Below are 72,089 nucleotides of genomic sequence, written 5' to 3'. Positions count from 1 at the left end.
AAACATACGTGGGTGATTGGGTCTGAAAAGAGACATTTGTCAAGTCTGTAGAGCATTAACGTAGTGAAACATTTCTAGTTGGAACCAAAGAGACACTTGCCTTTGCCTCACAACCCTTTGGTGTCATTCAAAATGCTCATGGGACAGCATTCTAATATGAAAAGACACAATAGGCATTGTTGATCACCCATATTAATAAACAGAAGAGACTCAGTGTAGGCAAACAAAGGCTTCTTCCGGGAACACTGTGTCACAAGATTCCCAGGGTCATAGCCTCCTTCTTATGCTCACGTGAGTGCCACAGAACTCAGGATTTTGTTCACTGTGCAACCCAAACGTAGCAGATCTCATCTGAACTTGAAAGCTAAGTAGAATGAAGTCTAGTTAATACTTGAATTGAGAGGGCCAAAGAATAGCAGGTGTTTCAGGCTATATTGCAGAAGAAAGCAATGACAAAACTACCTCTGAGTATTCCTTTCTTAAGAAGATGCAATAAAATGTATGGGGTCACCATAAGTTGTCAGATGACAAAGACACTTGCATACATAGATAATCTTTTCTTTGACAACAAAACTGAAAATATGTTGAATTTTTCTTCAGTGTGAATATTTTAAAGGTATAGGTCAGACAAAATGGGGAAAAGCTCTTTTAATCCCTTTAAGAGCTGGCAAGTATTATTTTGGGACTACAAGTCCCAGAGTCAGCCAATTGGCTAAAGGGATTTTGAGAGTTGTAATCCCAAGTGACACATGGAAGTCTGCTATCTTTATACATGACTGCCAGGGTACACCCCCATAGTCAAACAGTGGGCATTGTGTGTGAGGAGATCCCAGCTGGGAGAACAGGCAGGAAGGAAGGAAAAGAGAGAGAGAGAGAGAGAGAGAGAGAGAGAGAGAGGGAGGGGGGGGTGGGGGAGGGAGGGAGGGAGAGACTGTTACAAGTGGAAACTGAAGCAAGCATAGCATGTTAGCAGCTAGCTATAGCTTGCCCCTCTTATATATCTGAGAATCCCAACTGACATGCTTATGGTCCAAGTGTGTGTGTGTGTGTGTGTGTGTGTGTGTGTGTGTGTGTGTGTGTGTGTGTGTGTAAATACACACACACACACACACACACACACACACACAGAGATGGCACAGGTTCATCTAGGTTTGGGTGTGGAGAAAACCCCCAGTGTTTTGCTTCATCTATTCCAAGACCAACTTTGGTTGGATTGTTTGTAGACTGTGGCCAAGTCTTCATTTCTTTTAAAATAAATAATTCATAGGGTAGGACTCCAAGAACTTTGTGGCGAGTTTCTCTTCACGTACTGGAACTGTGGGACACCATTATTTCCAATGCAGTCACTTTCGAAAAGTTGGCAGACCCTTCCAAATGGCATCATGATACCTATAACCGTGAGGGGGACTTGCAAAGAAACAACACATCAGTCCAAATCCAGTTGGTGACATATTCTCATTGTGCGATGGTGCAATCGTACCCCATATCTTTTTCTGACAGTGCCAAGGCACACCCACAGTTAAACAGTGGGCATTGTGGTTGAGGAGATCCTAGCAGGAGAACAGCATATTTCCATGTGGAAGAGGAAGCCTGGCAGAAAAAAAAGCTGGTGGATATTTACACTCTGTTAGTGTTCATATGTGATCTTAAACTGCCTATATACTTGGTAGTAGTATCCATAACACAATTTTCCTAAACATTCAAGTTACTTCCAATATATTGTCTCAGAAAACTTTACTATCTTTGATAGGTTATTCGACCACCCAGCATTTTTAATGGCCAACATTTTAACTGCAAAATTACAGAGCTATGATTCTATTTTAATAGCTGTCATTCGATCTTCGGAATCTGGGATTTGTAGTTCAGTGTGAGGTCATTAACAATTCTCAGCCAGAAAACTCTTGTACCTCACCAGAATGAAAGCTTTGGGATTCCATGGGATTTAACCATGGCAGTTAAAATGGAATCATAGTACTATAAAAGGGCCCAAGGATATCTTAACTCAAGCTTATGTCTTAGCAACTAAAGAGATTAAATACTTTCCTTACAGTGAAGGAGAAAATATTTTCTGAATAAATACACAAAGGATGTAATTTCACTTCCATTTAAACAGATTTCCTACAGGATTACATGTGTTGGGAAACATGATTGCAAGGATGCCAATCATGAGCCAGGATGGTGTAGTGATTTGAGCATTGGACTACAGGTGCATCTATATCATAGAATTACCATATTTACTCAATTCTAATGCTCACCTTTTTTGACTAAATTACCTTCCCAAAATTAGGGTGCACATTTGATTCACATAATATGGTAAATACTTTTTTGGGTTTCAGGGTTTTGAAAACTGAAGTGCACATTTGATTTGATGGTGCATTAGGAGCCCCTGGTGGTGCAGTGTGTTAAAGAGCTGAGCTGCTGAACTTGCAGACCGAAAGGTCACAGGTTCGAATCCGGGGAGCAGAGTGAGCGCCTGCTGTTAGCTCCAGCTTCTGCCAACCTAGCAGTTTGAAAATGTGCAAATGTGAGATCTGCAAATGTCTGGCGGGAAGGTAACGGCACTCCATGCAGTCATGCCGGCCATATGACCTTGGAACTGTCTTAATGATATGGAACCATGGAAGTGGTAATTTGGTGAGGTTCCAGCACTCTGGCAGAGAGGGCTTAGGACCTTATTTCCCGTTATTCTATAGAACTGAGCCATGGCAGCTAAATTGGTGTAAGACATTAATTCTACATTGTAAATGTATCCTGGGAAACTGGAAGACCAGGATTTGAATCTCTACTTAGTGACCTTCTAAACAAATTCAGCCAAGAAAACCGAATGATAGGCTCACCTTTGGGTTATCACAAGCCTGAAATGACTTGAAAGCACACAACAATAACAACCATGTTTGGCATTACGAATTTCGGTCCCTGTGATTAAACTATAAATCTCTGTCAATTTATTTTGAAAGCTTATTAAGCACAATCAACATGTTCTTCCTGCAACATTGTCCTGTACACAAAGCAAAACTCGTCTTTCATCCTGTAAGTAAAGAATACATGTATCGATTATGCCATCATCACATTTCATCAAAAAGCTGCAGGAGCGATGACAACACCCTTTAAATCTCAGGTTGAAAAATCGAATATCAAATCATACAAACAGCTTCTACATCCAAAAGTAGGATGTCTCATTGCATTTACACATTACTCTGGAAGAGTAATAAGTCTTGAAAAACCATCCATATCTGTATCATTTAGGTTTGTCAAAGCCAGTATTCAAGGCACGGTTGTCTGTTAATTTGACTCAACTTCCTTTTAAACACCCTTAGAATGGCTTTTTTGCCCTTCTTATAGACTGCATTTTAGATTTAGGAGCTCATTTGAAATTGACAATACATTCTAATATAGAATGTATTGTTTCAATGTTGGAACATATTTCTAGAAACATATTTCTATGTTTCATCCAATTAGTCGCTCTGTTCTAAACTTTATTTTGGTAGGGCAACAAAGAAGTATGGCAATTTGACATGTGACAAACGGTGCAAATTAATAGAATTAATCCAGTTTGACACCTCTTGTACTGCCTGGCACAATTCTATGGATCCATGGAGGCTATAGCTTTACAAGCTCCTTTAGCTTTGTCTGCTAAAGAGTGCTGGTGCTTCATCAAACTACAAACCCCAGGATTCCATATCACTGAGCCTTGGCAATTAAGGTAAAGGTAAAGGTTTTCCCTTGACATTAAGTCCAGTCATGTCTGACTCTGGGGGTTGGTGCTCACCTCCATTTCTAAGCCGAAGAGCCAGCGTTGTCTGCAGACACCTCCAAGGTCATGTGGCCGGCATGATTGCATGGAGTGCCATTACCTTCCCGCTGGAGTGGTACCTATTGATCTACTCACATTTGCATGTTTTCGCACTGCTAGGTTGTCCGAAGCTGGGGCTAACAGCAGGAGCTCCCCGTGCTCCCCGGATTCGAACTGCTGACCTTTCGGTCAGTAAGTTCTGCAGTTCAGTGGTTTAACTGGCTGTGCCACTGGGGGCTCCCTTGGCAATTAAACTGACTCCAATTTGACATTTCCAACATTAGTGCATGTTGTATCAGTGATTTTTTAAGAATTTGCAGAAATGTACTCATTATTGTGCCTGAAGTGTTGTATGATTTTCAGTGAATAGGTTGTTGCCAGTGAAAATAATAGATTGTATTAAGAAATGTTTAATAAACTTGCTCATAAAATTGTGGTATGTGTTTTTAGAAACCCCACAACATTGCAAAAATCCCCCTTATCTATCTATCTATCTCTCTCTCTCTCTCTCTCTCTCTCTCTCTCTCTCTCTCTCTCTCTCTCTCTCTTTCTCTCTCTCTCTTTCTCATATGTTCAGAACTTTATAAGGCATTCCTGTATCAACCACAGACATTCCACGGCTAAGGCTAAATACATAGAACAATGTTGAAAGAAAGTATCCTGCCAATATTTCCGCTAAATTAATTATGGCAAAGTCTAATATATTTTCCTAGTGATAGTAAAATTCATGCCCCCAGATCATTTAAACAATAAGGTAACTGCACCAAATGACATATTGATCATGTGAAAATTGTTTCCTGGTAGGGAAAATTGAAAACATGGGTGACATAGGACTTTTAAAATGGCCTTTAGGAATCATTTAAACCATTCTAGATATAACTGTTTAGAAAAAGGGATGCATCTATATTGTAGAATTAATGCAGCTGGATGCTATTTGAGCCAATATGTCTCCATGCTATGGAATTCTGGGGCTTGGAGTTTTATAAAGACTTTAGCCTTTTTTGCCAAAGAGTGCTGGTAACCTCACCAAATGACAACTCCCATCATTTCACAGTACTGAGCCATGGAAGTTAAAGTGGCACCAAACTGCATTAGTTCTACAGTGTAGCTGTATCCTAGGTCAAATGAGATTTACTTCTCTTTTTACCTCCCATGATCCATAACGATTGACCAAGATATCTGGGATGGATGGAAGCTTTACCCTAAAACATCTGGAAGATCTGAAATTGAGAAAATGCATATAGGACAGGGGTCAAATGTTTTAAATGTATTGCTGCTTTAAACTGACTTATACATTTCAGTTTTGTATTTTGGTTTAATTTAACATTGAACCATTGCGAATCACGTTGGGGCTTGAAGGTCAGCACAGAAATGCACCATCACATCATATCATTCTAACATATATTAAATTTAAAAAGGAGTGAAAAATATAGGTCATACAATAGGAAGTAACCCATGGACATTTATGACCTTTTTTGTGCAGTTATGTTCTACTTAGCAATTGTAATAGCCATGGTTATTATGCTGCATGATAGAAGAATCATATTTCTCACACTATATAGCATAGAAACTGCAATAAACAGAAAATTACCATACCCTCCCCAAAAACTGCTCTACTGCATCAAGCAACAGAAAAAGAAGACACTAGTTGTTAGGTTTAAGGTCTGTACGAGGTGCCAAATGAAGCTAAACCACCACTGTCCAAATTTTGGCAAGTGCCGTGCTTTGTAGGCATGGAAATTGTTGTATAGGATTGAGCTATGCTTTGTAGGAATTACAATTATTGCTCCTGATGAGACATGCATATAATTGACCCATGATTTGCACACTTGGAGGAGAAATATCCAAACTGAGAAGAATTAAAACTGGCCTTGGCCACTTAGTTTTGATATCCTCAACCCCTGCCAAAATGCATCTCAGAAACCCAATCTTCAAACTGGAATTTGGCACCTAAGCTAAGAACAAATTCTTTGTCCCTATCTTGCGTGTGGTCACACTAATATATTTACTACTCAAATTCAGCTTACTCTCCCATCTATTTGTATGGGTGCATGCTAAAACCCATCCCGTCCACCCCTGTTGCTTGGCACTTAATGGTATTTATGAAACCATTTTATCCCAGTTCAGAGGGTCAGATCCCAAACAACAATCCAGTATCAGTATAAAGAAAAATGCAACTGCTGTAATCTTTTCCCAAACTCCAGCATATTATAGGAGTTTAGATGTCCTGTCTCCCTCATAGATTTTTCTGTGTCAGGTTTGACTTCAATGCCAAATTTCCCAGACAAATAAAGTTAAAAGTAGAATTTTATGTAAGGCCATTTGAACACTGGACTTATGGGTAGCTTTAGGGACTGACTGGTGGAAGCATCCTATTTAGGTCAGTGCCCATTTAGACTGTTTTCCTTATGTTTCTTTTGTACACTCAGCTCTATGAAAGCAACAGGATATTTCAGCTGATGCATTTCTAGGGGATTATTGTACTTGCTGGGTGGTTAAACATCATCCCAGGCATGCAATAATTGCCCAAAAATGCATTGCCTATTGTATTTTACGGGTTTAAAAAGAACAGCAGATCTAGTGAGAAAAACCTTGTTTGAAGTTGGGTATTCTTGGTTAGACTAGTCTGATACGAAAGTATGTAAACAGTATTAAGCATCATTTTGTATAAAACATAATGTTTGTCTGGGTAGCATTTTATAGATATCAGCTGACTAGAGAATAACACAATCCTGGATTTTAGACATGGAAAATGCCCTATCACTTTTCTAAGCTGATTTCCTGGGAGCCTTTGAAAGATCACTGGCAGAGCTCACTTTAAACAGCTTCCTTTACTAAATGGGAATTGCAAGAGATATAAATGTTAATTCTAATAATATAATTCTAATATAGCAAAGCAGCAATGTGGAAACTTATAACAGGCCAAATACCCATCAACAATAGCATGTTATTGAAAAGATTGTATACACATTTCCATCAACAATACCACGTTATGAAAATATTGTATACACATTTCCTTTTTTAATATGAGATGAGAAGCTGATACTAAAACAACACTTCAAAGACTTTATCACACAAAGCAGGCAAACTAGCATTGCAGCTGGACCATCACCTTTGTCCTTGTCACATTTGCCCCCTCCCTAATAATTGTCCCATCCATAGCTAATAGGTAAAACTCATCAATACCTTCCCATGCTGCTATATTCCCACAACCTGCCATAGTGCAATGGGTTCCTTTTGCTTTTCTGATACTATGCCAACAATAGCAAGGCATCAGATTCTCCTCCCGCTCTTTGCTATTTTCATTTGCTTTTATTGTATATATATCTTTGCCAGTTTTTAAATAATGCTACAGTTGTGCAATTTCACAAAATGCAAACATATATAAAGAAATTGCAAGGTATACTGGATAGAGAATAGTACAAGATTATGAGTGTGTGCAGAAGACTGATTACAGGCCATGGATTGTGGCAATTGCGTCAATGAAGAGATGTGAAATATTGAACTTTGTCGAAGCACAGCAGGTTGGAGTGATATAGTCCTAAAAAAGAGGGTGGAGTAACTAGGGTATTTCAATATTTATGGGTGAGAGTTGTAATCAGGACTAGCCCTGCTTTATTTTATTTTGTGTCAAAAGCATTGCATAATAAATAAGTTTAAAAGTGTTAAAATAAAGGAATCACAAACAGCTAAATAGTTTTAGACCAAAAGCGGGCAACAGCAATAGCATTGTCTGTAGCTTTAAACAACAACTCCTCCATGCATGAGGTGGGGCATTGTGGGCAAGCATACATATGAGGAGTTGTTTGTTCCGCTCCACAGTCACACAAGGTGGAGGATTCCTCCAGGTAGTGCCATCTTGCCAGGTTATCTTTTGATCTGCCTATTCCGCTTCTGAGTCTGTTTAGGGACTTCCAAGTTGCCCATTCTTGGTTTGCCCCTGGAGGCAGACCCTCATGGGGGGCCATCCAGTTGGGATTGCCTGGTTTAGCTGCCCAAAGGGATATTCTTGCTGTTGCTGGAGGAACATTAAGAGGAGCAGTGGTTCTCATGAAGCTTTCCCCTGATTTGAGTCTACTGGAAGGAGGCTGATCATCATGCAGTGGATGGCTTTCACAATGTTCGACCTCATTTCTTTCACAGTTAGCAGCAACTTCTCATCACACATTGGGGGGGGGGGGAATGCCAGCTAGCTTATAGAGTTTATCAACAGGTGTAGATTTAAGGCATCCTGTGATTATTCTACATGTTTCATTCAGTGCTATGTTCACCTGCTTCGCATGGACAGACTTGTGCCAGACAGGACAGGCGTATTCAGCAGTTGAGAAAGACAAGGCCAGGGCTGATGTTCTTATTAATTGTGGGTCTGCACCCTATGCACTGCCAGTAAATTTCCGCAGGATGTTATTGCGTGCAGCTACTTTTAACTAGCACTGCTATTAGGCACAATGAAGCAGCTACTTAAGGCAGGAGATGTCAGCCTTCAAGTTTTTGGTCCTGTACTCTCTTGACATTCTCATTTGTTGGAGGTCAGACTGTTTTCTAAGTTTCTAAAACTAGCCTGCTGTTTTATAGGTAATGTTTGGACACTAGCTCAATGCTAGCAGTGAAGAAATATTCCATTGATAGCCCAATCAATTTCTGCATATGGACGTGGAGAAAGCACCTTCTTGCTTACATCAGACAAAATGTCTTAGGGCGGATTTACACTGCCCCATAACCCAGGGCCGATCCAGTGTTCTGAATGCTGTATCAGCCTGGGGTATGATCCACAAGGGATTTCCCCAATTACTGTAGAGGCAGGAGAGAGTCTCTACCACCCAATGACAACAAACACAGTCCCCCCCACCCCCCTCTGTGTCATGGTGATCTTTGACTGTGACATATTTCCTACCTGTCTGCCATCACATGCTATGGTATCAGATGGGGGTGCCAAGAAATGGGAAAGAGGAAGAACTCCCCTCCCCTCCTCCCTCCCTTTTCAGTAAAACCCATTACCCTGGCTGACATCACAGCACATGGCAGCAGACTTGTAGGACCTCTGTTCACCAGAGACTGTCACAAAAGAGAGGTCAGGGAGGAGAAAAGAGACTGCCATCCTGTATACCCAGGTTGTCCAAATTGGAGAAACAGGGGTGGTAGTGGGACAATTGTGGTTGGTTCCATTTCAGAAGCAGTCCAACAGTTCCCAAAGCCCGTAGGTTGCAGAAAAGTCCAAGTTCTGCCACAGACCTCCCCCAAACTTTGACGAATGTCCGGCAAGGCCACATTAAGGTTACCCTGGATCAGCCACATGTTAAATAAACCAATAAATCAATAAATAAATGTGTTGTTTGGGCTTCAGGGGACTGATTTTTCTTCTGGACTGATCTAAGTGGTCAGTATGGATGGGCTCATAGATTAAGCAACAATTTGCTTTTACTGTTCCTGGTGGTGGTTTTACAAGTTCTACACTTGTATCTTAAGCAGCTAAGTTGTTTTCAGTTCTGCAGTTTTCAGTTTCATGGAGTTTTGCATCTATTTAGGTCTGATGTACAATGCCCATGTCTGAACTGGCTGGGTCAACAGTGGCATAGTCCAGGTCTTAACTGAGAGAATGGAAGGGAGGTTGTCTCTTCCATCCGTGGATTATCAACCCATCATGTACTCCAATGTGTTGGCATAGTTCTAAGATCCTGTGATCTGCATAGGAGTAGCCAGGAATGTTGGCACAGAGTTTTTTGAGTGGGCAAAAGTAAGGGATAAAGAAAACAGGCCAGGAAGGGAACAACAACAGTTTCATGTCAACACTCTGATAGGCTTTTTACATTAATACATGAGACTAGGAATTGGATAGTGATTATTAGAGCCCATCCCCTGATGGTACAGATTTGAGATTTAGAAGAGATGTGTGTGAATGCAGCCCATACAATGAGTGGTCTGAGTGTTATACTAGGACTGGGACTCTAGAGTTTGAATCCTCATTTTGCCATGGAAGTCTGTTGAATGACCTTGGACAAGCCTCTCTCAGAGAAATCTTGCCAAGACAGGCTCATGACAGTCACTTTAAGTTCACCATAAGACAGAAATGACTTGAAGGCAAACAGCAACAATGGTTTGAAACATACAGTTCCATTGTACAACTTGTTCTATCACCTAGTGCCTTGGAATTAAATGTGTCGGGTCATCTCTAACCTAAAAATCAAATTTTGGCTAATAAATGTTAGAATAAGAAGATCAATTCTGTTGGACAAAAAATTCTGTTAGATACGGTGACTTTCCATAAACTAGGAATACGAGGAACATATGAAGAATTACCTTTGGACGATGATGCTAGATACACAGGGCATGTTTCAGTCAGGGTTGGGGATCAAACAGCCCTCCATATTGGACTGCAAATCCCAGCAGCCACAGTCAGCAGAGCTAACAGTATTATTCCTTGCTCTGATTTTTTAAGATTTTCTGCTTGGCTGTGAGATTGGAACTAATCACCACATATATTTTTGACCTACAAGTGGTATTATTTGAATATTTCATTCATCCACAACCAGCAGCTTTGGAAAATAACTAGCTCAGATAAGTCCTGGATAAGATTAGAGTAAATGAACACTTTGTATTTCATTTAAGTCTCCTGCTCTTTTCTGTGAAAATCCTTTCTTTCCGTCTTGTAATCGTACTATAATTTGCCCCCTTCTTTTGTCTCTCTTCCGAGCACAACATAAGCAATCTTTGGATTTCATATGAGGGACATGAAACACTTGTGGCTCCCTGAGTGGTAGCTTAGGGATGCTGAGAACAAGGCAAGTTCTTTCCCTTGAGGCAGAAATCTTCTCATCAGGCAGCCGACAAAGCTGCTGGGCCAAATCAATTTCAGAGCTACAAAATGTGATGAAACATAAAAGCTATGTATTTTCCACAGTGGTTAAAGGAAGAAGAAAACAACCTAGTCAAATTGTGATGGTGATTTTATTTGTGTTTTCTGGTACTTTTTTTTTAAAATGACCCAAATGTTAAACTGTGTTGTCAAACCATGTCCCTGTCCTAGGAGCCTCCCCCCAAAGGATACAAGTATTGCACAAACAATAAATTTTTTTATATCAGGTCTTTATCAATGTTACTATTATTAAATGGAAATAAATTGTCCTTGACACTTAAAAGGCAATCTGAAGAATACAATTAAAATGATAAAGTCTACAATTAAAGCAGTACAATATCCTTCTAAAAGTAATTTCTTTAAAAACCAGTTCTCAAAAACCTATAATCATCATCACATCATCAGCAGCATCATTTATTTTCTGACCACAGGTTGCAAGGAGGGGGGTATTTTAGTCTGCCTTGGGGCAGCCAGTGGGAAGGTGAGGAAAAGGATCAATGTACCACTTGTCCTGGGGCCAATTCAGCATGGTGAATGCTAGATTGGCCTCAAAATGGTTTAGGCAGCCACTATCACCACCAACACCCCCATCCCCGGCTGCTGCAGCGGTGCATGGGAGTTCTGAACATCCAGCAGCGCTAAACATCCAGCAACACTGTCTTCACCCATTCTCCCCATCATAGCAACCAGTGAGTGTGAAATGGCTTATGTCAGCAGCTTTTTACCTGGAGTGACATTGGCCGGGGCACTAGAATGATGCAAGGAGGAGGGGGGGAGAGAATTGCACCCCATTACCCCTCCCACAACCTTGGACACATCTAAATTGGGATAAGCAAAGTCTGGGGGTACTCCAAAATAAAGCTCACAGTGCACATCAGCATGCTAATGGTGAAACCGATTAAGGAATAGGTATCCCGGTGCTCCAAATATGAGCAATGTGGCACGAGGAGTTTTTTTTTTTAATCCCAAATTCTTCATACTGAATACTGTGGATCCTGGACTAAATTGAAGCCAACTTCTGCAGTGTGTATAAACACAGTTCAAGCTTTGATTCAGTTCCATGTAATCAGTTCTACCTTCAAATTGCACCTTCAAAAAGGCAATTTTGGAGTCACACAATACATAATGTTTCCTTCCAAAGCTAGTAGATGCTGAAACAAAGTGCTTTTGCATGAGACACGGAACAATGGCTTCAAACTACAGGAAAGGAGATTCCACCTGAACATCAGGAAGAACTTCCTCACTGTGAGAGCTGTTCGACAGTGGAACTCTCTCCCCGGGGCCGTGGTGGAGGCTCCTTCCTTGGAGGCTTTTAAGCAGAGGCTGGATGGCCATCTGTCGGGGGTGCTTTGAATGCGATTTCCTGCTTCTTAGCAGGGGGTTGGACTAGATGGCCCATGTGGTCTCTTCCAACTCTACTATTCTATGATTCTATGATTCTATGATTCTATGAGCCTTTTAGAAAAATCAAGAACTTCTCCTGCCAGTTTGGTCAGTGCAGATGTGCCCCCTAGTAGGCTCAAGCAAAAGCAAACAGCTGCAACCTTGTAAAATATCATAGCAATCCAAGGAAATGTTACTTTGGAAAAAAATCCCACAGAGGTCAATCATGAACCCATTTTATTGACTCATTTTGCCAGTCCACAAAGGGATGCATATCATCCAATTGTCCTAGTTTATCATCAATACCTTAATTTTCTGCTGTGCCACTTTCTCAGCTGCTATTAAAATGCCCTAGTTTCTCTCTCTCTCCACTTTCCACTTTCGTCCTTAGCTTACCCCAGTTGCTGTAAACTGAGTTCAAGATGCAAAGCAACTAGTACCTGATTAACTCAGCAGTGGGGAGAGGAGAAGTTCTTGATTTTTCTAAAAGGCTCATGCAAAAGCACTTTGTTTCAGCATCTACTAGCTTTGGAAGGAAACATTATGTTTTGTGTGACTCCAAAATTGCCTTTTTTGGGATTAGAAAAAGGAATGTGTAGTCTACCAGAGACCTCCTGTAATATCTACTCATCTGAAAGATGCTTGTTGAACAATGTATAAAGCATTGTATAATCTTTTACGAAATATTTAGTTGAAAAAACTGGGTGTCTTGTTTGACAACAGTGTCCACTAGAGAGAGCCACCTCATGCCTTCTGAGGTGCTACGTTTATATATGAGTTATATCACACACTGTAGCCATCACAGTGTACAGTGTATAGCAGGGGTCCCCAAACTAAGGCCCGGGGGCCGGATGCGGCCCTCCAAGGTCATTTACCTGGCCCCCGCCCTCAGTTTTATAATATAATATTTTATATCAGTTTTAATAATATAATATATTGTATATACATATAATATTGATAATAATATTATGTTATACAATATAATACTAATAGTAATACAATATAATAATATTAATTATATGTTATATATTACATATTATATAATAGTATAGTGGTATAGTTCAGTATAGTAGTATATAATGCTAATATTGTGTTATGCTAATAATATAATATATTGTATGTACATACAGCTGCTCTGAGTCCCCTTCGGGGTGAGAAGGGTGGGATATAAATGTAGTAAATAAATGCAGTAAATAAATAATTAATTTTAGACTTAGGCTCGGCCAAAGTCTGAAATGACTTGAAGGCACACAACAACAACAATCCTAATTAACTTGACTATATCATTGGCCAGTAGCAGGCCCACACTTTCCACTGAAATCCTGATAGGTTTATGTTGGTTAAAATTGTTTTCATTTTTAAATATTGTATTGTTTTTTCATTGTTGTTGTTGTTGCACTACAAATAAGACATGTGCAGTATGCATAGGAATTTGTTTTGTTTTTTTCAAATGATAATTTGAAGGATTGTGGACCGGCCCTCTGCTTCAAAAGTTTGGGGACCCCTGGTGTACAGGAATGTGAAAACCTGTGCTTCTCCTCAGATATTTTGAAACTGCATGTTCCAATATCAACCACCATTGCTTATAAGAGCAAAGAATAATGACCGTAGCAATTGGTCTAGAGGACCTGGTGTTCTCCACTGTTGTTGTTCAAGGGTCCAGTGATGTTGAGGAGAAGGAAAGGAAAACCATTTGAGGCCATAAATAAAAATAATGAAATAATCAATGAGTCTGTGAACAAATAATATTTATTTTCAGTTTTCACATGAACTCCCACTATAGTCTTAAAAATGAAAAAAAACCCAGTTTCCAGTGATGTGATGACTGTTTGAAGTAGATGTAATATGTGAATATACTGCATCTATGAAACATATGTGTGGCATTTGGTTTTTAAACAGCTGAGCATCAGAAGCATCACTGGAATGGACTGAGCTCCAAGAGCATAATGAGGATTGGGCTGGAGAAATTAAATGGAAGATCTTTGTGCCAGAGGATTAGGTAGTATTTTAAGGTCAGCCTTGCAAAAATAAATACTTGTTTTTTTTTAACCAACAACTGGGTGCTTTTTAATACACACAGACTTAGAGATTCCAAGGACACAGGCTTAATGTACTGAAAAGTCCATTCGTCCAAGGCACTCAGAAGCAAATTCTGTCTGAAACAGGCAGATTACTATATTCTTGTTAAAACAAATATTAAGAGTGTCATTAGTCATAGAGAGACAAGCAGCTGCTTGTCTGAGCTCAAGAAAAACAGAATTCCAGGATAAGAAATGAACATGAAGAAAACAGATCTTCAGTTTTTGAAAAGCCCAGTGTTTGTGAACCAATTAATTTGCAGTAAACTAATTAATTCCCAAGGCTCAACGGAGCTGCCACCACTGCTAGTAAACAACCAAGATGCACAGCTAACATTTAGCCTGGTCTGAAGTCGTCTACCGCAGACAGCTGATTTCTAGTCCCGGCTGCCTGTCAGACCGCTGACACAATGGGCTGCGTCTGTTTCTTTTTTAAATTCACAGTTTGTTGTTTTCCCCGGTCAGACCCTATGTTTGCAATCCGGTTCATGCAGCCTGCATTCACAATTCTTTGTGGTTTCAGAAAGGATGTGGGTGTGAAAGCCTCTATGTTCTAACCTCAACATGCCATTCTTTGGCTTCAAACTCTTATTTAACTTCTCAGGAGTTTGCTTTATGTATGTAGAACTGGAAAAACACCAAGTTCAGAGAAAATGTTTGTAAAGCTTCGTAAATGAGTCTTTGAACAAAAGTTTCTTTACTAAACTGGAGGCAAATAATTCATAATAATGATACCTGTCAAAATACCAATATTTGGGGACAAGCAGCTGGCAAACAGGGCTCCAGGATTCTTCACTCTTCACACACATCCCTTTTTGTTGTTAAAATAAGATCATTGTTCTCACAAATAAGAATTCTGTCTCCCCAAATGAAAATTTTATTCGGCTCTCAGTTTTCTCATATTACAGTAACTTGAAACTTCAGCTGAGCTTTTACAAATACACTTTAGACATGAAACAAAAGGGGCAAACAAAGTTATCAAGGGAATGTGAACACAGCAAGTATAGGATTCTAGTTGTGATTGATTTTGAAGGTCTCACTGCAAAATGCTAGAAATTTGGTGTTGTAGTTCAGCCTGTGATTATGTCTGATGTCAATGAGGATGATGGTTTTCCTGTGCCTGTGTCTGATGTCACTGGGGATGAAGGTTTTCCTGGGTCTGAGTCAAGTCCAGGCCTCGCTGAGAGGCCCGAGGAATGGAGTGCTTCTCAAGGTCACATTCCTGAGAGAGGCCCACAGCAACCTTTCTCCAAGAAACTGTCTTCTGAGGATGATTTGTCAGATGCAGAAGTTAATGAGACTGAAGATAGAAGACAAGACTTTTGAAAACTAAGGGAAAGTTCTCAAAATCACTGAAGGTCAGCCCGTCAGCCTGTCTGTGGGAAAAGAGGGATAAGAAATTGTTATTTGGTTGTAGAAAAAAAACGGAATGTTTTCATTTCATTTCATGAGTCAGAAAAGGCTTTAAATGAAACAGGGAAATGATTTTAGCTCAGTCTCGCCAACGTTGAACCTTTCATGTCAGCCTTGCTTTCAAGTGGATTTCTAGTTTCAGGTTTCAGGTTTTTTCAGGTTCTGTTCTGCATATAGGATATTTATGCTGACTTGTTCTTGTGGATTTTGCATTCTTGTTTTTACCTTTGTACCTTGAAGTTCATGGGCTATTTGTTAGCTGTCGGAAATACTGTTTTTGGACTGAATTGTTTCCTTCTATTTAACTGCTTTGCTCACATATATCCTTCAACAAACTGCTTGCTGATTTTACTATACTGGTGTGGTGTTTATTATCAGAGGTGTTCCTGCTCTGGAATACAACATTTGGGGACTGGGGGAAAATTCACTGGGGACAGAATTCTTATTTGGAAGGCAATGTCCCCACCAATTCTCATCCACTTTGTACATTATTAGGGCAGATCTATATTTAAAGACCGATGGAACTTCATCTTGTGTAATTTTTTAGTTAAACAACAACAACAACAACAGTTTTATTTCTTGCCTGCCTTTTCTCATGGGACACAGCATTATAATACATAAACAAACACAATCATTTTAAAGCACTTTGTAAAATACACATATTAAAACATATCTCAATAAAATATGTATCAAAATACACAAAACAAAACAAGGTATACAGTGGGATTTAAAATTCACCATTAAAACTGTTTGGGGGCATGGAAGTCCAATAGGTTCTGCAGAATTCTACAGATATCTAGTGCTTATGCTAGATGAACAACAAATAACTGTGTTTCACAAGAAGCTACACACAAGAGCTTTGTCATGGCATGAATAGTTGGAAAAGAGGTGAATATGGGAGGGAAGGAATGATGTAGATAATCATTAGGTAGATAACCTCAATAATTTAATTAGAATGCAATAGTGTATCCCCTATCTCTTTTAATTGCTTTACATGCTTAACAGAAGCTTCTTGATATAATTAGATTATGCTACTGGGGATGTATTTCAATATTTTAAAAATGTTCTTTATGTCTGTGGCTACCTGGCTATGTACAAAAATAATTGAAACAACAACAAAAAACAAAATTACATTCTCATGATTTTTAGAAAGAAAAAGAAACAGATAACAATGAAACAATCAGAAACGGCCAATAAAAATGAGTACTAAAGTAAAGACACGGAGCTGGCAGAGCTTAACTGGTAATAAACCACCAGGTTGTCATGATCAGGCAGGCATTCTATCACAACTGCACAAAAACAAATTGTCATCCTAACCATATGTGTTGTCAGGGACTGAGTCATAGACATTTTTTGCTCCATATAAAACAAAATATGGAGCATTGCGCTTGCTCCATAAAAAGTACATAGTCCTTATTTTACACCTCCAACATTGCATACCAATACAGTTGCCTTCGACAAACTGTCACCACCAATAACAGTGAAAAGCAAAGAAAATATTCAGTAAGACAGTCTTGATTTTTGCTGCTGGTCATCAGTTACGAAACAGCTTGCATTTCCTTGCTCTTCAGTCTATTGCTGCAACACAATAATAGAGGAAATGCCATCAACTTGCAAAAACTTTTCATTTTTTTTATTTAAAAGGGGAACCTACATCCAGAGGAAGTTGATTAGGGCATTGCTGTTTCACTGTTCATTTCAAAACACAGCAGGTTACATATTACAAGTTTTTACTTTTTGTTGCTTCTATTGATGTTGGCATGAGTGACTACTGCAATCCATAGGAATACATGGTATTTCTCTAGTTCATATAAGAAGCCATGCTGACAGCAACCCAATGTAGAACACAAGCACACTTTTTGTTGTTGCTAGGCAGATGTTTCAGGGATAAAACAACTCTTGGAATGAACTATCTACAATTACTATTGTGTGGAGACTGGAAGACTTGTATATATATATATATATATATATATAAACCAACCAGCTACATGGTCCACAAACCCTGAAGTGGACGAGAAGTTACTTAAGGGCTTCCATGGATTTCCAGTCACAAATGAGTAAAACAGTTTTGTCCTGCATTTCAAAAAGGTCTGGAAATACTCTAAAAATTCTCTGATGCTCCACAGTAGCTTCACATTTTCAGATGTTGTGAACAGTTTGGTTCAGATTTGGAACTAGTTCCTAATGCTAATGCTGCCATCCTGTTTTCCCCCTGCTTAATGAGGGGAAAAGGGGGAAGGTACTTATTTCTATCATTCTTTGTCATGAAAGTGACATTGTGGAATTTTAGAGAGCTCCTGGCCATCGCTCAATGCTTTTGCTAATATGAGTAAAGGCACCCATGCAACTTGGAAAGAGGAAGGGGTTGCCCCCTTTTGTCCCTCCTCCCCTCAAATGCATTCAAATGGTGCATTTGCCGACAATGGCAAAGGTACTGAGTGATGGACAGGAGCTCTCTGGAGGTCCATGACTATCACTGAGGGAACAAAAATGATACAAATAAGGGTGACCATCCAGTGGGGCTGAACCTGGTCCAGCCTAACTGGACAGTCAGGACAGTGGGGCAGAAATGGATAATGTAGCCGCCTCCAGGATTGATTGAAATATTCCCACCCTGAATATCTAACTCCCATCTGAAATACTGTCAATACAAATATTTTGTTTATTGGAGCAAATTATTCAGGCTAAAACTGCAGTTAGATAAGATCTGGGGTGTAGATACTGGATGGTGCAAATCATAGAATAATAATAGAGTTGGAAGGAACCATGTGGGCCATCTAGTCCAATCCCCTGCAAAATATGGGGACTTACCCTCTGTATGAATTGTGCACTCCCAAATTAATTTTTCCTTTATTCCTCAAATGTTTAGCATTTCACAAACTCTAGCTGTGTATTTAGAAATGCAAACAAAGGGGGGAAACTAAGTTACCAGAACATGAAGACCACACATATTAACTTAAAGACTTGAACAATTTGACTCATTCTATATGGCACTAGAAATTTTGGTACCCAAAGGAAATTTCATCAGGGGGCAAAATGTTATGCAATCAAGGCAATGGACAACCAGTGCAAATGCACATGTACAATTCTGCTTCTGCAACCTTGAACTGCATGCCAATATTCCACAATGGGCAAAATGTCCAACCATTTCTGTATAAGAATGTGTATCTAAGACACAAGCAAGATATTGGCTATCATTGACAAACATCTCAAAAATGTGCTCGCTAACTGGATAACTTGTGTTGTGTCAGTATAAATCTCACCTATATGACAAGCTACTTAGAACAAAATGGTCACAGTATGACCTCTATGTGTGTGGTACTAGTACTGGCAGCTTCTTTTTAACAATTCCAACAAAATATGTCCTTTTTAGGCATATCCTTGGTCCTCCAACATGACTCTATGGTGTAGCTCTGCTAGAAGTTGACCATAGACCATTCTAGAAGATCTAGGATGCTTAAAGAAATGTCCTCTCTAGGCATTTACTAGGTTTCTTGCATGTGTCTACGGTATTCTTTCAGTTGTTTATTAATTAAAGGTTGTTATTAATCTGGATTTTAATTAACCATGGTAAGTCTGAGAACATTTTCCCTGTAGATCTAGGAATCGTACTGTTTTCCTTACTATCACACATATATAGACACAATAAATACATTTAAATATAGCCATAATAGCCCAAGATTTGTACAGCAATTAAAAAAGGTTAGAAAACTTTGCCATTTGCAAGATTTTTAGCACCATTTCAAAAATTTCTTAGTCTCTTTTAATTTTCTTCATCCTCATTTTAGATGTGCTGGTAACTGAGCTGTGAATTGTAAGGCTGATCAGCACACCCCATCTCACCCCATCTGTGTTTTCATGCTCTCGTTTGAAGATATATTTAAGGGTGTAACAAACATGTTAAACATTTAAGGGCGGCTTAGCACAATATTTTTTACAGGTGCCCCATCTCACATCAACCCTCATCCAATGATGTAATTGATTAAAAAGACAATTGAAAAGATGGGGTGTTAGATCTTTTGATAGTCATAATCTGACTAAATGATGTATATCTTTTATCTTTCTATAAAAACTACAGATAGTCGTTGTGCATTTCCCTCTCCTGCCTGCTATCTCCATGAGAAAATCTCTCATCCAGACAGTAAATCTTCTATTTTCATGCTCTGTGGCTAAGATCTCAGGGCTTTAACATTTTACAATTTGTCTAGTACATGGATATTTGGTAGCTCTGAATGACAGTTGTGTTTAAAATTGTACTTTGAAGTGCAATACTTTAGCTTTTATAGAAATGTACATTTTTCTTTTTAAAATAATTTTTATTGGAGTATCAGGTTAGTGTACAGTGAAAGTGTGGGAACAATAACATGATAGGAAAGATGAGTGAAAAAAATAAGAGGAGTGTGAGATGCGGGAGACAAAGAGAAAAAAAATTAAAAACCGAAAAAAAGGAAAAAAATAAAAAAAATCTTAAAAATAAAATAAAATGACTTCCTTCCAATCCTTTGCGGTTTGGTCTTCTTCTTTCTTTCCTCTAAAAATATTCATTGTCTTTCTGACCCTAGTTCTTCTCCAATTAATAGCAGTCTCTTAATTCTTCATTCTTCTAAAATAAATCTCTACCGGTTACCAGTCAGTTTGTTTTATAGGGTTTCCCAAGTTCTTTTTCAGTAAAAAAGTCAATTGGTCCATATCTTTAACTTCCCTTACTTTATTTCTCCAGTGATCCAACTCTGGTATTTCTTGTAATTTCCAAGTTTTTGCATAGACGATCCTTGCGGCCATCGTCAAGTATGTAAATAAAATGTCCTTATTTTTTGTCAAAGAGAAATCCTTGTCTAACAGACCTAGAATGTAATATTCTGGGTTTTTTGGGAATGTTCTTTGGAATATATTTTGAAACTCTTTGTGAATCCTTGTCCAGTAACTAGTGCTTTTCTTGCAGGTCCACCACATGCGGAAGAAACTTCCATCCTGCTCCTGACATTCCCAACATTTTTCTTCAGCATTCTTATACATCTTGGATAGTTCAATTGGTGTCATATACCATAGATGGAACATCTTAAGCCAATTTTCTTTGAAGTCCATCGCATAGGTGTATTTTAGCTTTTTATTCCAGATTAATTCCCATTCGTTTAAGTTAATTGGTCTTCTTATATTTTCTGCCCATTGAATCATACATTTTTTTCACTCCTTCCTTCTCTGTCGCCCAGTCCAGTAATATATTATATATTTTTGTAATTAATTTCTTTTGTGTTTGGAAGATTTTATCCCAAAAGGTTTCGTTTATATTAAATCCTATCTTTTTATCTTGCTTATAGTGGTCTCTGATTTGTAAATAATGAAGCTAAGATATGTTACTAAAATTTTGTTTTAATTCTTGATGTGGTTTTAAATCCACTGTGTTCCTGATTAAGATATCTTTGTATGTTGGCCATCTAGTCCAGCCCAGGAGTTTCCTTTGGTTTGCTTCCAAGGCTGATACCCACAATGGGGTTTTGGTATAAAAGTATCTTTTGTACTTATCCCAGATTCTCAACAAAGCTGATCTAACAAAGTGGTTTCCGAAACCTTTTTCTTTCTTCACCCTATCGTACCATGTGTACGCATGCCAACCCACCCTGCACATTTTTCATAAGGAAATGAAATCCTTGTCCTCTTCAGAAATGAATGAGAAATAAAGATAAAAATCATCGTATTGAATTAAGGTAAATGCATCCATAATAGATCTGCTGTTGTACATCTAACAAAGTCAACAACATATATCTGTCAGAGTACAGCATTTCCTTGAAGTGTATACATGAAATACCGACAATCAGGATTTAGGCTTAGTATGTTCATAAATATTTTCAGTAAAGAGCCACTCATTCACACCATACGTAAAAGCCAACTGATGGCTATTATCTTTCTTCAACATTGATCACGGGGCAGCATTGTCCATCTCCTCTGCAGGCAGCAAACTAGGATGGATCTATAATGTAGAATTAATGCAGTTTGATACCATTTAGTGGTTTGATGAAGTGTTAGAACTCTTTGGCAAGGAGCTTTGGTCATCTGCTTTGGTCACCTATGGTATCACTGAAACTTTTGTGTGATCTTCATGCATGATTGTATGTTTTGATTTACAGCGTTCCCTCTCGTTACATCTGTGTAGGGACATATAATGGTCCATGGTTGCATAGCGCAAATATGGCTTGCAGAGTTACAACCCTTGCATTGAATATCAGTGTTGTGCAACTATATACAAACAAGCAACTGAATGCACAATCAATTCAAATTTGCATTCATGGTGGCAGCAATTCTTGAACTGAATACAGACATTCTGCATTGGACAACATTTTCCCACTTTTTTCATAGGGGAACTTATACAAATATAGGACACTGATAAGAGTCTGCAAAGATAATCTTAAGCAACTAATGGAAGATTCCTACTTTCCAAGGCTGCCCCAGGTTCTCATTCTCATCTTGTAAATATCCAACTTTGCCATTTTCTTCACTAGTCCATCACATTTCTGCAATTCCAAGCAACTCAAGCACAAATGGACAGTGCATCTTCTAGCTGAAAAATAAAAGTGCTTTGTTTGACATTGCTTAATATTTACAGTCAATATATTTATCTAGAAAGAGAAGAACTTTATGTTTGGCATCAGATCATCTCCCATAGACATACATTTACTTAGAATTTCCTTGCTGTTTGCATAGTATTATTTTAAAACCTTCTATTCAAACTGCTTTTTGTTTGCCACTTGCCATTGGGCATATTTATTTCCTTGTGTATGTTCCTGATGAAGGTACTGTTCCGCTAGTTCTTCCCGAGTACTGTTTATTTTGTGATAACAAAGGGACATTGAATGAGAGTTGGCATGATGTATTGATTGAGAGACTGTGCTAAAAATCATGAAGTACAGATGGGTGACATTTTTTATTTTCTTTTAAAAAAACTCTCCAAAAGTGGAAATAACCATCTTTAAAATAAGACAATCTCAAATTATAGATTCACCCATTCACACAGATTGTTGAGCACTTAACCCTTAAAATCTTCTTTATTCAACCATGTTTGTGATTCTGGATCAGGGTTTCAATCTTACACATAACAATTACATTGCAGGAAAGGAAAGCACAAATTCTTTCCATACTGATGGTGACTCTTTTTGGATCATTGGATTAAAAATGATCCTATAAATTTAGCCAGTGTAGATGGTTGCGGATCTCCCAAACCTATTTTTATACAGAAAAACCTTTAAAATATACTCATAAATTTGAAAGGAAAATCTGCATTTTTTAAAAAAAAAAAACGAAAAGGTCAAAAAGGACAAATTTGTCCACTGCTGTCATGGAGTTGCTGTTTTGAATCCTGTCTTCGTCATGAACCTATTATGACTTTAATTTTGAACATACCTTCTAGGTAATCAGCCCCATTGAAGGTAATGGTAGCGCAGTGAGTTAAAGCCTTGTGACCTGAAGGTTGGGTTGCTGATCTGAAGGCTGCGAGGTTCAAATCCAACTGGGAAGAGCGCGGATGAGCTCTCTCTATCAACTCCCTCTCCATGCGGGGACATGAGAAAAGCTTCCCACAAGGATGGTAAAAACATCAAAAACATCCGGGCAACCCCTGGGCAACGTCCTTGTAGACGGCCAATTTTTTTCAGCCGGGGGAGGAGGACAACAGCCTTGCAAATAGTACTTTACACACAACCACAGGGAATCGCCAAAAGGCTAAATGGAGGGTTGCACAAACACAACAAGGACCAAGTACTGAAAGCACAATAATCCCAAATAAACAGCTCAGGGGAAGGTCCCAGGGGCTTACATATCTTTACACTAATGCACAGAGCATGGGAAATAAACAAGATGAACTCCAACTCTTAGCACAACACCACACGTATGATGTCATAGGCATCACTGAAACTTGGTGGGATGACTCCCATCATTGGAATGTAGCCATTCAGGGCTCTAACCTCTTTCACAGAAACAAAACAAAGGGAAAAGGAGGTGGAGTAGCCATATACGTCAAAAACAATTACGTTGCAGAAGAGATGGACAGGTTGCTTACCTGTAACCGTGTTTCTTCAAGTGTACTCTGTGAATTCACACTAATGGAGAGACTGCACCTGCGCAGGCTCCAACGGATACTCTTCCAAGCTAAAGTTTGAAATTTGGCGGTAACCCCGCCCCTCTCCCCAGAGGGTATAAGAGGTGCCCTCCGCGCTCACTCCCCAGTTCCTACGCCACAAAGGCGATGAGAAAGGGAGAGGTTTGCACGTGGGGAAGGAAGGGCGGGATTGTGTGAATTCACAGAGTACACTCGAAGAAACACGATTACAGGTAAGCAACCTGTCCTTTTTCTTCGTGTACTCTGTGAATGCACACTAATGGAGACTAGCAAGCTGAGGTATAGGCAGGTGGGACATAGCAAACCCGACAACAAGTTGAGTGTCCAAACAACACTTTTATTTAAGCACAAGGTGCAAAGGCAAGTGCAATGGCAAAAAGCACAACACATATAGAGCAGAAGAGATCCTAGCCATTAGGATTCAGATAGTAAGGCAATCACAACATTGCATGTCAGCAATAGTCAGTAGAAATGACAGAGGTAAGTATATATCAGTTTCCCTGAACGCAGGTACTGGGAGGTAGCAGTATCGAGGAAAAAAACCACAGTGTAATGGGTAAGTATATGTCAGAACCCTGGCAGCAGAGCACCAATAACCTTACACAGAGGCCAGTCTCTATCTAATATCTTTATTAAAGAAATATATAAAATCAATAAAAACAAGTGAAGAATATAGTTCAGAAGCAGACCTTTCAAATGAGGTCAAATATAGTCCAGAAATGTATTGTCCAATATAAGATATTAGAGTTCAAAGTTTTAATCCACTTGACCGAAACACACACTTTGCCAAGCAATAGTGTGGGAAATAACAGAGTCTTAGAGTCCAATGAAGCTTGACAACAAGGCTGGAAATAAACTTGATTATTGACTAGATCCGTGACTGGAGACAAGGCAAAACATGAAACATGAAACAGGGTCCGTGGTAAAACCGCGAGGCTGTCAGGACCCTGGCTGCAGAGCACCAATAACCTTACACAGAGGCCAGTCTCTATCTAATATCTTTATTAAAGAAATATATAAAATCAATAAAAACAAGTGAAGAATATAGTTCAGAAGCAGACCGTTCAGATGAGGTCAAATATAGTCCAGAAATGTATTGTCCAATATAAGATATTAGGGTTCAAAGTTTTAATCCACTTGACCGAAACACACACTTTGCCAAGCAATAGTGTGGGGAAATAACAGAGTCTTTAAAATCCAATGAAGCTTGACAACAAGGCTGGAAATAAACTTGATTATTGACTAGATCCGTAACTGGAGGCAAGACGAACATGAAGCATGAACAGAGTCCGTGGTAAAACCGTGAGACAAGGCAAGGCTTGAAGCTTGATCCGGGAAGCAAGGAACTGGGATTACGAAGTCCACACACGATCTCTCTCCTCAAGCTGATCAATTGACTCCGCAAAGAATCCCTCGCGCCAAACACCTATATTGGGTCTCGTTTTCCCGCCAACAGAACTCTTTCCCTAGAGAACGAGAAGCGAAACCCAACTCTGTCCAGATGCATGACTCCTTAGAATTTCCCAAGGGAAGCAGACCTAATCAGCCATTTGTTTGGCAGCGATTCTCAGGCTTCTCCAATTAGCCTCCCTGACTCCCCTATCTTTAGAATAATTTTCCCTCCTGGAAAACGGGGGGGAGTTCTGCCCAAGGCCTGTTTGGCTGAATTCTTGAGGGCAAACATCAACATCCTGCAGGTGAAGAGACTCCGGCTCTTGCTGAACCGGCAAAAACCCCATGTTTTCCTCTTTGTCTGCCATAATAGTACTAGGAACAGGACTACAAGGCCCATGAGTCATCACACTATCCCCGCCCTCAAGGCCCCCCTCAAACAGGGCCCCTCTCCTCGAGTCGCGGGGCCGCGGCTTGGTAGGGTAGGCCTGATGGAAGCGGCGGACTAAGTCGGGGGCATGGACTGTGGAAGCGTCTTCCCAGGAGCGTTCTTCGGGGCCAAAACCCACCCAGTCAAGGAGATACTGAAGGCGGCGGCGATGGAAGCGAGAATCCAAAATGTCCTGAACCTCGAACTCCTCCTCTCCATCCACTAGAACAGGGGCGGGGGGCGGCCGACTCGCGTCGGGGCGTACACCATCCGCCGGAAGGAGCAGGGAACGGTGGAACACCGGATGAATGTGCATGGAGCACGGAAGTTGGAGTTTGAAAGTCACGGGGTTAAGTTGCGCCACTACTGGGTAGGGACCAATGAAACGGGCATCTAACTTCCGGCAGGGACGGTGGGAAGGCAAAAAGTGAGTGGACAACAGAACCCGATCTCCTACCTTGATCTCGGGGCCCGGCTGGCGATGGCCGTCAGCGTGGCGTTTGTAGTCCTCCTTGGCTTGATCCAGTTGTTGGTGTAAAAGTTCTTGTACTGCTGTGAGTTCCTGCAGCCAGTTCTCCGCTGCAGGGACTTCTGAGGTTTCAATGACAGAAGGAAAGAAACGTGGATGGAAACCGTAGTTTGCAAAGAACGGGGTTTCTTTAGTTGAAGCCTGGACACCATTGTTGTATGCAAACTCTGACAGAGGTAATAGGGAAGCCCAATTGTCCTGTTGGTAGTTTACATAACAGCGAAGGTATTGTTCCAAAGTGGCGTTGGTGCGCTCAGTTTGCCCATCCGTTTGGGGATGGTGAGCTGAAGATAAACGTGAGTCTATGTCCATTAGTTTTTTGTAGTGCTTTCCAGAAACGAGAGGTGAATTGAGATCCACGGTCAGTGACTAAACTCTTGGGCAATCCATGTAGTCGGAAAATATGTTGAAGGAATAAATCTGCAGTCTCTTTGGCCGTGGGGAGACCATCGCAGGGGATGAAATGGGCCAACTTGGTAAAAAGGTCCACCACTACTAGAATCGTGGTGAATCCAAGGGAGGGTGGTAAGTCAGTGGTAAAATCCGCGGAAATTATCTCCCATGGGCGAGAAGGAGTGGGAAGGGGATGCAGTAGCCCTGACGGCTTCTCCCTTCATGTCTTGGAACGCTGACATATAGGACAGGTATTGACATATTTCTCCACATCCTTGCGGATCTTGGGCCACCAGAAATCTCGTAGGATCAAGTGCATGGTTTTAAATAGCCCAAAATGTCCTGCTGGCTTGCTGTCATGACACAGATGAAGTGCTTTTTCTCTGCCGGGACCTGGAGGAATGTAAACATGATTCCTGTAGCATAGTAGCCCATCCTTAAGTGAGAATGGGAAACGTAGTCCTTGGCGAATCTGTTCTTGAGCCCAGGCATCTGTCTGTTGACTGGCTCTAATTTCTTGAGTGCAAAGGGATTCTGGGTTAGAGGGAGTTGGTTCAATTGGAGTGGATTTGGTGTTTCCCACTGTGAGCGTGGCAAAGTTTTCGGGTTGCAGCAATCGAGATTCTGAGGTCTCTCTGCGTCCTGCAGCATACTCTGGTTTCCGTGATAGAGCATCTGCTTGCTTGGTCTGAGCCGGGGTCACATAATGGATCTGGAAGTCGAAACAATCAAAGAACAAAGCCCAGCGCTGCTGCCTTTGATTTAACTTTCGTGCGGTCCTTAGGTGCTCTAAATTTTGATGATCAGTATGAACTTCAATGGGGAATTTGGCTCCTTCCAACCAATGTCTCCAATTTTCAAAAGCTGCCTTTATGGCCAAAAGTTCTTTCTCCCAAATAGTGTAATTTCTCTCTGGGGCTGTTAGTTGACGGGAGTAATAGGCACAAGGATGAAGATGTTCTCCCACTGGTTGCATGAGTACAGCCCCAATTGCCACATCAGAGGCGTCAGCCTGCACAACAAAAGGGGTTTTAGGATCAGGGTGCTGTAGAATTGGCTGGGTCGTGAATAACTGCTTTAGCTGGTGGAACCCTTTCTCTGCTTGCTCCGTCCAGCGGAAAGGCTGTTTCCCTCGGATGCAGCTGGTGATTGGGTCAGACCAGCGAGCGAAGTCTGGGATGAATTTGCGGTAGTAGTTTGCAAACCCCAAGAAGCGCTGTACTTCCTTCTTGTTGGTTGGCGCCCGCCATTCCAATACTGCTGAAACCTTTGCCGGGTCCATGGAGAGCCCTAGTGGCGAGACGCGGTATCCCAGGAAGTCTACCTCTTGCAGATCAAAGGCGCATTTCTCTAACTTGGCATATAGTCCATGATCCCGCAATCGTTGTAGCACCATTCTGACGTGTTGCTCGTGTTCCGATTGTGATCTAGAATATACCAAAAAAATCGTCCAAATATATAATCAAGAACCAATCTAGATAATCCTGGAAGATATCGTTGACAAAATGCTGGAATGTTGCGGGAGCTCCGGATAATCTGTAATTCATGACTAGGGACTCAAATAATCCGAATTTGGTCTGGAAGGCGGTTTTCCATTCGTCCCCTTCTCTTATGCGAACTAGATTGTAAGCCCCGCGGAGATCCAGCTTGGTGTAAACCTTGGCCCCTCGGAGCCGGTCTAATAGGTCTGAGATCAGAGGCAGGGGGTGGCGCTAGGGCAGGGAGACGGGCTCCGCATTCCTTCAAGCCCCGTATTTCTCCCTCCTGCGTTCGGAGTGTTTCCCGGATTCGATTGAATTCATCTTGGGAAATGGTGTAACTGGGTGGTTGAGCCTCCGCTCCGGTTCCTGTAGACATTCTGGCCTTAGGTTGTTTGGTGCTTAAGGTGGCGGAGTCAAACTGTCAGGACCCTGGCTGCAGAGCACCAATAACCTTACACAGAGGCCAGTCTCTATCTAATATCTTTATTAAAGAAATATATAAAATCAATAAAAACAAGTGAAGAATATAGTTCAGAAGCAGACCTTTCAGATGAGGTCAAATATAGTCCAGAAATGTATTGTCCAATATAAGATATTAGAGTTCAAAGTTTTAATCCACTTGACCGAAACACACACTTTGCCAAGCAATAGTGTGGGGAAATAACAGAGTCTTTAAAGTCTAATGAAGCTTGACAACAAGGCTGGAAATAAACTTGATTATTGACTAGATCCGTGACTGGAGGCAAGACGAACATGAAGCATGAACAGAGTCCGTGGTAAAACCGTGAGACAAGGCAAGGCTTGAAGCTTGATCCGGGAAGCAAGGAACTGGGATTACGAAGTCCACACACGTCCACTCTCCTCAAGCTGATCAATTGACTCCGCAAAGAATCCCTCGCGCCAAACACCTATATTGGGTCTCGTTTTCCCGCCAACAGAACTCTTTCTCTAGAGAACGAGAAGCGAAACCCAACTCTGTCCAGATGCATGACTCCTTAGAATTTCCCAAGGGAAGCAGACCTAATCAGCCATTTGTTTGGCAGCGATTCTCAGGCTTCTCCGATTAGCCTCCCTGACTCCCCTATCTTTAGAATAATTTTCCCTCCTGGAAAACGGGGGGGAGTTCTGCCCAAGGCCTGTTTGGCTGAATTCTTGAGGGCAAACATCAACAACCTGCAGGTGAAGAGACTCCGGCTCTTGCTGAACCGGCGAAAACCCCATGTTTTCCTCTTCGTCTGCCACAATAGTACTAGGAACAGGACTACAAGGCCCATGAGTCATCACAGAGGCAGGGCAAGGCTTGAAGCTTGATCCGGGAAGCAAGGAACTGGGATTACGAAGTCCACACACGATCTCTCTCCTGAAGCTGATCAATTGACTCCGCAAAGAATCCCTCGCGCCAAACACCTATATTGGGTCTCGTTTTCCCGCCAACAGAACTCTTTCCCTAGAGAACGGGAAACGAAACCCAACTCTGTCCAGATGTGTGACTCCTTAGAATTTCCCAAGGGAAGCAGGCCTAATCGGCTTGTTTTTTGGCAGCGATGCGTAAACTCCTTCGTTGGGCCGCCCTGACTCCCCTTTCTCTAGCATAAGATTCCTTCCTGGGAAACGGAGGGGAGTTCTGCCCAAGGCCTGTTTGGCTGAATTCTTGAGGGCAAACATCAACATCCTGCAGGTGAAGAGACTCCGGCTCTTGCTGAACTGGCGAAAACCCCATGTTTTCCTCTTCGTCTGCCACAATAGTACTAGGAACAGGACTACAAGGCCCATGAGTCATCACAGTATAGTACACAAGCACTAGATTGAAAAACAACCAACATATCATGTCAATACACCTTGAGTGACATAAATGAACTTGGAAAGAAAGCATCAAAACTGGCTTTGAGTAAAACAAGGAATGTTAGGAAAGGCAGGAGGAAAGGATGGACCTGGCGAAACCTGAGTCCCTGAGGTTCTTTGAATCCATCCTGTAGTGTGAAACAAAGGTGGATGGGGTAGACCAGATAGCCGCTCGACAGATCGAGTCGAGAGGGATGCCCCGCAGGAAGGCAGTAGAAGTAGAAAGACCCCTTGTCGATCTAGGGCGGATCAAAGGGGGAGGCGGGCGTTTAGCCAGCTGGTAGGCCAGTTCAATAGCCTGAGCAATCCAGTGTGAAAGTCTTCGAGAATAAAGAGGTTTGTCCAGCTTATGGGTAGCATACGCCACAAAAAGTCTAGGTGACTTACGTATGTCTTTAGTTCTGTCTCTGTAGAAGAGGAGAGCTCTTCTGACATCCAGGAGATGAAGTTTCCGTTCTAAGGCAGAAGAAAGATTAGGAAAGAAAGCAGGAAGTAGTATATCCTGGTTAAGGTGGAAGGGGGAAACCACCTTAGGTAGGAAGGTGATGTCCGGGTGAAGAATGGCCCTGTCGTGGTGGAAACGGAGGTAGGGCTCGTCCACCCGAAGGGCAGCCAACTCCGACGATCTGCGCTCGGAGGTGATGGCAACTAGAAAGGCAGTCTTCCAAGAGAGAAGGTGAAGGCCGGCAGAGGCCATGGGTTCAAAGGGAGCTGAAGCCAGTTGAGAAAGGACGAGTTCAAGGCTCCACCCAGGGGTCGGAGGTTGAACAGGAGGTCGGAGGTTGTTGTAACCTCGAAGAAAGGTCTTAATGAGGTTGTTAGAGAAAAGAGAAGGTTGTCCTTGATGTTGGAAATGCCAGGAGAGAGCAGCGAGATAGGATTTCATCGAGGCCAGAGAGTGTTGACGATCCGCAAGAGAAAGTAGGAAGTCCAGAACTAGCGGGATCGAAGTGGAGGAGGGATCGACGTCTCGGTCCCGAAGGAAAGTTTGAAACTTAGCAAGCTTGTAGGCGTAGGCCCTTGACGTAGCCGGCTTATGAGCAGCACGAAGAATCGCCTGCAGGTCCGGGTGGAGAGAATTTATGGAAGTATCCTCCAAGCTGTTACGTGTAGGGAGGGAATATCGGGGTGGAGCACTTGTCCCCTCTGCGAAGAAAGAAGATGAGGGAGAGTCGGGAGAGTGCGAGGGGACCCCGCGCACATGCGGAGTAGAGTTGGGTACCACGGTTGGCGTGGCCATGCAGGGGTAATCAGGATGGCCGATGTCGGCGTTAGATAGAGTCTCTCTATCACCCTCGAAATCAGAGGGAAGGGAGGAAAGAGATAGACAGGTTCGAGAGTCCAGTCGAGAAGAAACTTGTCTCCGAGACAGCCCGGAACCGAGTTTGGAGGGAGTCTCACTCCGAAGCGAGGAAGTTGAGCGTTCGAGGGGGAGGCAAAGAGATCTAGGGCTGGCCAACCCCAGTCGTCGAAGACGGCTTGCAGGACTTTGGGATCGAGACGCCACTCGTGGGGGGAGGTCGTTATTCTGCTTAGAGAGTCCGCTAGCGTGTTTTGGGCACCCGGTAGGTGAACCGCCGAGAGGGTTATGTTTCTCGCTATGCACCATAGCCAGATGTCCATTGAGAGAGCCATGAGCTTCCTCGAGCCCGTACCTCCTTGTTTGTTGATGTAGTACATGGCTACTACGTTGTCTGTCTGGATTAGAACAATTTTGTGGGGAAGAAAGCGAGCAAACGCTCGGAGAGCTTTGAAGATTGATAATAGTTCTAGAAAGTTTATGTGGTGAGACTTATCTTGGGTGGACCAAAGGTCCCTGATGGTGAGGTTCGACATGTGAGCTCCCCACGCAAAATTGGAGGCGTCGGTCGTGATGGTGACTGACGGAAGTGGGGAATGGAAGGGAAGTCCCACACAAACGTTCTCCGGGTCCTGCCACCAACGAAGGGAGAGGCGAACTTGGTCCGGTATGGTGAGAAACATCGAGCTCGAGTGCCGATGGGGTTTGAAAGAGTCTATGAGCCATCTTTGAAGAGGTCTGAGGCGCAGCCTGGCGAAAGGGGTGACCATGACCGTGGAAGCCATATGACCCAGGAGAACCTGGACAGAGTGGGCTCGAACCCTGCGGTTGCGGAGGAGGAGAAGAAGGTGTTGCTGAAGGGTTAGGAACCTGTCCTTCGGCAGGGAGGCAGTTTCCGCGAGGGAGTTGAAGAGAGCCCCGATGAAGCGGATTTCTGTGGCCGGGTGGAGCTGGGATTTTTCGGAGTTCAGCTGAAGGCCCAGCCTTCAGAGGGTTTGAGAGACGTGGGTTTGAAGGGACGAGGGGTCGGATGCGACAATCATCCAATCGTCCAGATAGGGGAAGATCATTATGCCCTGTTTTCTTAGATGCGCTGCCACAACGGCCACCACCTTCGTGAAGACCCTTGGGGCCGTAACGAGGCCGAAAGGGAGAACTGTGAACTGGTAAGATTGTCCCAGGAGCTTGAAGGAGAGGAAGCGTCTGTGGGATCGGCGTATCGAGACGTGGAAATACGCGTCCCGTAAGTCTATAGAGGCAAAGTAGTCTCCGTGTCGGAGCATTGGGAGCATGGAAGCCACCGAGACCATTCGAAATTTTGAAGGCAAAATGAAAAGGTTTAAGGCTCGTAGGTCGAGGATGGGCCGAAGACCTCCGCCCCTCTTGGGAACCGTGAAGTACCTCGAGAAGAAACCTCGAGTGTCCTGCCCGGAAGGAGAAGGCTGGATTGCGCCCTTCGTTAGAAGGGAGTCGACCTCGGAGCAGATCTCCGGTGAAGGGTCGGTGTGGAGGACGTGACCCGTGGGGGGCAAGGTTTCGAATTCCAAGGCGTAGCCGTCCCTGACAATGCAGAGAACCCAGGCATCTGAGGTGATAGACTCCCATTCGTGGTAGAAAGGGGCTAGACGATCGCGGAAAGTGCAGAGAGGAGAGTTTGGGTTGGAGCTTAAGAGAGGCATGGCAGTGGCAGTAGTAGCGAAGGTAGAAATGGTTCCGGGAGAGTGGGCGTCAGGCCCTTTGTTGGGGTTGTGGCATAGCTGTAGCACCTTTGCCTCGACCTTTCAGGACCTGGTGCTGACGGCGAGGCTGTTGGTGATGACTGTGCTGACTCGAGCTTGACGAACGTCGAAACAGTTGGTGACGAAAAGGCTGAGGGAAGCGATGGTATCTTTGAGGGAACCATTGGGTCCGTTGAGCCTGGGGCTGATCGGTGCCACACTTCGCTGCGAGGATCTTGAAGTCATGGTTGGACTTCAATTTGTCGTCTGTACCCGAGTTAAAAAGTCCTTGGGTGTCGAAGGGGAGGTCCTCGATCACTTGTCGAGAGAAGAAGAAAGTCCTGAGGACCTAAGCCATGCATGTCGTCTGATTGCAACCGCGTGGGCAATCATCTTTCCGGCGGTATCGCCAGTGTGTTTCGCCATTTGAATCTGGTGGTGTGCAAGGGAGTCCGCCTCCTGCTGGAGGGTTGACAGAACTGAACGGTCTTCGTCAGAAAGTTTGGCGAAGAAAGGTTGGGCCTTTTCCCAGAGGATCTGTTGATATGCGCCCATACAGGCTCCGTAGTTTGCCATGCGGCAAAGGAGGAGAGCACCGGAGTAGAGTTTCCGGCCTACTGCATCAAATCTTTTACCCTCCCTGTCGGCAGGAGAGTTAGACTGTCGACCCGAGGATTGGGAGGCCTTTACCACCATGGAGTTTGGGTCAGGGTGATGCTTAAGCCATTCCAAGGCTTCATCATCGGTTCGGTACCAGGCCTCTATTTTTTTAGAGGTTGGAGGTATCGAAGATGGGGTCTTCCAGGATGCCTGGATTATGTCCAGGAGGTAAGGAAGAAAAGGCAGCAAAGTGGCTGGTGGGGCTTGAGCCTGGACCCTCTTGAAGACGGGGTCGGTGACGGCTTTTGAGGTTTGTTTAATTTCCATCCCCAGAGCGTCTGCCATTCTAACCATTTGGTCGGAGAAAGCCCGGATATTATCCGTCGGGGAGGGTGGGTCGACCTCGTAGGCGTCGTGAGGTGGAGAGAGGTCAAGGCCGAGGGAGACGACTGAGGCCGAGAGGATCGACTCGGGGTGTTCGACATCGAGGTCATCCTCCTCAGCCCCTTGAGGGGACCGGGGAGGAGAGACAAGCACAGAGTCCTGTTGAGGTATCACCTCAAGGGCAGCAGCGGGCTGTGGACGAATGTCCTTGGAAGCAGAGGCCTGGACGGCACGAGCAAGGCGCGTCATCTGTCTACCCCTCTCAGGTGTTTGAGCCAGAGAGAAAAGTTCTTGTTGAGCCTGAGGGTGCGATGGGGCTGGCTGAGGAACTTTAATAACTGTCCTGACCGACCGGTCGGGAGAGACTTGAGCGCCCGCATCCGAGGACTGACCATGAGGAGAAGAAAATCGGAGGCGTTGCGCCGGTTGGATAGGGGAGGATCTCCTGGAGGAGGCCACGGAAGAGGGGACGTCCTTCTTAGAAGAAGCTGAGGAGGAAGACCTCTGGATCATTCGCCTCTTGGCTGGAGGTTGCTTCGACGCGACCCTTAACGATTTTCCCGGCGTCGGTGGAATCGGGCACATAGCTGCCGAGTCAGATTGGGCTCGTCTGGATTCCTCCTGGGCCCTCTTAAAGGCAATCTTCATGGCTGAAGAAGATGGCGGCGAAGCTAGACGGGATCGAGTAGAAATGGCCGAGGCCACAGAACTCGAAGTCGATGAGGGGCCCATTTTGCCTGACCAGGTCGAAACGGTGGCTGTAGTCACCGTGCAGGGCGGTTTGGTTGGTTTAGTCCTCGAAGTCTTTGAGGCCTTGGACGATACCGACGGAGTAGGCCTAGACGCCATCGAGGCCGAAGTGGAAGTAGAAGCTTCAGGAGCAAGAGTCTTTTCGTAGAGGGCTGCTCGAAGTCTCGCAGCCCTATTTCTTCGGGCCTGAGCTGTAAAGGCCAGGCAAAAACGGCAGGTACCGACGACGTGACTTTCGCCGAGGCAGAAAAGGCACTTAGCGTGGCCGTCGGAATCTGGAATTTTAGCGGCACATTGAGTGCACCGCTTGAAGCGCGTAGTCGACATAGGAACGAAGAGTCCGAAGTGAGCTTTGCGGCGGAAAAAAAGGAACTGGGGAGTGAGCGCGGAGGGTGCCTCTTATACCCTCTGGGGAGAGGGGCGGGGATACCGCCAAATTTCAAACTTTAGCTTGGAAGAGTATCCGTTGGAGCCTGCGCAGGTGCAGTCTCTCCATTAGTGTGCATTCACAGAGTACACGAAGAAAAAGCAAGATGGCAATCTGGGAAACCAGCTTGAAAGCATCTGGATAAGAATCAAGGGAATGGGGACTCAAAATGATCTCGTTGTGGGTGTCTACCACAGACCTCTGTGCTCCTGCAATTTGTTATACAAAGGAAGGTCGAAACAAGTCAAACCCGCATTCTGGACTTTAGGAGATCTGACTTCCATGGACTAAACGACAAGGGAGTTAAGGATGGATGGGAGTTTTTCAAAAGGGGCCTCTGTGAGAAGAAGATGGGGTAATGCTTACAGGGGAAAGGGAAAAGGCAGAACCTTTTAATGCCTTCTTTGCCTCAGTTTTCTCACAAAAAGAAAGCCAGCCTTAACCTCAGCAACATGGAGTGGATGAAGGATTAGGGGAAATCCAACCCCAAACAGGGAAACAAGTTGTCCAGGAACACCTGGCTGCTCTAAACGAATTCAAGTCCTCAGGGCCAGATCAACTACATCCAAGAGTATTGAAGGAACTAGCAGAAGTCATTTCAGAACCACTGGCAATCATATTTGAGATTTCTTGGAGAACGGGAGAAGTCCCAGCAGATTGGAGGAAAGCAAATGTGGTCCCTATCTTCAAGAAGGGAAAAAAGAATGACCCATCAATTACGATCCGATCAGCCTCATCCCGATACCAGGCAAGATTCTGGAAAAGATGGTTAAGAAAGTGGTCTGCAAACACTTAGAAACTAATGCGGTCATTGCTAATAGTCAACACAGATTTATTAAAAACAAATCATGCCAGACTAATCTGATCTCTTTTTTCGATAGAGTTACGAGCTGGGTAGATGAAGGGAATGCCGTGGATGTAGCGTATCTGGATTTTAGTAAGGCCTTCGACAAGGTCCCCCATGATCTTCTGGCAAACAAGGTAGTCAAATATGGGCTAGGCAAAACTACGATTAGGTGGATCTGTAATTGGCTAAGTGAACGAACCCAAAGAGTGCTCACCAATGCATCTTCTTCATCCTGGAAAGAAGTCACGAGTGGAGTGCCACAGGGTTCTGTCCTGGGTCCGATTCTGTTTAACATCTTTATTAATGACTTAGATGAAGGGCTAGAAGGCATGATCATCAAGTTTGCAGATGACACCAAACTGGGAGGGATAGCTAATACTCCAGAAGACTGGAGCAGAAGAACTGGGCATGTTTAGCCTGCAGAAGAGAAGCCCGAGAGGAGACATGATAGCCATGCATAAATATGTGAGGGGAAGTCATAGGGAGGAGGAAGCAAGCTTGTTTTCTGCTGCCCTGGAGACTAGGACGTGGAACAATGGCTTCAAACTGCAGGAAAGGAGATTCCACCTGAACATTAGGAAGAACTTCCTAACTGTGAGAGCTGTTTGGCACTGGAACTCTCTGCCCTGGGGTGTGGTTGAGGCTCCTTTTTTGGAGGTTCCTTCTTTGGAGGCTTTAAGCAGAGGCTGGATGGCATCTGTCAGGGGTGCTTTGAACGCGATTTCCTGCTACTTGGCAGGGGGTTGGACTGGATGGCCTGTGAGGTCTCTTCCAACTCTATGATTCTCTGCTTTGAATTGAATTATATGGCAGTGTAGACTCATATACTCCAGTTCAAAGCAGATAATCAGGATTCAGCCTCCATTGAACTAATAATATGCCTATAGTGATAGTCCTGGAAGAAGCAAGGAGGAGAAAAACTTGATGTAGGCTCAACTGAGGCTAGGTGCCCCTCCGGCCGGCCGGCCAACTTCCTTCTTAGCCTTTCCTTGGGTAAAATACCTGTTCTTGACCAATCATTTTTTGGGGAAGTTATTTGCTAAATGGAACTGAGGATTTTAGATGTATGCTTCTCTCAGACAACTGATTCAGTGTTCTATTTATTTGATCTGATATAAATTATGCAAAAGTCACGCTCAGAGGAGGCTTTAATCAAAACATCTGTAATTTGCATGCGATTAACACCTTTCTCCAATTCAGAGTATCAGGCCAAAGGCCAAATCAAGCAAAAATGTCAGATGTGTGATTTCAGATTCTGTCCCTGCTGACACCAGGCAGAGGAGTTATTTCAACACAAGCAAATATAATGCCTTTTAAGGTCAGGAAAGTTTTTAAAATAATTTGATCTGAACTTAAAAAGTTCAAAATATCAAGTGAGACTTTACATTTCTTGATATTTCTTTACATTGGGTGATTCAAAGAAAGAAGAGTTGCACAAACCTGTTTTTTCTTCCATGAAAGAAGAACCTATTGTCAATTCTGTGAAAATGAAATTTTCTGAAACTTTCCATTTGTACCGGCCAAATTCAATAGATGCAGCTATTGCCAGAAAGGAGAAGATTTTTTGTACTGGTAGTGGCCTAGAAGAACTTTTGTCAAAGAGGTGGGTGGAGAATACACTCTTGCTTTACTCACAGTCTTTCTACAGTTGCTCCAAACTGGGTGGCAATTCAATGTTTTCATGGGTCCTCTTCTGTCAAGAGGGCATGAATTTTCCAATTTTGTGGGCTTAACTATGGACACTAGAACAATAGGCTCAGTATAATAGCAGCCTATGAAAATTGCAAGCCTTAATTGTTTTGGGTTGTTGTATGTCTTTCGGGTTGTGTGGCCATGTTCCAGAAGTATTCTCTCCTGACGTTTCGCCCACATCTATGGCAAGCATCCTCAGAGGTTGTGAGGTATGGATAAACTAAGTAAGGAAAGGAAAGAATGTATATCTGTGTAGAGTCCAAGGTGTGGCAAGAGTTCTTTGTCACTGGGAGCCAGCATTAAAGTTTCAGTTAATCCCCCTAATTAGCATTGGAAATGTTTTGTCCCTTGCCTGGGGGCATCCTTTGGTCAGTCAAGCCCTCATTGTGTTGGTTCCCATCTACTGTTTTGATTTTGGAGTTTTGTAATACTGGTAGCCAGATTTTGTTCATTTTCATGGTTTCTTCCTTTCTGTTGAAGTTGTCCACATGCTTGTGGATTTCAATGGCTTCTCTGTGTAGTCTGACATGATAGTTGTTAGAATGGTCCAGCATTTTTGTGTTCTCAAATAGTATCCTGTGTCCAGGCTGGTTCATCAAATGCTCTGCTATGGCTGATTTCTCTTAATTGTTTTATTGCTGCCTCTTATATAGCGGGCTCTTGGTATCTACTAGAGTTTGGTTCTAGGATTCCAGGTTCTTACCAAAATCCATGGATGCTCAAGTCCTGCTATATACAATGGCAGAGTCAAATGGTGCCCCTTATAAAATGGCAAAATCAATATTTGCTTTTTGGATTTCAGGGGGGAGAGGTATTTTTTAAACCGTGAATGGTTCAATCTGGAGATGCAGGATTTGTGGATACAGAGGGCTGACTGTATTTACTTAGCTTCTATTTTTGAATTGTTATGATCCAAGGCACACACTTTTCTATGCATCCATTTTTTAGCTAGAAGTAAGTACACTAGATTAAATGTTTCTTATTCAGTTTCCCCAAGTAAGTGAGAAGGAATAACCTACCTCATTTCTCTTTGATCTGGTAACATTAAGATTTTCGTCTTAATTTCCAAATTGCTTGCTTGCTTGCTTTCTTATTTTCTCTCTCAATCTCTCTATCTGTGTTATATAAATGACAAACTGTGAGCAACTATGGTAGGCACTTAAGTGCCAAACATTTAATGATATCATCAGTTTCCCCAAGTGAGAAGGAGCCACCTACCTAATTTCTCTTTGATCTGGTAACATTTCGATTTTCCAAACAGATCTCTCTCTCTCACTCTCTCCCCCTTCACTCTGTTTAAATGACAAGTTGTGAGCAATTGTGGTAACTACTTAAGTGCCTAACATTTAACGATATAATCAGGGACAATTTTTAGGTCTCAGGTTTTGGCCTGGAAACCATGGGGCCTGGGATGATCCCAAACTGAAAACTTTATAGAGTAGCTGCAAGAGGAGCAGTTGTAAAATCATGGAAATTGTCAGTTAAAGAAATCTCACAGAAAGAAAAGTGAGATTCAGACATGCACTAAATTGACCTGGGGCAGCAAATGACGTGGGGCAGCAAATGATGCCTACCATAAGCATTCATTTAAGCACACCAAACTTCCATAAGGAAGTTTACTTCTCAGAATGATCACTAAGACTACTGTAAAGGTAATGGTTTCCCCTGACATTAAGTTTAGTGGTGTCTGACTCTGGGGGTTGGTGCTCATTTCCATTTCTAAGTTGAAGAGCCAGCGTTGTCCATAGATGCCTCCAAGGTCATGTGGCTGGCATGACTGCCTTACCTTCCCGCCAGAGCAATACCTATTGATTTACTCATATTTGTATGTTTTTAAACTGCTAGGTTGGCAGAAGCTGGGCCTCACCCTGCTCCCCGGATTTGAACCACCAACCTTTCGGTCAGCAAGTTCAGCAGCTCAGCGATTTAATCTACTGCGCCACCGTGGGTTCCTAAGACAACTTGAATTGTGTATTTTCCAGTTGATTTCACTTTAAGTCATTCTTTCAGAAGAATTTGCTGCTCAGTCCTCTAAAAAGACCATAGGACTTCTGTGCTCTCCTTTTAACATCTGCAACAGCTTGAAATATATTTCATCATTAGGTAGCTAAATTAAAGTTTTCACTAGTCACACAGCTTTTACTTCTCCTTTTTGACCAGATGGATGACAGATAACCTTGAAGCATATGAGTACACTGATGCTTAACAGTGCAATCCAATACAGGTTAGTCGGATGGTAATTCCACGGGGTCCTGTTGGACCTGCTCCTAGGTAAGTGTTTATAGAATTGCTGCTCAAGCCTAGTGATGCACATCTGAAAGGTCTACTGTAGGTTGTTGAATATACTACACTCCTGTTTTGTTCTGTGAGCTTTAATCAGTCTCCATGAATGAAGGGGGAAAACATGCCATTCAACAAAAATATCATTCATGCTGATACTGGAACAGTGATATAATTATATAGAGAGCAAAATATTAATTAACACTGACATGCTAAAAGTGATCATTGACAGTTTGAATTGGAAATGTTGGAAAATTTAATTTAATCCACATTTTTACATGGCCTGACCTTATCTGTCCTCCTCAGACGAATACACAGATCTGGATCTTTTCATACTGCTCATTTTTAACAATATAATTACATTTTACCTGCCATGACTACATCCTATGGAATCCTGGGGTTTGTTTACATTTATAACTATTATGTTGCTTTTTATTAATCTGCTCACTATAAGAAAATATCTGAATTTTAAAAAGAAGATAAATGCTTTAAGCTCTTATCAAGATTATCAAAATCCTAAACTTTAACTGGCTAAAAATAACCCCAAACTGATGGGAGATTTTAAAAAATGCACACAAAGTACTTTTACTTGTTTTTTGCAGTAACGTCAGAAGATTTTAAAACAAGGGTGGCAGTCATAAAGTACTCCAGATGTTATTGAATTGCAGTTTTCTAGCCATCTTGGATGGTGAAGCATATGGTTATCTCTGTACACCCCTCTCCAGATAATGGATAATCTCTTCTTTACACGGGCTTCTCTCCTTGTCAACAACACACACACACACACACACACACACACACACACACACACACACACAACTGTAGTAGACATGTTTCAAGGAAAAATGGCAGCTTAAAACTTTTGAGCCCTAGCACTTCTCTGAGGAATTAAATCTTGGCATGTGAAAGTATAAATAATTTCTTTTGCACACCACAATGTACAGAGAGAGATTTTGTTAAGATTTTCTTAACTACTAGTGGTTTGTAAAGCCTAGAAATTCTTATATATTGCCTCTATACTCTACTATTTTGTATCTCTGCAGTTTCACAGAGCTTTCATTCCTCTGGTCAGTGTTTCAGTAGCTCATAATCTGAATTTGTGTTCATTAACATGTATGTGTTCATATGTCCTCACTGCATGTCCACAAACCAAGGCTGGATTTGGATATACAAGCATTTCTTTAAAAATGTCTTGGCTTCTTCCCTGGTTTAAAAGAGTGTTCTCACTAAGGTACAGTGGCCTGCTTCCATTAGAAAACAAAGGAAGTATTAAAAGAATTTTTCTTGAATATATCCCGAGGCACGTCCTGTCTGGCGGTAGATTCTTTTACCTTCACAGGAAAGTTGGGAGGATTGTCTAATAGAATACTGCGGAATTTTCCATGGACTGGAAAATTTTTCTCCCAGACAGCCAAGGAGCCTAGCCAAGAAAGAAATGCAAAGATTCTAATGAAAAGGGGTTGAGAGGAAGACCTAAGTCACAAAAATATGATTGTATTGTATAACAGCATTGAAAACATTATAAAAGGCTATATCCCATTCTTGCCAAGGCTTTATCTTTCAAAATAGCTTTCCACTAGATATATAACTCAGATTCTTGGGTATTTGAATGGTTGTTTCTAAGGGCTTATCTACTTTAGCCCCTTAATCAGAAGTGTGCTAGAAGTTAAACCTGGATGTCCAGATGATGTCTAGACACGCTCAGTTCTTAATGTGGGATAAACCAAGCTGGGTTGGTTTAACTTCATGTCATGCAAAGATGGGGGATACTCTGGATCCCCCCTCCTTTTCCCTGGTTGTGTGGTCACCTTTACTGATGGTCAGATGCTCTCCAGAGCTCTCTGGTCAGTTGCTGCATTGACAGGTACAACAGGACAAATAAGGATGCCAGTCCATCCGGTCAAGTTGATGTTGGCTTCACTGGGCCATCTGGATTCTGCCCCTATTACTGCTAGGAGTTGAAGATGTTGTATCTGAACAGTTTTGTGGCATCTGGGAGCAGTAAGGCATTTCTGTTCTTGACAGGCCCAGATTTAGGTATAGGTATATATCAGCTATAAGAATGGTAGCATCAATTATATACATTTCTTCCAAAACAGTACAATCTTAATTAGGGATTTCTTTGTGAATATAACTCTCAAACATTTTCTCCTTTTACACCCTTCTTTTCTTTGGCTAAAAATATACTCAGAATATTCCAGAACATTACATCTGTATAACAATATATCAGAAACTTCTATTTCCCAGATAAATGTTTTTGAAATACATTTAAATAACTACTGTTTATGGACGAACTTTTCTGTTCTGCATGTCTGGTATAGACAGCTTCTAGTCTGGAAAATTTAGCACCTTCCCCTAGCTTTGTTGGAAGGAATAAAGTTTCCATGACCTGTGGATTTGGTTTTCCTTAGATTATTTTCCATTCCAATATACGCCTTGTAACAAAAACCAACAAAGAATTCCAATAGAGTTGCTGAGAAAAGTAGAGGAAAATCAAGTTAATAATATGGGTAAGAAACAGTTGATGTGTAACAAAATGTTGTAGTGTATTCTCAACCCTGATAAAAGTGCTGTTGCTTAGAACTACAGCCAGCAGTCGCCCAATTACCAAAGTCTTCTCCAAGGTACTATGAACCATAAGTTCAAGCAATGCATTATATTTCCCCAGGCCATAATTTTCCATTTTTCTTTTTCAATGCAGAATGTAGGCTTTTGTTGGATGAATCAAAGTTCTTAGGGTCCATCCGACCACCTTGTGTCTTCTGGTCAGCTTCCTTTCATTGACCCAGCAAGACAGATGTCTACAGCACTTTTAACACACCCACTCAGTCTGAGACTGGGGAAACACATAGTTACATCAGGCAGTTGAATGACTTGTCTGCATCAGTTCTTTACCCCGAAGTAGACCAGAACTTGAACCTGGATGTGAAGACAACATCCAGAGACTTCCAGTCCTTAATGTGGGGTAGCACTCTTCTCCCTGATCACATGGTCACCTTTGCTAATGTCACCAAAGTCACCCAGCAACTACCAGGAGCTCTCCTGGAGGTTCATGGCCACTCAGTAGCAATGGCAGGGACAGCAAAGGTAAGGTGACGGTCCAGCAAGAACGAACTGATTTTGTCCCTGGTGAATCATCTGGACTCTTTGGGACAGACACAGAAGATGATGCAATCTCGGTGCCAGCCCAAATGTTTGCTACTCTAAACTGGCCATGGATTTTAGTGTGAGGTGTAGATGAACACTCAAACTCTAAAAGCCAATATCCAAATAGTACCTACTGTTCTAAAATCTGAGATAGCCAGAAATAGTAACATGTAATAAAATGGCCAGGACCAGATTTAGTACCGAGATAACTGTGATTTTATTACCAAAATAAATGCATTCACCACTAAACTGAGAGTGATTGATTTATGCAAGATGGGGAAGGAAGTAAGCTATTTATAATCCAGGATACTGTTTCAGAAACATATCACAACAGGCAGAAAATAACAAAACCTGGTTCTCAGATCACAGCAACAATGCATATTCAGAGTAAAAACAAAAACCTGCATAACTAAAGCAGGTGCAATGGTAAATACATAATATTAGAAAAATAGCAGTCTGAGTAGGATGCCAGCCAGAGGCTTCCATTGCAGTGTGGTAGGTAAACTGGGATGGTTTTAAGTCCAAACCTCAAAGGTTGTATCCATGATTATAAATCCTATCTGCATCTGTGTTGGACTTGATTAACCAGCCAGGGGGCTTTAAGCCTTAATTCAGAGTAAGAAAGAGGGATTAAAACCCCCGGTACCTTAAGGAGAGTCCTCACACTGAGCCATTAGTCCCAGAAAATGGTCCCACGGCATCCAGAAAGATTGAGATAATGCAGATTAAAGGGAACCACAGAAGATATTGGAAATCCACGAGAAGTTTTCTTTTCTTTTCTTTTTGTTTTGTTTTGTTATTGACTCTCTGACCTCATACGCACTGGTGTGGATATAACGAAGTGCACACAAGCAAATTTTCTGTCATCGTCTCTCCTCACCCTCTTGGTGTCTTTTATTTGTCCTCTTGAACCCCATTCCCAAATGGCACTATAATACATATCTTTGCTCTTTCGTCTAGACCGCCCTCCCATTTTATTCCTAAATGGTGGTCCTTCTATGTCACCTTTTCATATTTTAAATTGGTTTTTACTGTTATTATATTGTATTTTTTTGGCTTTAATGTGTTTTATTTGGTTGAAAATGCTGTTTTTACATGTGTTTTACTTTATTTGTTTTTGAGCCTGGCCTTGTGTTAGCCTTCCCAAGTCCCTGCGGGCAGATGAAGGCAGGTTAGAAAAATAAAGTTGTTGTTGTTGTTGTTGTTGTTGTTGTTGTTGTTATTATTATTATTATTATTTCCCTTTGGGGTCACTTGCCTGCCACTTGCCTTTCTCTATAAATTCAAGCTCTGTTTAATTTCAGAAATATGACAACAAAGGAATGCTTGAAGAGAGTTCTCATGGGAATTGCTTTCCTCTCATGCCACATAGGATCGTCAGGGAAGACACTTCTCATGGTCTCACCAGGTTCATAAAGAGGTGCACTGTAGACAAGGCAGAAAGCTCGGTAGCTATTCCTAGGTTATAGAACTTCTTTTTAAGGAAAACAAAGGCGGTTCCTTTTTGTCAAGTGACATGTGACAACTGCTTTGCACTGTAGTATTAGAAAATTGTGGTGAAAGGAAAGAAGGAAAATAGGTCATGTGAGCAAACTGGAAATAAGCATCCCTGCAGATATTGAAATGAAGAAAAAGATGCTCACATATAGAAAATGAAAGACATAGACTGCATTTGCCATAATGGAGCATTGTTACTATAGAAGTATTCACTGCCCATGATGACTCACTTATATGTGTCAGCTTGCAACCATGAACAATCAGTGATAGAGATCTGGTGGTTCAGCAGTCACGTTTTCCTGTTTTCCCAGGATCCCTTAAACAGGATGTGGACAGACCACTTATTTTTTACTGAAACAGAATCTATTTTCTCAATTTACTCTACCATCAAAGGTAATTACCCTGCATTAAACGATTTGTATTTTGGAGGTTATGTCTGCATGGTGTTTCTGGTAGAAGAGCTGCAGGGGGATCCCACATCCTCAGTCTAAGTTATAACTTGACAAATAGCTACAATTGGTGGGAGCATGTACTCAGTAAACTACTCAAGCTTTCTAGCCTGGCTTGTTCTGTGCTTTACTGTGCTTTAGGTAAAAGCTGTTTCACAAAGGGCTGAATATAAATAACTGGTCTCACTGCAATATTACATTGTCAGTCATATATCACTACTCCATAGAACTGTTATTCTTCCTTGTGAACAAGGGAACAACAGAGGAATTGGCGAGTTCTCCAGGTCATCAGCACCATTCTTCATTGGTTTTAATAGCGAGCTGGAGCTTTTACAGTCCAAAAGGCTTTCACCATCAGAGGTCAGACCAAGCTGTTCTCCAGCTTTTGGCATGTTCCTTTTTGTGAACAATGGAAGGAGTTTCTGTAGGTAGCAATACGGAAATTCAATACATGATGCCCTGCAACATTTCTTGGATGGGAACTGGGATATGGGTGGCCAAACAACCTCAGAGTGTGGTCAAGACTGTACAGTTTTAAAATGAGGGAGAAGTCACAAAGTAAGAGAAGCTATAGCACTTTGCTTTTAGCTAAGCCCATCAAGAAAGGCAAAATTCTGGCCCTGCCTCTCAAGTACGGTTGATGGGGACGAGGGAGAGGGCCTTCTCGGTAGTGTCCCCCTGCCTTTGGAATACCCTCCCCAAAGAAATAAGACAAGCCCCGTCATTATCATCCTTCCGCAGGGACCTGAAAACCTGGTGATTTCAGCAGGCCTTTGAAAGTGACTAATCGGAAACTCTAGACTCCACCCTGGCCATCAGATGGGTCCCTGCCTTGCACTTTACCCACTTCCCAAGGCCTTCGACATGTCATTGCACTAGCGTACCAGCTTAATCGCCCTATAGCTACTCAGCAGGCCTGAAATGGAGTAACCCAGCCTCTGCTCCTAGCCATCAGTTGCACTTTATTTCATCCCCTGGCTCTATGAGCCCTAGCCCAATTCCTGCAGTTGTTTTGACCTACCTGGAATTATGTCCATTGACAGCCAAATCACCAAATGAAATAGTTGAAACTGTTTATATATTTTAAATGGGTATATTGTTTTTAATCGTTTTTATGCTTATGTTTTATTACATGGGTTTTGTATGTTCTATGTGGTTTTGAATGCTTACTATGTGTAAACCACCCTGAGTCCCTTTCGGGAGATAGAGTGGTATATAAATAAAGTTTTGTTGTTGTTGCCTCTCTTCTCTCTGGGTACAAACTGAATTTGTATTTTGAGCTCATTTGGCAGCAACTGAAGTAAGGAATGATGACGAAAAGTAGGAGGTGAAGAAATAAATTGTTTAAACATGTTTTAAAGGAAGCTGGAAAATGGGATGAAAGAGAATTAATTAAGACTGTCTCTGACAAATCCTTTTCCATAGATGATGGTTTCAATATCATAGCAACATTTAAACACACACACAAAATCAAGTTCTGTCAATTTCCTAACCAGGAAGAACTCACGCAAATCGACAGATGGACACTTCTCAGTATCACTCTCTGAGCCATCCTGTGTATGATATATCTGTTCTAAATCAGGGTGAGCAATGTTGTAGGAATGAGAGGCTATGCTGGTTTCCAAGAAATTTTTTGGGATTGCATGGGTGCGTTTGGATAGAACATGTACAGTGGGCAACGTCTGAAATTGGTATGTTTTTTCAGAACTATGCTAGCATAACCAGGTTTTGTGTCACCATAAGGACTTTCTCAGCATGTTTACAAAGACAAAGGAGATATGAAGTTTCTGCCTCTCAATTGGTTTCCCCTCCTGCTATGCAACACAAGCATAGTGGCCAGGCACCAATCTACTTAATCCTCACTGCTATCAGCAAGACATGAGAGAAGCCTCCCACAGGATGATAAAACATCTGGGCGTCCCCTGGGCAACATCCTTGCAGATGGCCAATTCTCTCACACCAGAAGCGAATTGCAGTTTCTCAAGTTGCTCCTGACACGAAAAACAAAACAAAAACCTACTTAAGGGAGCTGGATTGGGATCAATGAAAAGTGAATTAAAGTTTATCTTTTATGTATTCTTTCTTGGCAACTTATATCAAAGCTTCAATCTAATCTAAATTGAATACCCTTATACAGAATGGTGTTGTGGTTTGAGTGTCATACTAGGACTCTGGGAGAGCCAGGATCAAATCCTCACCCAGTCATGAAAACCCCATGGCTAACCTTGGGCCATGCAAACAATACTTTTTTTTACCTTAATGCAAGGAAAAAAAACAAACTTCTGGGGAAAAAAACCTTTCCAGAAAGATCACCATAAGTTGGAATTAACTTGAAGCTACTGAACAACAATAAATGTCATGCTGGGATGCTCTGTTAAGATGTTAAGCAGACTCCAATGTGATAAATAATCAGCATACAGCAAATATTTGCATGAGGACATGTATGCTCATTCTTGAGAAGTGCAGTGTCTTAGAGCACCATTCCCACCTCCTTTGTTCAGTACTTTTTCAAAATAGGCGAGGAGGAAAAACAAAGAAGTTTTGCCATGAACAAGTGAGAGGCAAGTTGCAGACCGTAATGTGCCCTTTTGTGTGTTCAGTGTGTAAGCCTGTCAGCAGTCAAGCCAGCCGTCTAGTGTGCTTGTTTTATTTGTTGTTTAGTACGATGTGGTGCCAGCGGTGATTCTGGCGGCTGACTGAGTCAGCAACTGCCACAAATTACAGAATTGCAGATGAGGAAGAGTAAATAGGAGTTTGGAATTTGGCTGGAGGAATGCTACCATTGTTTTTATGTTCTGCAAGGTGAAGTTAAGCAGATACAATAGTTTTTCTTTTTCATTCTCTCTCTCTTTTTCCCAGGAAACTCTGCATTATGAGCAATAGTTATTTTTGAGGCCCACACAATAATATGATATTGGGATAATCACAGAACAAAATGTCAGAAACAATTTAAAAATGATTGAATCAAGGAAAAACTGTATCTGTAAATGTGAGGGGAAATTCTTTAAAATGTTCACACTGATAGTATGTGATGCTTCTGAGCCATGAAATGATAAACAATACAAATAGTGCTAAATGTTGGAAAAACTCAAATCAGTAAAATTTACACATCCAGAGGCTGTTTATATCCTATAGTGTTACAGTTTTGGAAAAATGGTATTTGTAAAAATGGCAAGCATTACATGTTGCGCTATCCATACCATACCAGCAATCACTTAATTATATATTTTGTTAGGAACAAAAGTATCTAATGGATTACTGGTGTATATCTTGATGGTAAGCTTTGAATATTAAATCCATGGCATAAACAGCTGTAGCAAACAGCCATGGCTGAAAAATTGACACATCAGCTAGGATGAGCTAATGAGAAAGTGTCTGATTTCTGTGAAATATTGCATGACATCCCTCAAATTCTTTCCTCATATTAGACATACAAAATTAAATACCAGTTGCAATATGAATAATCAGAAAGAAAAATTCGGAACCATTAGATCTGTTTGATTTGTGTAAATATAAAGTAAAAGAGGAGAACCACATTATCCTCTCAATAATTAGATTTAAACTTTCTGTACTTTCTTCTTGTGTAGTTTTTTAAAATCCTGGTTGGCCTCTTTGTCTTTTTTTGTTTCTGTCTTTGCAAACTTAATACGTTCATTTAAAAAAGAAACAAAACAAAAGAAAATTTCCATCAAATTAGGAGAACATCTTTCAAAATGAGCATAATTAAGGAGGAGGGGACATTGCATAAAGAGCTACTGAATATTTCCTCTCTAATGACTAAAAAAACCCCATATGCTCACATAAATGAAAGTTACATTATTGTATATCAGCCTGTACATGTGAAGACTTCCTTGCAGCAAACTTTCCAGCTAACCTCCTGGAGGTAGGAGGAAGCCAGGCTAGGGCTAAAGCTGCAACATTCGAGCCCATTTCAAAAAACCTTGCTCATGTACATGAATAATGCAGAAAGGGTGTCTCTCTGAAGTTGAAAGCAAAGGAACTGTCTAAAAAACAATTTATAGAAATGACTTGATGCTTGACATACTGAACCGCCTCCTCCACGAACTGTATTCTTAGTTAGGCATTTTATTTACATAAATTAACCATATGCCTTCCTTCCAGATAAAATTTATGTTCCAATTAATATTAAAAATGTTGAGATTTTGAAAATGTCTGCTGCTGCCTTGCCTCCTCTTCATAACTGTTTCCATCCCTACTAGGATTATTCCCTACTAGAGTATTCAGGAGAAAGGAGGGAAAGAGAGATTCAGGGATGGGGTAAAGAAGAAGAGAGGCATACCTGAAAAGAGTATGTGAGCTACAGTGGAGCAAAGTGATTGAAGGATCCAGGGGCTATAGAAGAGGGCAGCTTGGTGGAATAAGTGGGGTGGCTGTTGGAAGAGGTGGGGAAGGTGTTATTTAAATACAATGAAGTTCAGGAATATTTCTAGTAGCAAAGATCACCATTCATATATAGTAGGGGCATTTAAAATGAAGGTTGTCATTGAGATCACTAGTCGGTGGATAAATGTGTCCTCTTTTTTATATTCCAAAATATGGTAACCTTATGTTACTGCATGAATGAAATAAGTGAAGAGTAAACAAAAGTATGAAAGTTGACTTGAAAACTGTTTGGTATGGGTTGAGTATTCCTTATTCCAAATGGTTGTTGGGACCAGATTTTGGAATACCTGTATTTGCACTTATGTTTCATATATCGCATATACATAGAATGAAGATTATTCTCTATAATATATTTAATAATTTTGTGCATGAAACAAAGTTTGATCCATTAGAATGCAAAGGTGTAACTATCTTTTAGTCACCCATGTGCATAATTTTGGATTTTTTTTTAGTATTTTGGATTTTGAAATTCCAGCAACTGATATCTCAGTAGTTCTCAACCTGTGCGTCCCCAGATGTTTTAGCCTTAAACCCCCAGAAATCCTAACAGCTAGTAAACTGGCTGGGATTTCTGTGAGTTGTAGACCAAAACACCTGGGACCCATAGGTTGAAAACCACTATCTGAACATTTCAGCCCCTTCCCAGTATGGTGTTCTGTAACACAAAAAATGCTACTTCCTTGTAAGCAGCAGAATAAAAATCACTCCTGTTATTTTCTCAAACAGGTTTGTTGAATCTGCTTATTCTAGCAGAGAAGTGAGTCATGTGTGAAAGCTTCAGAAATATCCATGGCACCTAACAGTTTGTCTGTGATTGAGATGATATAGCCCAAACACAACTTTGTATGTGTTGATTATTTCTCCAGAAATCCAAAAATAAACCACTGTTTAGACTTGCATGTCTGTGCTTATAAGAAGCAAGGCAAGGCTGCATTTAAACATGGGTTAGGTGGGTGATCTGAGGTTTAATTTAAGTTACTGGGCTTTCACTTGGAAACTACTGAGTTCAAGGTTTAGTCTTAGAACAGGTGTATGGTGAGAAGGAGTCATGAATCATCTCAGAAGGAGAATAGGAGAAAGAGGAAGATCATTTTTATGTTAAAGAAAAAGCTTTACATTGCTTTCATTTGGCTTTCTCCCTTCTTTTATTTTCTATGACTCTTCTCCGGAACCCACAGTGGAACATGCTATACGTTATTCATCAGTCAACCACATGGTTGGGCAGACGATTAGGGAATGGAATTGACATTTATTTGGGTGTTGTACAGAAATGGGAAATTACATCACATTATTGCAGAACAAGTTCAGACAAATTCATTTTCCGGTCATCTATTGGACATGTGTATACTGCATGTGAAATAAATACAGATGATGCTAAGTAATACATAGCAACACAGACAATCCCAAGTACACTCAGATCTCAATAATCTTATTTCCTACTAAGGCAAACCTGTATAAAGCAGGATGTATAAACTGCCATGTTTTAATTGAGTCCACTCTAGTTGGGACTAAGAATAGTATTGAGGTTTGAGCATTATTTAGATTCAGAACTGTGAAAACTGGTTTTATTCCATTCTATTATGCTTTCAGGTTCTGACATATTGTTTCTCCTCTATGACAGAACAATCTCCAACAGCCCTGATTTGCCAGGCACAATGCCAGTTAAACCTTCTCCATCTAACTCTTTAAGCTGCTTTTAAAATTATTTATTTACCTTATTTCTACCCCGACTTTCCCTATCCTGAAGGGGATTCAAGGCAGCTTATATAGGACAACTGTTAGATGCCTTAAAATACATACAAACAGAAGCTTAAAATCAATTAAATTAAAATTAATACATATTAAACATTTAAAACATTACATTCAATATTATAATCATATCACCTGAAAATCATAGTCCAAGGCCGTTCCTTCATCAATTACACATAATTCCAAGTCTATTATTGCACTGTACTAATCACCGAAAGCCTAATCCCAGAGCCATGTTTGGGAAATGCCCCAGTTTCTCTCTATTTCAGGCCTATATGTAAAACTGGACAATATGTTTAAAACACTTCACTATTGCATCAGCGTTGTCAGAGGCATGTGCATTACTGGCCAACAACAAGATCCTTTGCACACTTCAGAATTATAGCATTGTGATTCAGTTTTGACTACCATGGTTTCATAGCAGAACACTTTAACACCTCCACAAACTATAAACCCCAAGGTTCTGCCACGGTGCTTAAATTAGAAACATAGTGCTATAAAAATATTGCCTTAAATACTCACTGATCTAAAATTCTTAGTAGATCATAAACTGAACATGAATCAACAGCTTTAAAAATCACTGTGATTCTAGGCCCCTTCTACACTGCCATATAAAATCCAGATTATCTGCTTTGAACTGGATTATATGGCAGCGTAGACTCATATAATCTAATTCAAAAGAAGATAATGTGGATTATCTGTTTTAATAATGTGGATTATATGGAAGTGTAGAAGGGGCCAAAAAGAGTACGGTATCTAGATTGAGGGAAATAAAACTGCCACTCTATTATGCTTTGGTCAGACCCGGAATATTGTGAGGACCTGGAATACTGTGTCTACTTCTGGGCAACATAATTCAAGAAGAATATTGACAAGCTGTAACATGTTCAGAATTTGACCAAAACGGAAACCATGCCCTATTTGATGCGGTTTATGGAAATGTTTATGTTTAGCCTGGAGAAGAGAAGATTAAGAGATGCATTTTAGCCATGTTTAAATATTGGAAATGATGTCATACCGAAGATAAAGCAATCTTGTTTTCCACTGTTCCAGAGCAATCGATTCAAATTACAGGAAATGAAACTGATTTTTTTTAAAGGTACAAGTGTAAGCTGAAATCATTGGGAGACCTTGGGCCAGTCACATGCGCCACAGTCTCAGAGAAAGGCAAAGGCCACCCTCTTGTGAATAAATATTACCAACTCTAAAACTTGATCACCATAAATCAAAAACAACTTGAAGGTACATAACACCAACAAAGAATGGATCTAAAGAAACACTTTAGACATTCAGAAAAGTTTGATCATCTCATGTGGGATTTTAAAAAAATATTTGAAAAATAAGTGTCTGTGCAAAACCACAAACCGTTTTTTAAAGATTTGTCATCCTTCATATGTAGGTGGATAGCCGCTTAAGAAACTAATGCTAAAACCCTTCTTGAGCATGTGAAATTAAAGTCTAATGCACTATCAAATCTAAGGCTCACCTCAATTTTCAAAACCCTAAAACCAAAAAAAGTATTTGCTGCCGAATATAATGCATAATTGCAAAATGTGCACTTTTCGTAATTTGGCCAAGAAAGGTGCATATTACATTTGCTGCCTGCTTAGAATTTCTTCTTTAAAAACAAAAATATTAGCACACCAAAGCTTCCAGTAATGAAAAAGAAAACTTTGGAATGCATCTATGCTGTAGAATGAATCCACGTTAATTGCCTTGATTGAATATTATTGAATTGTGTAGGATGTAGTCTTACAAGATCTTGAACCTTCTGTGCCAAAGAATGCTGATGCCCCACTGAACTAAAAATCCCAGCATTGCATAGTATTTGAGCCATGGCAGTCAAATTACAGATGATATTCCTTAAACAGGAGCTCCATGTGCTCCTGAAACAGTTTCTCTTTTTTCTTTTTCTCAGCACTAAATTTGCTGTATTGATGCACACCCTAATTTTGGCAAGGTCATTTAGCCCCGAAAGGTGAGCATTACACAACAATATAGGAAATAAATAAATGAAGGCATCCAGAAAATACTCAAACTGAAAATTCGGAGAGAACCGGAATATTTCTTACTAGGAAGGCTAGACATAGAAAAAGACAAAAACAAGGAAATTCTATTTAATTTCCTGGCTACTGCAGCTAGAATAGTTTATGCCAGGAACTGGAGACAAAAAGAAATACTGAAAAAAGAAGATTGGTTACACAAAGTGCTAGAGATTATGAATATGGACCGTCTTACATATTGGTTAACGCCCAACCACGGCTTACCCAAGAAAGAAACTAACTGGGACCTTGTAAAAGATTATCTGAAACAGATGAAGATAGACCTCATTTGTTGAAAGGATGCAATCTCAAGTAATAGAAGAAGACAGTGGGGAAACAGAACTGAAACAAGAATATATGGACCGGATTTAAATTATAGGACCATCAAAGTAAGAAGGAAGTCAACAAACCTTTTTTTTAATCTTTTTTTTTCTTTTTTCTTTTTTCTTTTTTTCTTTTTAGAATTCACTATTGTTAGATAGAATCTTCATTTTAAATATATACTTGTATATATCTTTTTTCTCATTTTTTCCCCTTTTTCTCTTTTTTTAGTCTCTCTTTTCTTTTGTATTCCTACTTTCTATACAACCAAAATGTTCTCACTCTTTCGTTGTAACCTTATTTTATTCTATAAGATTAAAAGCCCAATAAACAAATTGAAAGAAGGTGAGCATTAGATTTGAGTAAATAGGGTCTCTATGCATTGGTTATAGAAGCCCCAGTGGTGAAGTGCGTTAAAGCACTGAGCTGCTGAACTTGCAGACCGAAAGGTCCCAGGTTCAAATCCGGGGAATGGAGTGAGCGCCCACTGTTAGCTCCATCTCCTGCCAACCTAGCAGTTCGAAAACATGCAAATGTGAGTAGATCAATAGGTATCACTCCGGCGGGAAGGTAACGGCGCTCCATGCAGTTATGCCGGCCACATGACCTTGGAGGTGTCTACGGACAACGCCGGCTCTTTGGTTTAGAAATGGAGATGAGCACCAACCCCCAGAGTCAGACATGACTTGATTTAACGTCGTGGAAACCTTTACCTTACCTTATGCACTGGTTATTAGAGATGGGCTTTTGGGACTTACCTTGTTCTTTTTCGTGTCCTGGCTTTCGTCGAGGCTCTGATCTGTTTTCATCCGACCTCCCAAAATTGGGAGGTTAGACATTAGTTTTGTTTTTGTTTTGTTTCATGTTTTTTTTTTCAGAGGGGGGCAGGGAAAGAGGGAAGACGCCAGCCAAGGTCACAGCAGCCAGCACCGCTCAAATACTCAGTAAGGAGCTGGGCAAAGCGAGGGGGAGATGCAGGAAAACTCAGACACCCCCAACTCCCCCCCCGCCCTTGCCAGACCTGTGCGTGTAGGCCCAAAGCCTGCACCCATAGGCCCAGACGCCCAGGCCTACAGGTGCAGGCTTTGTGCCGGGCCTAGTTGGGCCTCGCAGGATTTACAGTCAAGTGCCGAGTAAGGATCGCTCCTTATTCGGCCCCCGACTGTAAGGCTTGGAGATGATATTCATCCTGCCTGCCTTTTGTTTCAAGGCAGTTTTTGTTTCATTTGGATGATACAAAACAGAAGCACGAATGAAACATAAGAGACAAATTCCGCGCACACCTCTACTGGTTATGCCCTATGCTGATACCCACTAATGTAAATCCCTAGGTGGCATTGGACTTGTACCAGGAAGAAGTCAATGAGGGAGACAATGAAGTTTTGCCTAAATGTCTAGCTTTTTTGCAAGCCTTCTTTAGACATAGCCCAGCTATAGAAATCTAAACCCAGTGGTGATCTAACTAAATTTGAGAGTAGAATCACAGCAGGATGCTTTAAAAAGCCCTATTGCAGGCACATAAAGAAGCTTGTATATGCAATAGTAAGTTTACTCCATTTTGTATGCTTAGCTCTTGCATTTCACAGAGTCATTCACACTCGGATTATCTTGATTTGACTGAGCCCAATTCATCCTGTGTTCTCCCACTTTTTCAGCTGCTTTAAAATATCCTGGTTTTGTTTCCTTTCTCCTCCCATTTTCTCCCTTGGTCATCAGCCTACTTCAATTGCTGCAAATGATATCCAAAGTAAAAAGTAGTTTTCACTCAGTTAACTCAGCAGTTAGAGAAGAGGGGAGTGTGTAATCTTGCCCTTCCACATAAACTCAGGCAAAAGCAAACTGCTACAGCCATTTCTAACTTTTGTGTGCTTCCTTAGTAATACAGTCTTATGTTGTTTGGCTACATTCTAGTTAAATGTAAAATGTTAGTATTTTGTTTCACGGTATACTGGATATCTTGAATGGCAAGAGGAAGAGGGAAGTACAGTGGCTATAATAATGAGAGATTAAACTGATGTGGGAAAGATTTGCTGGGCTTGATTTGTTTATTTTGGCTACTGCTGCACTGAATATTTCAGCAGTTGAGACAAAGGTTAAGTGCAAGTGGCAATCACTGGTAAAGGTAAACCTTTCATGATGGCATAATAAAAGCATTTTATGAGTCGGCTCAGGACTACTGATCAGAGGGCAATAGGGTGTTGTGCAATAACACATGCCTTAATATCTGGTGTAGGTAGTTAATACGATATAAGTGACAGCAGTAAGTGTTCAGAAATCCTGTAAAACATTTACTCACGTGGACATTTTCCAATCCTGGTGACTTATTAAAAGTTGCTATAGAGGCTGAACAGAAAACATTCACATTGTCGCAGAACTCTTTTCTAAAGCCTAATTCTGTTTGAAGATATCTGAGATTAAGATCAGGACAATCCCAGTTAATACTTCATGATCATGTTTGTGTGCATATTTAATTAATATTGATTTCTCTATTGTTATATTCTTCTTCCCTGATGGCTACACATTGCTTGTTGAAATATGACCTTCTGCCATTCAGAGTATCTGAGAAAGTACAGTATTTTCCCGTGAAGGCATCCTAATGCAGATTCAATCAGGAAGCGACCACTGTCATCCAGACCTTATTCCAAGAGTAATCATCATGACAACTTGTTCACTTGATCCCTGTCCTTCTTGGTTGGTTATCCAGGGAGGAGATGCAGTGAGATCTCAACTCCAATGTATTATTAATGCATTTCATCTTGTTTTTAAAAAGCGATGGCACAACGGTTTCTAAAAAAAGCCCTCCCTGGACAGCCTCAGCTAAGGACATTGTGTCCTTGGTGAATGAAGTTGATGTTTGCAGCTTGGGGTGCTTCTGAATCTGTCACTCTAAATGGCAGGTGAATGTGTTGGCCAGGAGTGCCTATTACATAGCCCAAGAACAACAAAATGTCTTGCTGTCTTGGATTTAGGGCTGTTCCTGGGGTTATCTAGGGCACTGATTCAGAAAATTGTGTTGGGATAGACTGCATTAGCTCTAGTTGCTTACATGTGTTTATGATGATTTTCTATGAGTAGACGGATGAAGACTGGCATATTTTCTGTATCTCAAAAACTAGAGCTGATTGGGCAAACTGGTGCCATTTTAGAACCAACAGATCAAATATACCAAGAAACCTGTATAACATTTGTTGTCCAGTGTTATCAGCTTCAGCTATTATGCCAGCTGTAGAGGATCTAAAGATGGTAGTTCATGCACTGGTAATTTCATGGCTAGATTTCTGCAGTGCACTGCACATTAGGTTACCTCTGTACCAGGTTTGGAAACTCAATTTAGTTCAAAACTTGTAAGCCAGATTAGTTATAGGTACATTTAGGAGTGAACATATTATACCTGGTCTGACTGAAAAGGTTGGTTGGGGAGAGTTACTCACACTTGCTCATTAACTAAAAGTTATGAGATCATAATACTGGATTACAGTCTCATAAATACTGAACGGGAAGCCAACCATCTATATAGTAAAACCATACACATTTGGTAAAGTTGTATACATGTTTACTTAAAAGTTGCACCGAATGCTGCAGGGTTTTTCTCTATGACTGCAGTCAAAGATGTGTTGCCATCCAAATGATAGAAATATAAAATCACATAGTTTCAAAACCACACAAAGAATAATTCCCTGAACTGCTGTGTCTAAAAATGATCTGATAGATACAGGAATACTAGCCAGCTGTATAGAAATTCAGCCAGCCCTTTTGTACCCAGGGATGGTTTAGCAGCTTACAGCAACAATGGATTTCAGTTCAGAAAAAGGAAATCAATTCTCTGTCATATCCCAGGGGAAAGATGGGGGAGATAATGAACCCATGTGATAGGACTGGTAATACCATTTAGCATGCTTGTGAAAGGCAATCAGCAACCAAATCCCAGGAGGCCAGAAGCAGGACTACCTTGTTTACTTAAATCCACACAATTCCTGGATAAGGTTCGCAGTTTCTGTTTGCAAGAGAAACTGACATGTTGCTGCTGCTTCATTTCAGAACTTCTGAGTTCTGTTTCTGGCCAAAGGGTGCATTCAAATAGTGCATTTAACACAAATTGACACCACCTCACTCAGTTGACCAGACTGGCCAAGTTGTTTACACTGGCAGTAGATGCATGCATCCACAGCAATAGATTTTTGCTATGTGTTTCCTTTCCCACAGCAAATTATATGCAACATCTAGAATTGTTTGGCCAGTATTGTTGTGGCCAATGCATGTCTGTTCAGAAATAAACCCAATTTAATTCTAAGGTAGAATATGATCCCCATAGCTACAGAACCAGTATCCATGGTTTTTTACTCCCACATGTCTGAAAAAATATGTTTCGCTATTCCTTTTCTGGGGTATCCAGCACAATTCTATGGTATGCTTCTTCCAAATGTGGTTCACTTCAATAAGGCATACTGTTATTCATAGTTTTATGTTTCTATAGTAAGATTTGGAACATCCCCTGTGGATATAGGGTTTACATTGTAGTTCTTTCCAACAAATAGATCTACATAGATCTAAAACACATTTACTGGGTTTAAGGGGGGGGCTACATGACGCTACCAATAAATCCATGCTGATTCATTGCAATGGAAGAAAAACACAGGGTTAAAAGGTCCTCTTTTATCCCAATTCTGGCCACAAAATGCACATATTCACATCACTGTATATCCTGGCACCTGCAAAAAAACTTGTCATTTCATTCCCTCCTCCCTGTGGAGACTGCTCCAGCACATGTCTGCTTTTAAAAAGCTGAAACCGCTGATTGGCCTGTGAAATGGACACACAGCTGATTTAAAGGAAGCATGAACAGAGAGCAATTAGAACTCTGAAACTATCTATTTTAAGCCTTCGACAACATATCTATTTTAAACTTTATAATATTAAATTGGGGAAAGGGAGAAAAACAATTGGGGAAAGGGAGAAATCCAGCAGAAGTTTGGTTGTTGTTTTTTTAATCACTCTGTTATGTGCTGAACCTCACATATGCACATGCAAACCTGCCTATATTTATATTAAGATATTCTCATGTGTGCATAATCACATATACAATCCAGCACATAATTGAGTGATTATTTTTTTTAAACTTTCTCTGGATGTCCCCCGTCTACCTTCCATCTTGTTCCAATACAGAGGAAGCCTATGAAGACTGTGGGGGACCCAATCCTAGGATTAACAGGTTTGTATGAGGACCTGCAGTCAGGTCCTGGGATTTTTAACCCCCATTTAAAACCCAGAGTTTGGTGCTGTCTGGAAGTGCCCTGAGACAATGACAAGGAGTAATGACAGTTTCGGTCCAACAACTGAAACTGCTCTGTGTTATGCATTGGATCTTTTGCAAGTCTGAGTCATTTTATGATATTACATTTTTAATGTTTTCCTCAAAACTGGGATTCAATCAAAACAGCTTACAAGATAACAAAATATGAGCTCATCCAAAATCTTAAGAGGAATACAATAATCATAGAGTTGAATAAATATTAAAGCAATATGTAAAAATAAGGTGAAATGTCATTATCCTGAGAAAGGTTAGATTAGAGATACAGCAAACATCCTGACCAGGAGTGAGTGTTAAAGCTGCTGTAACACTTCACATTAGATAGATCAGGCCTGTCAACTCTGTGCCTGAGGCAAATTCCCAGGTATGCTTGAATGGCTGTTCTGAGTTATAATCATAGGCCCAACCTTGAAATCTTGGTGTTCCTTGGAAATGCTAGCACCTCTAATTCATAGTGACATTAAGACCATTAAGGAAGTTATTGTTACAGTAGGAAATCCTTTGGTTACCAAGATATACCACTTTTCCTGATGTCACATAAGGGGCTAGTCAGTAATTTACCAATACATTAAATGGCTACTGGAATACAGCCCTGCCTCTTTGGCCACTTTTCACTGCCATAGATTGCTTTTGCCTTCTTTCATTGGCTTCCCTTTAACTGGGACCTTCTAAATGTGTCAAAAGTGTAATGGTTAATCTTTATGGATTGACAACTGTAAATATTCAATAAACTTTTTTTTTGGGGGGGAGGGTTCTTTAGAAATGTGTGGCTATCATATTTTCAAAGTACATTAAGTACATTCTTAGATTTATCACATTTAAAATACATGTCGTACCAAGAGGGAATTTTATTGTGTTGTCGAAGGCTTTCATGGCCGGAATCACTGGCTTGTTGTGAGTTTTCCGGGCTGTATGGCCATGTTACAGAAGCATTCTCTCCTGACGTTTCACCTACATCTATGGCAGGCAACCTCAGAGGATGCCTGCCATAGATGTGGGCGAAAGGTAAGGAAAGAATGCTTCTGTAACATGGTCATACAGCCCGGAAAACTCACAACAACCCGGGAATTTTATTGCTGAGAGTCATAACACTCCTTCACTTTTTTGAGTGGGCGGTATATTTTTTGAAATGTGGCTGGATAATAAAACAAATAGTGCACATGCTCACTTCAGTGTGTTTTGTTGCCCCAAGGAATGAGATCCAAAATGTCCCACCAATTTCATTATGGCCAGGCTGCAAATTACGAATAGTAATTTGAACGCAAGGTAGTTCTCAGCACTAGCAATAGACTTTGCCTAGGAACAAGAGACATGTAATGATGTCCATGAAATTCCTCTTCGCACTATGTGAAGAAAATAGTAAGGTTTTTTTTTTTTTTAAAGGTGTGTTAAAATATGAATAGATTTACCTGGAAGTCAACAGTTTGAGGACTGCAGCCTTGATTAGTTTTATTTTATAAACAAACTGCACCTATGCAGATCCATACAGTACCACTTCCTCAGTGATTTGTGTACTGCATGGCCTAAAGATTTACCATACATAAAGGGACAATGCTGTCTTTTAAGTGTCAGAGGAGCTGATTAAATTACAGAGTATAGTAGGCATTAAATTGCTTTTAAAAAAAGAAATACAGCCCATACATCAATAATAAGAAAAATGGGTCCAAGGAATATTTTAAATCAAGTGATATTTATCAAGGTATCTTTTTAGCTGGACACTGTTCAATCTTAAGTGGTTTTTATTTTAATGGAAGAGACAGAAGTTGAATGCTAATCATGTTGATACCTGATACACTGCTGTAGTCCCATTGATATTAGTAGCATTACTGTTCATCTGTCACAGTGTATTTGAGGGGAATGTGGGCATCAAGTATCTGTGATAAATGACAAGCCATTGTGCTAAAAACAATAGTAGTAATTGTATCCAATATAGAACAAATGCGCCTAATCCTTTTTTCTCCTTCCTACGGATAGTTGCCTTGGAATAATTAAAGCGTACTAAAAAACAAAATTCAATGGCTTTCATTATACGGCATTTTCCAATTTATGTGTTTGTGTACACACACACATATATATGTAGAGGGGGAGGGATAGAAGTGATTAGAGGAGATTTAAACAAGAAAGCAAGCAAAGCAAAGACACGGTTTTGTTGAGCTATAGTAGGTACCCACCTTTCAAGAGTTAGGAGCATAGGACTCTCTTGAAAGTGGAAAAACCACCAATAAAAATCTACATTTTTTCCTGAGGGATTATGATTGATGATGATGATAATAATGATATTCATTTATATTTCACTTTTGTTAAGGTATACAGAAAACGAGGTGAGTTTTGCAAGGATCAACACCAAGGTTGAAGTAGATATATGTGTTAAGAAAAAAAATCTCATTCTGATGGTCATTATATGCAGGTGCTCATTAAGGCCAGTAAGTTTGGGCCACATCCGGTGGGGTATAACTGGGTGTGTCTTGGGATATATAGTGCTCTCTCCCTTGGGGATGGTGGGAGTTGGAGAAGCCATGCCCTCTGCGTTTATGTGAGTCATACAAGTTTTGTTACGCGGAAGGATTTATTTTTGATGCAATGCCACAAGTTTATGTTTTTGACTCTGCTCGACAAAAGTAAATGTATGTTTCCTCTTTCATCTGTGTGAAGCTACTTTGTCTTTGGTGGACTATATTCCCCATAAACCACAACAACTTTTTCTCTCTTAAACGATTAAAAGAGGCTAACAATGCTAAAAGCAATACAATGTATAATTTAATATCTAGGGCATATAAACAGTTAACTAGAATTAAACATAGAATACCTCTCTAGGAATTTTTAGATTCTCCAGGGCAATTATTATTATTATTATTATTATTATTATTATTATTATTATTATTATTATTATTATTACCCCACTTTATCTTTCCTGCAGGAAATTCAACTCTGTATTCAGCTTCCAGAAAAAGTTAGTCATACATTGTCATACATCCTAGAGGACCTAGCAATTCCATCAGATTTTAATCAAATCTACAAATAATGAAAACTAGAAAAGTTAAACATGCAAATGTGGCAGGCTGACTGTCAAAAAAAGAGAGAGAAAAGAAAGCTACTTGAACAAAATGTGTGGCCATGTTAAAATAAAGGAAGTAAGAGAAAGAAGATCTGGATGTAACTAAACAAAACGTCATTTTCAATTTACTACATTGTCTCTTTCAATTCTCAGTTGACACTTATTTTCCATAGTGGAATTCCCTGCTAAATTAATTTTGAACAATAGGATTTCCCATTCCCCACCTAAGGATTTCCTGATTATCTGGCAATTCTATTGTAGTTGCAGAAGCAGGAAGAAGGGCGGCTGCACTGACGACACAATACAAGGCCAACTTTCCCAAATTAGATGGTATGTTTTGACGCCAGTGTGACATGCAACTCTCAGATATATTGATAGTAATGGCATGACTCTGGCGTAATTGTGGTTGGAGGAGAATGTAAACTCTGTTTTGTTCAAGCAGAGTAATTGTGATAATAAAGTTTAAGGCTATTTTTCCACACTATCAATGTATTCACTGAGTCTCATGACTGCTGCTTTTCTCTTCTCTCACAAACACAAATAAAAATGAAAAGAAAAGTTAAAAAAAGAAAAGAAAAATGCTTGGATGTTTGTGGTATCAATCATATATATGAGAATAATATAGGCACTGAGTTTGAATTGATTGGTTTGGGGGCTTGCCAGAGCCATTCTCTTTATAAGAGCAGGATAGCACAAAGAAAGTCAACAAAGTTTTTATTGATGTGGAATGGTGGGAGAAAGATTTCTGTTTGATTTCTGCCTATCACAGAGCTCTTTAAAGGATAGAAACTGTAGTGTGAGTTCCTACAGTGCTTTACTGAATGTGAGGGAAAAGCCTGTGAAAAATATGAGTATTGGCTGTAAAAGCAAAGCAAAACCTATGGAAACGCCACAAAACAGTATTTTTAAAACCCAAATCTTTATTTAAAACTCATTTTCCTGATTCTCCTTATACCTTCTATGCAACAGGTTGCCTTCAAACAAGGAATTCAGCAGGATAGTGTGCAGATGGACTGCTGGAAATTGAACAAATGTTTGGACAGGTCTGACAAGGCAATTAAGTGCTCCCTCTATATTTGCAATTTTGACTTTCGCAGATTTGATTGTTCATGGATGTGATTAAAACTCTTCTCTTTAGGCACTTCTAGCCCTCCAGTGCAACTCTATAGTCAACGTCCTCTGGTTGTGTTGGAGGATCTGGCAATTTTTAAAGAGAACACCTCTTTAGGGATTTTTAAGTCCTCTAATGTGATCCATGGTTACTTTCCAGTGAAGGATGACCACAGAGTCATGCTGGAAGACCTAGACATTCCTAGAGAGGTGTTCTCTCAGGTTAAAAAAAGCATTTTATTTGTATACAAGCATTTTTATTTTCACTTTTACAGGGGTCTGTCCCCTAACCTGAGCAAAAGTGGAGGAAAGACAGTATTTTCCATGAGAACCAAATAGTTAGCTAATTGCTTCTTCATAGGTAAAAAGGTAAAGGTTTCCCCTGACGTTAAGTCCAGTCGTATCCGTCTCTGGGGGTTGGTGCTCATCTCCCATTTCTAAGCCAAAGTGCCAGTGTTGTCCGTAGACACCTCCAAGGTCATGTGGCCGGCATGACTGCATGGAACGGCATTACCCTCTTCATATAGGACTAGTAAATTCAGATGAACTAGGCAGACTTTCCCAGCCTCAGATGGTGCAAACCAGGCATCTATGAAAAGAAATTATGGTATAGGATTGCAGTCATGTTCTCACCCAGATGGTGAAGCTGGGGGATACCTGCTCGGACCCCTGGCCATTGACCTGTGGGGTCCCGCAAGGGTCTATCCTATCCCCCATGCTATTTAACATCTACATGAAACCGCTGGGAGAGGTCATCCGGAGTTTTGGAGGGCGTTGCCATCTCTACGCAGATGACACGCAAATCCACTACTCGTTTCCATCTGAATCCAAGGAAGCCCCTTGGATGCTGAACCAGTGCCTGGCCGCTGTGGCGGACTGGATGAGGAGGAACAAGCTGAGGATCAATCCTGACAAGACAGAGGCTCTCCTGGTCAGTCGCTCGTCTGATCGGGGTATTGGGTGGCAACCTGTGCTGGACGGGGTTGCACTCCCCCTGAAATCACAGGTCCGCAGTTTGGGGGTCCTCCTGGATTCAGCGTTGACGCTTGAGGCTCAGGTGTCGGCGGTGGCCGGGAGGGCTTTCGCACAACTCAAACTTGTGCGCCAACTGCGACCATACCTCGTGAAGTCTGATTTGACCACGGTGGCCCATGCCCTAGTTACCTCTAGACTGGACTACTGTAATGCGCTCTACGTGGGGCTTCCCTTGAAGACGGCTCGGAAATTACAACTGGTCCAACGCTCGGCTGCCAGATTAATAACGGGGGCGAGTTACAGGGAGAGATCTACTCCCCTGTTTAAGGAGCTCCACTGGCTGCCGTTCACTTTCCGATCCCAATTCAAGGTGCAGACCATCATTTATAAAGCCCTAAACGGTTTGGGACCCACCTACCTTCGTGACCGTATCTCCTACCATAAACCTGCCCGATCTCTTCGATCATCAGGGAAGGCCCTACTGTCGCCACTGCCTGTATCCCAGACCCGCCTGGTGGGAACAAGGGAGAGGGCCTTTTCTGCTGTGGCCCCCCGTTTATGGAACTCACTGCCCATCGAAATTAGGCAAGCCCCCACTCTTTTAGCCTTCAGGAAAGATTTAAAAACCTGGCTTTTCCAATGTGCTTTCGGAGAGTAACTATTACACACTTCTTTTGTTACTCCCCCATCATCTACCCTCTAGATTGTTTTTATCTTATGTCCCTGGTCTCCGTGATTATATTCTTATCCTTTTCTTACCCCAAGTTTTAATTAAGTGTCTCATGCGGCCCGCCCTGTTATATATATATATATATATATATAGAGAGAGAGAGAGAGAGAGATTTTGTGTTGCAGTGTATATGATTATTTATTGTATTGTTTAATTGTATTGTGATATGTTGTTTTATATTTTGCTATATTGTACTGTTCTGGGCATGGCCCCATGTAAGCCGCCCCGAGTCCCCGTTGGGGAGATGGTGGCGGGGTATAAATAAAGTTTTATTATTATTATTATTATTATTATTATTATTATTATTATTATTATTATTATTCTCTATAAGCACCTCATGGGGCTGGGCTATCTTCCTAAGGAACAGAAGTACATTCTGGGTTGTTGTGTGTTTTCCGGGCTGCATGGCCATACAGCCCAGAAAACACATAACAACCCTGTGACTCCGGCCATGAAAGCCTTCGAAAACACACAGAAGCACATTCTTTTCTTGCTGAAGCTCCCACCTCAGCTTCAAACCTTTGCACCTCCAGTAGCTCACTATCAGAAAATGGAAAGGACCCTGGAGAGCTACTGTCAGTCAAAGTAAAGCACACTTCACCAACTTGGTACCCTCTGACGGTTTTGGGCTACATCACCCAGCAAACACCAATGATGGAAATTGCATTTCAACATATCTAGAAAGTGTGTGTTGGAGATGATTGGCATGCACAATACTGGATTAGATGTATATTATTATATTTTTAAGTATGATTTGAATTCTGTTAACACCACAAATTTATTTTAAAAGTAGAATTTAAATTGATGCCTTTCCACACCCATCACTTGTATCACTTCTTGCATAAGTTTCCTCAAACTACTTGGGAAAGAAAGCACTCAGTATATTTGCTTGTGGTGTAGAGATGGATCTAGATGTTCCTTTCAGAAATGACAAAGGGTAAAGCTATTCCGTAAGCAAACGTGAAAGGAGCTTGGAGTGCAGATGTTTCCACTGAGAGTGCTTCTTAGATAAGAAAGTTTTTGAACAAGGACGACATGGATCTCAAATTCTCTTCCCCAATCCCCACCCGAACATTGGTATTGATATGTCTACTTAAAATATTTTCACTGGGGGAATACAAGAAGGAAAAAAAAATTGGAAGGCTGGTTTTATCAGGATTAAGCAGGATACTGGCAATGCTGAAGGAGAGATATCCACAGATCAGATAAGCCCCTAGGGGTCAGTATAAGTATAGTAACATTAAGGCATTGTAATCCAACCAGCTGCAGTTGCAGCTACTGAAACATCTTTACAACACAGACCTTGAAGTTACAGGTGTTCCCTGGGCAGACAAAACTGAAATTATGACATGCCAGTTATGCAATCAAGAGGTTGTCTCGGTTAAGATGAATCCTTCAGGGTAAGGGAGAACCAGAAAGAAAGGACAGGAATGCTCTGGAAAGAGAGGTGAGCCAGAAGTCAAATGAGAAAGAACAGGCCATGAGCCACCCCATCCCTGTTAACATGAAAGTGCCAAGAGACAAAGAGAAATGTTTTGCTAGAGAGCTCACTGACTTAAGAGAGAAAGATCTAATATTGATCTAACTGGGAAAGAACTAAGAACGGTCTAATATTTCTAGTTTGTAACACTGTTTACCTTTCAGTATAAGAAAGAATGCAGGAGTCACCAGATCATTTCTCATAATCCTTCTTTTCCTGGCTTTTTGCCATTGTGTTGGCTTTCAGTTGCAGACAAGGGCAGCCACAGAAGAAAGCTGGGGCAGTCATACCCTTTAACTATCCCAATTAGGCAGGCACAATCCCAATTCCCTGTTTTGTTCCACTTTGTCAGTTGCTTATAAAATGCTCTCAGTTCTCTCCTCTTTCATTTCCCTCCACAGTCCTCAGCTTACTTTGATTGATGCGAACAGAGTTCGAGGTTTAAAAGTATGTTGCACTCAATAATGGGTATGGGGAGAGGAGAGAAGGGGGCAGACTCTTGCTTTTCCTTGTAGACTCAGGCAAATCCTCTGGGTTTTTAAACTTTTATGTTCTTCCTCATTAATCTTTTGTCCTCTTAATTGTGTTTTGATGTTGTTGAGCCACTTTCATCTGTGAATTGAATGGGTAGTGAGTCTCATCTTCTCTCTAAATAAGAAGAGAGAGAGAGACAAGTGTTGGAATGGGGCGCAAGGAGGCCTGGCTTCATAACCCTGCTCAGCTGTAGAAAGCCTCAGAGTGACCTTGGGCAAGTCACACTCTCACCGCCTCAGAGGAAGGCACTGGCAATCCCCCTCTGAATAAATGCTGTCCAAAAAAAAAAAAACGCTGTAGCGGGGTTGCTATAGCCCACAATTAATTTAAAGAAGCAGCAAGTACGCCGCTACTGTAAAGATTACAAGATAATTGTAGTTATCTTTTGTTCTGTTCTTCCACAAGAAATAGGAAGGCTACACCAAAAACATTTTACTGTTTATGTGAGCTACCACAGGGAGACTCTCAGGGAGTTCATATGGTTCTATAGAGCAGTGGTTCTAAACCTGGGGTCCCCAGATGTTTTTGGCCCACAACTCCCAGAAATCCCAGCCAGTTTACCAGCTGTTAAGATTTCTGGGAATTGAAGGCCAAAAACATCTGGGGATCCCAGGTTGAGAACCACTGCTGTAGGGAAACCAAAGAGCTTCAATTCAGTTTAGCTGCTAATTCAAGCCTAATTCTCAGACTTCGTGATGGGAATTGATGACCTCAAACTGCAGGTGGATGCTCATCTGACTGACTATTTCTCTGGGCAAAAAATTCCCTGCACACTGAAAATGAATTCTTAATCTTCCTATTGCTTGATAAGACTAACTGTCAGAGGGGCTATAATCTAACTTTACTTTTCTGCATGGTGGGAAAGTTATTATATAGAGAAGCATTCAGTCTTGAAATGAGCCCGCACCTGTACCCTTAACAGGATATTTGTTCAAATATATGTTTATTGCCTCTGTGGAAACAAAGTTTGGTTTAGAGACGTCATAAGTAATTTCATAGGGGTGCTTATAAAAGCAAGCACCTTTGTTCTCATGGTTAGGCGTGGGTCAAGAAATATTTCGCTTGTATGTTACTAAGAACAGGTTATTAAGCAAGCTCTTCCCACATTGTTTGTTAAGGATTTATGTTGCCTCCCACTTCCTCTCCCTCTAAAGGACCCATCAAATCTGCCTGGTACAGGGGAAGGAAACTGAGATCTCCAATTCTTCTGTGGGGCATTCTGCCAAGGTTGGGAACATGTATCAGTTGGCAAATGTAGTGATACATCTATTTCTCCTGGCCAAAGTGGTCCCATTATAATCTTGAAGGAAATGCTGGGACCTAACTCTGATTCTTTCTCAACTAGGAAGGATGCTCTGCTGAAGAGCTGGAGCATGACATGGTATTTTGCTGCTTTTGTAGCAACAAAAGAAGGTGCTTTGAACAACTTTGAGTGTTTCATACTCACAGATTTCATGTATCCACAAAACCTAGTGTACATAAAATAATGAGTCTCTTTCAAGCACAAACAGCAATGCACATGCAGCCCAAATTCAGCTAATCACAGATCTCCAATGCTCTTTCATCTCGTTCATTTCTGAGTCTCTTGAGGTCAATATAATCTGTTTAAGCCCAGGAAGCAACCACATTCCTGTTCCACAACTGGAGCTTGTTTGTAAAGGTTATTTGCAGATATCACAGTGGTTTGGAGATAATGTAAATATGATAATAGACCAGATACTTTTTATAAACTTTACTAAAACTATGTGCCAGCTCAAATCCCTGTGATCTGTAAACTACACTGAGATGAAAACCAGGATTTATTAAGGCCATTGATAGAGGATGTGGATGAAAACTATGATTTACCAAAGCAGGGAATAGTAAGTTCTACAGGCCTAGGATAAATTTTCATGTCAAAGTATCACAAGATTGCATATTATTCCCAAGAAAACACAGAAATAAACAAAGAAACAGGAAGTGGCATGAAGTCCACTTCTTGTTAGGAAAAAGGATTCTTAAAGGTAGAAATGGTGGTGCAATGTTTTTAGAAGAAAATCTGTATATCTGAAGATTTCTAGGAGTAGCAGTCATGCTTTCATACACACAAAATGTGCAGGAGACACAAAAGCAATTATAGAGGCCATCTAACCCATCAACAAAAGTTAGAAAGGTAGGATATTTCCCCACTTCGCTTTTCCAAACTCTCCAGTTCATAGGGCCTTGTTTGCTTTCCCTGAAACACAGCTACGTCTGAACTAAAGCATGCCAAGTACAGTAGAGTCTCACTTATCCAACCTTCTGTATTATCCAATGTAGTCTGCCTCCCACCTGGATCCACAGCTGTTTCTCTAGGCAGCAACACACAGTGGGCCAACACGCCCAACAACAACATAAGTGCAGCCACAGTCACAAATAAGTGGCAGACTTGTTGTAAAACATGATGTTCTGGTGCTTAATTTGTAAAATAATAATGTATTTGCTGTTTAATAGGCTTTTCCTTAACCTCTCCTTATTATCCACCATTTATCCAACGTTCTGCCGGCCTGTTTATGTTGGATAAGCGAGACTCTACTGTATATCCAAACCTGCATTAAAAGAAGCATTGTTTCCAAATTGATGGAAGTAGTAGTCCCACTAGATTCTTTGTTGGTCAGGCCTCACCCAGATTATTGCATTCAGTTCTAGGCACCTCATTGTAAGAAGGGTAGAAACAACTTGGAGTGAGTTCAGAGAAGGGTAACAAGGATATGAGTTATATAAAACAAAACAAATGAGGTGAGGTTGAATGAGCTGGGCATGTTTATCTTAGTGAAGAGAGTGAAGGATGATATGATTGTACTCTCTGAATGCCTCAAGGGGTGCCATAAAGAGGAAGGTGCAGGCTTACCCTTTACTGGCTCAGAGGGTAGGACTCGATCTAAGAGTTTGAAGTAATAAGAGGGTAGACTTTGACTGAACATAAGAAGGGACTTCTTGACAATAAAAGCAATTCAGCAATAGAACCAATTGCCTAGAGAGATGGCAAGGCCTCCTTCTCTGTATGCCTTCAAAAAGAGGCTGGCCCTATTGGAAATAATCTAGCTCAGTGGTTGTCAGCCTGGGGGTCCCCAGATGTTTTTGGCCTACAACTCCCAGAAACCCCAGCCAGTTTATCAGGCCAATTTATCAAAAACATCTGGGGACCCCAGGTTGGGAATTACTGCTCTAGCTGAAAATTCCCTTCCAGCTCTATGATTCCATGATTGTATTACCATTGCTTTTGTGAAAATCCTGAAAGACAAGAGTTCTCTCAATGACTGCATCTGGCATTCCTTGTCCAAATGACTATTTGCCAAGTGAACTGACTAGGCAATTAGTTTATGGATATTTAATGTCTTATTGTAATAGTTCAGTGAAACATAATTACTTAGATCCAAACCAGCTCAAATAAACCCATAATACTTTTTTCATGAAGGTTACCACCACACACACACACACACACGAAGACTTAGTGTGTTAAAATAATTTTTATTAAAAAATCACCTTCAAATTCTTCAGTAATGGGGATATTGCTGCATCTAATTTCTTCAATGAGAGGAGAACGTTTACTGCATTGGGAGTGGGGATCCCTCTTAGCAACATTCCTATGGTCTTGCCATCATTTTCCTATGGTATGTGGCAAGATGCAACTGTGTTGGCAACATGGTCATCATTTTATGTCTTCCACAATACCTAACTTTTCATTTTTCCAGGACAATATACTACACAAATGAGTATAAAAATGTGGCCAAGAAAAAATTTACTCAATGAAATGTCTTCTACAAAAAAGAAAAAAGTATGATATTGTGTATGATATATTGGATGAATTCAGTAATTTGTTCCTGTCCATATAGATATTGGTTTCACAGGAATAGCACAACATTCTAAATTTTGATGTTATGTTATGCTTTCATTATCTGATTTAGTAGATCTAGCCCTTCCTCACCATGCATGAATGAATTACATTGGATACTTGTGTTCAGGTTGTTTTAGTAAGTGTCTGTGTTGTTGTTTTGTGGTTTACTTTTTCAGGAGAGCTAGCATGGTGCTGGATGATGATTCTGGAGACCAGGGTTCAACTCCCTGCTCTGCTATGAAAATTCACTGGATGACCTTTGAGAAATCACATTTTCTCAGCCTCAGTGGAAGGCAAAGACAAACCTCCCCTAAATAAATCTTTCCAGGAAAACTCCCAGATAGGTGCCTGTTTGGTTTGTCATAAATCAGACACAATTTGAAGGCACATAATAATTTTTTTTAAAAGTGGCAATCTGAGTTGTCTAATGCATTATTCTAGGAAATATTATGTTGGGACATCAGCCTTATTGTTAGAATAAAATTTTAAGCATTTGTATACCTGCAACCCCTACAATAGCCCGTATTGTTTTTTGAACAATATCAAAAAGCACAATATTTTATGACCAAATATTTACCCTCTGCACGTTTGTGTTGCATAAGGCTTGAAAATAAAAGAGCAAACCTATGTCTATAGCCATATGTTGCTTAAATACTCCTGAAATAAGTCAAGGCTTCATCTTTGTTCATGGACAGCTTACAGCCTGAAGGGTTTAAAAAAAATACAGTGAATCCTTTGTTAAGTCCTGTGGAATAATACAGAGAAAATAAAGAAGGTCAGATCAAATTGAGTAACTAGAACAATTTTTGTAGGAAAAAAAAAGAATCTAAAGAGAATGGCATAAGGTGTGTCTCTTCAAACCAGTAGAGGGGCAATCAAACATGTATTCATATTCTCAGGAATGTCTGACAGCATTTTTAATAGTCTGTAACAATACGAGGCAGGACGCTACTAAAGAAAATTGATGATCCATTGACATGGGAATGAGGGACCAGAAAGTTAGAAAAAATATTTGTTATTTTGCAGATGAGAACATGTCCCCTTATTCACCCTTGCTGACTATACAACAATACCTTTGTGACAAGCACCCCACCATTACCAAGTTTCAACTTTTGATCTCATTTCTAAATGGACAGGGGTTAAACTTGATATATTTTCCTCCTATCCCTGAAGCCTTGGTGAGAAAAGACATTTTCAGGGGCAAAATTCCCTGTGATCAGGTCATCTTAGGGTTACCATAAGTTGAAAAACTACTTGAAAGCACACAGCAGCAACTAAATAAATATTTAATAAAAATATGATAAATAAATAAATACCCTTTTAACAGGACAGAATCCTATCAAACCCTGTCCCTGTGTCAGGTATCCGAAAAAGCAGGCATTCTGAGTTGGCTCTATAGTTTCAACTCATGTTAGGTTACTTGTTGATAAAGAGTGAAAGCACTGGCCAACACACATATTGATGCCTCAAATGTTATACCTCTTTCTGGGTATATTTGACTTGCTCATTCCAAAATTCAATTGTAGTTTTTGAGATACAGAACATATGTCACATACCAGTCTTCATCTGCTCACCCATAGAAAATCATGATAGCCATATCTAAGAATCTAGAGTTGATGCGATTTTCTGAATCAACACCCTAAATAACTCCAGGACCAGGCCAAAAAGCCAAGGGCCCTTCACACTGTCACAGAACCCAGGAGGAAGTGGGTTTTTTTTAACCCAGTCCTTCCCAGGTTT

The 72,089-nt window shown here is 41.0% G+C and overlaps 1 long non-coding RNA gene across 5 annotated transcripts; it reads right to left on the bottom strand.

The window, feature by feature from the left end:
• Nucleotides 1-14,961: 14,961 nt before the first annotated feature.
• LOC134296650 (uncharacterized) lies at nt 14,962-54,651 on the bottom strand. Of its 5 annotated transcripts, none has more exons than XR_010003470.1 (5): nt 51,077-52,439; nt 41,027-41,115; nt 38,435-38,530; nt 21,950-22,076; nt 14,962-15,483 (listed from the first exon to the last, which is right to left on the bottom strand). It is a non-coding gene; the product is annotated as an uncharacterized LOC134296650 (long non-coding RNA). The 5 variants fall into 5 exon arrangements; XR_010003468.1 differs by lacking the exon at nt 51,077-52,439 and adding an exon at nt 50,643-51,065; XR_010003471.1 differs by lacking the exons at nt 41,027-41,115; nt 51,077-52,439 and adding an exon at nt 54,063-54,651.
• Nucleotides 54,652-72,089: the final 17,438 nt, after the last annotated feature.

Source organism: Anolis carolinensis, chromosome 2 (genome assembly GCF_035594765.1).
Source record: "Anolis carolinensis isolate JA03-04 chromosome 2, rAnoCar3.1.pri, whole genome shotgun sequence".
In the NCBI taxonomy this organism is placed as follows: domain Eukaryota; kingdom Metazoa; phylum Chordata; class Lepidosauria; order Squamata; family Dactyloidae; genus Anolis; species Anolis carolinensis.
Note: the sequence above shows the minus strand (reverse complement) of the source record. Positions and strands in the feature narration are given on the sequence as shown.